This window comes from Xenopus laevis, chromosome 9_10S, assembly GCF_017654675.1.
Source record: "Xenopus laevis strain J_2021 chromosome 9_10S, Xenopus_laevis_v10.1, whole genome shotgun sequence".
Classification (NCBI taxonomy): domain Eukaryota; kingdom Metazoa; phylum Chordata; class Amphibia; order Anura; family Pipidae; genus Xenopus; species Xenopus laevis.
In genome coordinates this window covers 115,702,478-115,770,369 of record NC_054388.1, presented here as the reverse complement: position 1 = coordinate 115,770,369, position 67,892 = coordinate 115,702,478, and the positions used below count along the sequence as shown (strand labels likewise).

General features: G+C 45.0%; 5 protein-coding genes, 1 long non-coding RNA gene and 1 pseudogene across 9 annotated transcripts; 5 read left to right on the top strand and 2 right to left on the bottom strand.

Annotated features, from left to right (window-relative positions):
- Positions 1-19,916: 19,916 nt before the first annotated feature.
- On the top strand, positions 19,917-27,492 carry eif3c.S (eukaryotic translation initiation factor 3 subunit C S homeolog). The gene is made up of 21 exons (XM_018240687.2): positions 19,917-20,073; positions 20,664-20,783; positions 20,863-20,928; positions 21,045-21,234; positions 21,380-21,505; positions 21,629-21,680; positions 22,388-22,497; positions 22,655-22,779; positions 22,892-23,066; positions 23,489-23,592; positions 23,761-23,902; positions 24,014-24,139; positions 24,229-24,322; positions 24,401-24,588; positions 24,718-24,942; positions 25,022-25,385; positions 25,493-25,652; positions 25,754-25,819; positions 25,889-25,976; positions 26,072-26,273; positions 27,316-27,492. Exons 2-21 carry the CDS (start codon positions 20,683-20,685, stop codon positions 27,399-27,401), a joined length of 2,790 nt encoding a protein of 929 aa, XP_018096176.1. The 5' UTR covers positions 19,917-20,073; positions 20,664-20,682; the 3' UTR covers positions 27,402-27,492.
- Positions 27,493-28,298: 806 nt separating this feature from the next.
- LOC108704184 lies at positions 28,299-30,918 on the top strand (annotated as a pseudogene).
- A 53-nt stretch (positions 30,919-30,971) lies between these two features.
- LOC108704185 (protein ADP-ribosylarginine hydrolase-like protein 1) lies at positions 30,972-32,449 on the top strand. Its single transcript, XM_018240637.2, has 2 exons — positions 30,972-31,560; positions 31,687-32,449. Exons 1-2 carry the CDS (start codon positions 31,408-31,410, stop codon positions 31,987-31,989), a joined length of 456 nt encoding a protein of 151 aa, XP_018096126.1. The 5' UTR covers positions 30,972-31,407; the 3' UTR covers positions 31,990-32,449.
- A 95-nt stretch (positions 32,450-32,544) lies between these two features.
- Positions 32,545-37,615, bottom strand: LOC108704226 (WD repeat-containing protein wdr-5.2). 2 transcript variants are annotated; one of them, XM_018240688.2, is made up of 10 exons: positions 37,297-37,615; positions 37,008-37,092; positions 36,769-36,904; positions 35,164-35,353; positions 34,868-34,976; positions 34,745-34,776; positions 34,276-34,375; positions 33,598-33,663; positions 33,243-33,335; positions 32,545-33,062 (listed from the first exon to the last, which is right to left on the bottom strand). In XM_018240688.2, exons 1-10 carry the CDS (start codon positions 37,431-37,433, stop codon positions 32,919-32,921), a joined length of 1,092 nt encoding a protein of 363 aa, XP_018096177.1. In that variant the 5' UTR covers positions 37,434-37,615; the 3' UTR covers positions 32,545-32,918. The 2 variants fall into 2 exon arrangements, with proteins under 2 accessions (XP_018096177.1, XP_041435124.1); XM_041579190.1 differs by having other exon boundaries at positions 37,535-37,615.
- A 546-nt stretch (positions 37,616-38,161) lies between these two features.
- cabp5.S (calcium binding protein 5 S homeolog) lies at positions 38,162-46,841 on the top strand. Of its 3 annotated transcripts, none has more exons than XM_041579187.1 (7): positions 38,162-39,227; positions 42,752-42,898; positions 43,478-43,508; positions 44,780-44,923; positions 45,801-45,910; positions 46,420-46,567; positions 46,671-46,841. In XM_041579187.1, exons 1-7 carry the CDS (start codon positions 39,066-39,068, stop codon positions 46,694-46,696), a joined length of 768 nt encoding a protein of 255 aa, XP_041435121.1. In that variant the 5' UTR covers positions 38,162-39,065; the 3' UTR covers positions 46,697-46,841. The 3 variants fall into 3 exon arrangements, with proteins under 3 accessions (XP_041435121.1, XP_041435122.1, XP_041435123.1); XM_041579188.1 differs by lacking the exon at positions 38,162-39,227 and adding an exon at positions 39,253-39,419; XM_041579189.1 differs by lacking the exon at positions 38,162-39,227 and adding an exon at positions 40,925-41,346.
- Positions 46,842-54,335: 7,494 nt separating this feature from the next.
- LOC121399029 lies at positions 54,336-59,162 on the top strand. Its single transcript, XR_005964691.1, has 3 exons — positions 54,336-54,609; positions 57,678-57,775; positions 58,076-59,162. It is a non-coding gene; the product is annotated as an uncharacterized LOC121399029 (long non-coding RNA).
- A 6,537-nt stretch (positions 59,163-65,699) lies between these two features.
- On the bottom strand, positions 65,700-67,139 carry LOC108704187. Its single transcript, XM_018240639.2, has 4 exons — positions 67,092-67,139; positions 66,665-66,859; positions 66,407-66,463; positions 65,700-66,304 (listed from the first exon to the last, which is right to left on the bottom strand). Exons 1-4 carry the CDS (start codon positions 67,137-67,139, stop codon positions 65,975-65,977), a joined length of 630 nt encoding a protein of 209 aa, XP_018096128.1. The 3' UTR covers positions 65,700-65,974.
- Between the last annotated feature and the right edge of the window lie 753 nt (positions 67,140-67,892).

Below are 67,892 nucleotides of genomic sequence, written 5' to 3'. Positions count from 1 at the left end.
AGACACAGACAGGTGTGTGTTATACTGTATATGGGTATATTATCCCCTGTACGGTACCCCTGTATATTATCCCCTGTACCCCTGTATATTATCCCCTGTACTCCCTGTATATTAGTCCCTGTACCCCCTGTATATTAGTACCTGTACCCCCTGTATAATTTCCCCTGTACCCCCTGTATATTATCCCCTTTACGGCTTTACCCCTGTATATTATCCCCTGTACCCCCTTGTATATTAGTCTCTGTACCCCTGTATATTATCCTCTGTACTCCCTGTATATTAGTCCCTGTACCCCCTGTATATTAGTACCTGTAGGCTGTACCCCCTGTATAATTTCCCCTGTACCCCCTGTATATTATCCCCTTTACGGCTTTACCCCTGTATATTATCCCCTGTACCCCCTTGTATATTAGTCTCTGTACCCCTGTATATTATCCTCTGTACCCCCTGTGTATTATCCCCTGTACCCCCTGTATATTATCCCCTGTACCCCTGTATATTATCCTCTGTACCCCCTGTGTATTATCCCCTGTACCCCCTGTATATTATCCCCTGTACCCCTGTTTTCTATCCCCTGTATATTATCCCCTATATATTGGCATTGTTCAATGCAACCCCCATGCCAGGTGTATATGGGGCAGATGATATATATAGACAGAAGGTGTATATGGGGCAGAGATGGGGCAGGTAATGAAGGGCAGAGTTTGCAGCTGAACAGGGAAATGCTGGTTGTGACTATAGAGATACAGATAGAGATAGATATAGAGATACAGATAGAGATACAGATAAAGATACAGATAGAGATAGAGATACAGATAGAGATACAGATAGAGATACAGATACAGATAGAGATACAGATAGAGATACAGATAGAGATAGATATAGAGATACAGATAGAGATACAGATGAGCAGCAAATAGGTGCAAATAAAGAGCATCAGATTTCTATATAAGAGGCACATTGTGACGTCCATGGCTGAGCTGCTATATTAGGAGTCTCACATAGAGATAGTGACACATAAATCAGCAACATGTTACTGCCCCTATTTACCCCTAGTGACCCTATTCTGTTCTCATTGACCTGCCCTCCTGCCCCCCCAGCCCAACTCTTACTAATCAGTCAGAAAAATAATGGGTCTCTCACCCTCTCTGCTGGGGGCAATTCCCCCCCCCCCCACTCACACACCTGCCCCAGTGCCACAAATAGACAGGACTGGCCATCGGCACTTAAATCTCCTCCTCGTCCCTATATTGTTATTATTATCATTATTGTTATATAACGCCAGGCGGGGCCTCTAAAGGAGACATATAGGATAAATTTAAAAAAACTAATTGTGTAGGCAATTATAAGTAATATATGGTGTTGCTTTTACATGGTGCTAAATATTAATATTATCTTTAAAAATAGCCCCTTTATTGGAGCTCCCTATAGATGTTCTCTGGTCCCTGTCTGTGTTTCACATGAGGGGTGGGCGTGTCCCTGCCAGAAGCACAGTAGGAGGGGGACAGCCAATCACAGCCCTGCAGTCACACAAGCACAGACAGGCTTCAGTTCCCTATCAGGTCCTGCTAGCTGCTGATTGGTTCCTGTCCTACAGTGCAGTGAGCTGAGAGACGCCGGCTCCCCTGCACAGCCTGGTATAGGAGGCAGCAACAACAGATGGGCGGGACTAGTAGGGGTTTTGTAGAAATTTACAATAAATACAATTAATAAATGAATAAATACATTTAAGTTTAAAATTGTCTTAAACAGCTACTGTTCTCAATTGGAATGAACAACTTCAGTGTGTTTTTAGGTACAGAGAAATGTCTAGAAATTTGAGCATAAAGAGGGTATTTGCAAACTCCGTTATCGACGGGTCAACAACATATCCAGATAGATTTGAGGGTGAAATCAAATGATATTCCGGATGATAATCATTCGATTACATGAGGAAATGGTAAAAAGACATTTGAGGGACCTGCAGGAAACATGAAAAAAAAAATCTGATGGAAAATGGGCAACTTCCTTGACTACTTGCTGGTCAGACTGGTGGGAAACTGACCAGCAGGTGGCGCTGTTGTAACACAATTCATTCATATTAACAGTACATGTATCCCTTAATATCTTGGCATTAAAATAAATAAATAATGAATGTAAATGACAAACGTGCTTAGAATTCCCCCCTCATCAATTTTACATTCACTTATTTTAACTTTTTTAACTTATCCTTTAACCTGGTGCCCACATGGATTTTATGGGGGAGGGGGTTACAAGACCATTGAATGGACTCCCAAAAGAAATGTGAAGTGTAACCATAGCAACTTCCTGTTGCTGCAGAGGTGCAACACACGGGAGAATTCATCTCTTTGTATTGCAAAGGTTCACCTCCACGATCTGCACCCCTAACCCTGGAGAAAGTGATTGTTTGATACCTGCTCAGAAGTGGGACTTATATAAGTGCACTACGGGTGCTGTCCCTGCTTTTTAATATATTTACAGAAAAAGAAATTGAGTTGACAGTGATGTGTTGCTTTGTGAGTTCCTAATCCCGCCAGAGAGTGGAGAAACTTTATTGTTTGAAGAAAACACCATTGTTTCATTCACTCTACAAGCACTTTGTTTTATTCAATTATAATGTTATGCTGGAGATAGTACTATGTAAAAATCACTCCAACAAAGGACTATAACAATCTGTGTATAGACTTTGTATGGTTCAAGGCACACACAGATTTGTGTTGCAACACCCTGGTGACTGCACTGAATGTTCATATTGCCATAGGTTCTGTTATTTGTTTTTTTCCCACAGCCTGTGGCACAGATCTTGATTTGGTGATCCAGTGCTGCAACTGTGAAAAAAGGTTAGCAAAGGAAAAAAAATTCAGAGGGTTTACTTTTCCTTTAATCTTGTCATTTTTATTTTTTTTGGAATATTAATTCTGTGGGAACAGAAGCTGCATTTAATGAATATAAACACTGGAAGGCAACGATAGGAAATGAGGAGAGCATTGTGGCAGAGGCTAAGACTAACCCAAAAACTTTTTAAGTATATTAATAATACACAGGCCAGTGGGCCCCATATCCATTGCTGGGAAACCACTTCAGAGTCGCATTCTTGCACAATTTGTCCCAAGAGCTCATGCGCCTGGGGTTCTGCAGCTTCTGATTGGCTGCCCCCCTCGTCTCCTTGTACAGAGTCCACTGGTGATGTACCAGAATATGCAGAACATGGGTGACCAAAAACACTCCCATTGAACAACAAGCCATCAGCTGGTAATACTACTGAGTCACTGGGCACCGGGGGTAACAAGGGAAGGAAAGGATGAGATCATGGTGCTCCCGTAGGACTGGGGGTAAATACCAGCACAGATAGGCTGAGTAGGAGGGGGAGGAGCCCTATAAAAGCCCCAGTGAGGGGAGGCCCAGGCAATGGCACAATGAGGAGAAGGAAGGAAAGAATAACGTGTGGATTTGGACTGTACCATGTGGGGTTTCCTCCCTCCCAATGTCCCCTTTACCTGGATACTTGGACTAATCCACTTGCTGTGTAGCTAATTGGCAATTAATACTGACCCCTATGTAACTGATGCAGAGAATACAGCTTGTAAGTAAATCAATGACTAATTAGGCACAAGATGAGTTAATTGGGTCTGGCTGGTGAGTTGGGCAGTTGAGGGCTGGACAGAATGGGCCGGCGAGTTCTACTGTCTGACATGAGCTTTGGGCTCTTCCATTCCATTTGTTTCCCCTGTTTGTGGCTGACAGTTGCAGATAGTTCTAGCTGGTGAGTGAGAAATGATCAGTAATTGGCAGTGAGGGGAAAGGGAAGCAAAAGCCGAGGTTTCCTCCCTCTCTTATTCATGTGTTTCCTCCAGTGAGTGAGTGGCGCTTATTTACTGCCTCTTGCAAACTGCACCCTCTACTCACTCCTCCTCACCCCAACTCGCCCATACTCACCTCTACTCACTCCTACTTGCCCCTAATCACTCCTCGCCCATACTCACCTCTACTCACTCCTACTTACTCCTACTTGTCCCTACTAACCTCTACTCACTCCTACTTGCCCCTACTCACTCCACACTCCTACTCACTCCTCCTCGTCCGTACTCACTTCTCCCCCCTACTCACTCCTCCTCGCCTCTACTCATTCCTCCTTGCCTCTAGCCATCTCTACTCACCCCTCCTCACTCCTCCTCGTCCCTACTCACCCCTCACTCCTACTGCCCCTACTCAATCCTACTTGGTCCTAGTCACTCCTCCTCGCCCCTACTCACTCCTTACTGCAGGGATCCCCAACCTTTACAACCCGTGAGCAACATTCAGAAGTAAAAGTAGTTGGGGAGGAACACAAGCATGAAAAATGTTCCTGGGCTGCCAAATAGGGGCTGTGATTGGACATTTAGTAGCCCCTATGTGGATTGTAAACCTACACTGAGGCTCTGTTTGGCAGTACATCTGGTTTTTATACAACTAAAACTTGCCTCCAAACCAGGAATTCAAAAATAATCACCTGCTGTGAGGCCACTGGGAGCAACATTCGAGGCATTGGAGAGCAACATGTTACTCACGAGCTACTGGTTGGGGATCACTGCCTCACTGTAATGCAGCTCCCTCCCAATTGTTACTCCTGCAACAGCCAGGACTCCGTTCTTCCCGATCCCATGGGTGTTTCTTTTCAGGCTTGTTAATCAGTTGGCTTGTACCATTCTTTCAATAGCCAGAACTAGCAGTGCAGAATAGGAGAGGGGCAGGTGCTGAGTGTGAGAGGAATTACATTTACACAACAATGAATTGTATTTATTTTCTTTATGCAAAGTTTTAGGGTTTATATCGCTCCTGTGGGACAGAATGAGCCTTGTTCCTCCTCTGTGCTTAACATGTAATTGTTGCTTTAATTGTCAGCGGGGTGAGGTCATTTACTATTCACATAGAGACACTCCCATAAGGATTAAAGGCCACTACACTTGTTCCATCTATTTTGTAATTTGTTATTAAGTGTCCGTGTGGGTCACAGTATGTGGGACAGACCCCCCACATGGTCACAGACTGGATACGAGAACATAAATCAGCCATAAGGACCAAAAAGGTGGAACAAGCAGTAGCCGGTCATTTTGTTGAAAAAGGACATAGTGTCCACCAATTAAAATACCAGGTGGTTGATGGGGTCCTGAAATTATGTTGTAGAGAGGATGGAATGAAGGAACTACTACAGAAAGAAGCGAGGTGGATTAGGCTGTTAGGTACCCTTATCATACCCTTATCTTGGGCATCTGCAGAACATTTTCAGGGGGGGGGTTAAAATCATCCAACAAAAAACAACCTGTATTTCCCCAGTCACCATGGCCAGCATTCACCACATGGGTTAATTCCTCCCTGCAGGTCAGCGGACAGGACCTCCCCAATAATTCCGCTTCCTCTCTTCCCCCCAGTCTTTTTTGTCCTGTCCGGGCCACGGAAGGAGAAGTTGTTTTAAGAAAACAAGTTACCAAATAAGATTATGGGGAAGAGCCTAAGAAAGCTCCCCAGTTAAGGGCTCAGCAGGGCTAACAATAGGGTTGCCACCCGGCCGGTATTTTACCAGCCTAGCCAGTAAAACACCTGCGAAGGCCGGGGCGGTATTACAAATTTACCGGCAATGTAACTGCTGGTAAATTTGTAATACCCTTAAAAAGACCCCTGGGCCTGCCCCCAATCCCCTGTAAACTTATCTTTTTCCTGTTTTTGTCCTGGCTGCGCCGTTGCCCCGCCACTTTTACACACAACCCCGCCTCCTTTGACATCACACCCGCCCCTTTCTGTACCCACCCCCCCACCAGCCGGTAAAAAATCTAGCGAAAGTTGGCAACCCTGCTTACATGTAACGAGCTCTCCTCCCATTTCGAGGGTCAGGACTGTTCAGAGCGATGGAAGTAGAAGCAGTGTAGTAAGGCTAGATTCCTCCCGCTGTGCGGGTCAGGTAATGCCGATATCCCGGGAGGAGATGCGCAAAAGGAGAGTGTATGTGCTGCTGACATCAGAGTAGGAGGGTGTGACATCAGAGCGGAAGTGCTCGGGCGCCATCTTGAAAGCTGGCAAATGAGATGCTATGGGAGATAGCAAAGGGAATGCCAGAAAGTGGGGTAAGTGGCACCAAAAGTGGCGTTTGGAGCCGCTTACGTATAAGGTGTCAGTTATGCAGCAAAGGGGAGTTTTATATTAAACATCCAGAGGGCTGCCAATACTATTTCAGTAACAAGCACTTCCTGCAGGTGCCATTGGCAAGCATTCACTCTGAGCATGTCAAACACCAAGTACAGGTATGTGTGCAGTCAAATCATCAGCGCAGGTTTCCTGTCGTTTTATTTACTCTCTTAAATAGTTACCAATGGAACCTGGTATAACGAAAGCCTCTCACCCTAAAGGGAAAAGGTGAAGTATGAAAGAGAGAGACTATGGTGGAGTGAAGGTGCTCAGAGATTAACTGTATGTTATTTATATGTAGCCTTCCTGCCGCAGAGTCTAAGAAGGACAAGTCTCCGGAGAAATCAACAACCTCTGGTGAAAAACAACAGGAGCCTGGAACATCGTTATCACAGGAAAAACAGTTATTTGCGGAGTCTTTAGCTTCAGTTATAAAACAGACAGTCATCCAAGGTTTTCAAGAGGTATCAAGCGCAAAGGAAAAGCCAAGACATTATCATGCAAGTAGGGTTACCACCTTTTAGAATGTTTTTTTTACCGGCTGCTGGGGGGTGAGGCCTCAAAAGGGGCGGGCATGACGTCAAAAGGGGCGGGGCCACGCGGCAGAGACCCGTGGACACTAGAAGAGGCAAAGAAAAAGGTAAGTTGCAGGGGATTTGATCGTATTACAAATTTACCGGCAGCTACATTGCCGGTAAATTTGTAATACCGGCCCCGGCCTTGGCAGGTATTTTACCGGCTAGGCCGGTAAAATACCAGCCGGGTGGCAACCCTTCATGCAAGACAAGGGGAGTCTTTGTCAGGTCTGTCAAAGGGGGACTTGTCACCCGATTCAGATGTCCCGTCTCAAGCAGGATCAGGGGAAGGGGAAATTGATTCAGACGAGGAATCCACTTTTGATCTGGCTGTGGTGAGGCTAGCTAAAAGAACTACCCTCCCAGAGGACGATGCGGCAGTCTCCGGGGAGCCTATGGAGAAGAAGATGGAATTTAGGAAAATTACTTGGAGCGGCAGGAGCAGCCTGTGAGCCGGCAGTGGCATTAACATCGGTGTCCAGGGCATTGAAAGTGTGGCTAGCCGAGTTGGGAGATGCTATTTCATCTAATGTGAAAAGGCCTGAGATGTTGGCAGACTGTATGATGGCGACAGAATTTATTTCAGAAGCATCTATAGATTTAGTACATTTCTCAGCTAGATCCATGGCGTTATCTGTGGCAGCCAGAAGAGCACTGTGGGTAAAATCGAGGGCAGCAGATACAGCATCAAAAGATAACCTGTTCCAGTTACCGTTCGAGGGAGAGATGTTATTTGGAGAGAAGCTCGATGCGATCATAAAGAAGGTTTCGGGTGGAAAAAGTGTGTTTCTGCCTCAGGAAAACCAAGCTAAGAAAGCTCGATATGGGAAAAGGATCAGATGTCTTAAAGCTCCAGGAAGAGAGATCAGGGAGACATCACAGGCCAGTGAGAACTTACAACTGGTAAATATCAATTTCAGTTATATTTAATACCAATTAAGTTATCTGCTTGGATATTTGTTATTGCTATATATTGTATAGTTATACCCTAAACACCGACTTTCCCAGCATTGCAAACTGGGAATAACCTGTTTAATTTGGGTTTATTTTCATTTTTATTAATATATATATATTATGATGTCCAAGCTAGTGACTTAATGGGAAAGTAAAAGATTGAGGGTAGAATTCCTTAAACAGACCAGATCAGTCACATATTCCTCCTTTGATTCCAAATGAGATAATACCGTATTATTATTAAAAGTATATCTTGTCTTGTGGATACTTGCCGTATTGATGATTTTGGCCTGATCGATTAATATCTGGTGGTGAATTTTATTTTGAGTTTGTAACAAGAAGTATTTGGTGGATTTTGTAAGAAGTAAAAATTTGATTTGTTATTATTATATATAAAAAAATTAATTATTTTGTTAAATAGTTGTCCTGATTTTTCACCCTTCGTACCAATTGATTGGGAAGGCTCGATATCAAATTCAGAGTTGGGCGTATATTATTTAACACTCCTCCTGTTTGTTACTTATAAGGAGCCTTACATTCTTTTATGTGATTTTATCGAATATATGTTTAAATAGCCCGACAAAACAGTACAAGCCTGGGAGAGAATACTCCAGACAGTCCTCATGGAGATCAGGTCGACAAAGTTCTAGAACATCAAAAGACCTGGTGTTTTTTCCTCCAACCCGTCCACCACTAATCAACAATGAAGGTGGCAAGGCCCAGAACATGGTGGGAGGCAGGTTAGCCAAGTTTGCTCATGTCTGGGCCACAACCATTCAAGAAACATGGGTACAGAAGGTAGTAGATTCAGGGTTCTTCCTGGAATTCAACGCTGTACCCAGGAAAGATTTCTTCATAGAGTCTGTCTTCAAAAGAACAGAGTCAAACACAAGTATTGTTCAAGAAAACATAAACCAGTTGTTCGAGTTCGAGTCGAGGACAATAGAAAAAGTAGTCCCTCAAGAAGAGTATACAGGCTTTTATTCAAGATTCTTTCTGGTAAAGAAAGCATCAGGTACATTAAGGCCGGTGCTAGATAGGAGGAGATTGAACAAATTTCTTTAAGTGAAAAAATTCAAGATGGAATCGTAAGCGTCCATTATGCAAGTGGTCTCAAGAGGAGATTGGCTAACAAGCATAGATTTGAAGGATGCTTATTTTCATGTGCCAATAGCATAGGTATCCCGGAAGTACCTGAGGTTTGCGGTGGACAAAAGGCATATACAGTCCAAATGTCTGCCATTTGGCCTAGCCCAGTCCCCAAGAGTGTTTACAAAAGTGTTAGTAACACTCATTGCAGAATTGAGGAAAGAAGGACTAGCATTGTACCATTATTTGGACGATATCCTGGTGGTAGCAAGCTCGAGAGAAGAAGCCGAAGTGCATACTGCCAGAACAAAGGAGTTTTTGCTGAACCATGGGTGGATAGTGAATCAAGAAAAAAAGCAATTTGATTCCCACTCAAACCCTACAATATCTAGGGGCTCTCTTTTCTCTTTCAAACAGATCAGAATGTAGTCAGCCTTCCAGTAGACAGACAAGGGAAGATGATCGACCTAATAAAAGATTTCAAGAGACAGAAGACCATCTTAGTGCAACATTGTCTGAAAGTGTTGGGGTCCATGTCAGTGACTATCCAAGTGGTAGGATGGGCAAGGTGGCATTTAAGGCCCTTGCAAGGGTTTCTTCTGAAGAAAGTGAAACATCCTCATTTACACTTACAAAAAAGAGTAAGGATGCCACAAGAGATCAAAAGAACCATGTATTGGTGGTGCAACCATGGAAATCTGGCAAGGGGTATGCCCTTGGAAGAACCAGAATGGGTGGTAGTGACCACCGACGCATCAAGCGTGGGATGGTGAGCCCACATAGACGAGAACTTTGTACAAGGCACTTGGAAAGGAGAGAATCTTTCATCAAATATTCTGGAATTAAGAGCCATAAAACAAGCCCTTTTTTTCTTTTTCTCACCTGCTAGAAGGAAAGCAGGTACAAGTGATGACGGACAATACAACAGCAGTCGTGTATATAGTGAAGGAAGGAGGTACCAGAAGTTTGACTCTGTTGGAAGAAGTAAAACCACTGTTTCAATCGGCAGAGAGATGGTTGGAAGGGCTAACTGCAATTCATCTACCAGGCAGAGAAAATTTAAAAGCGGGCTTCCTCGGCAGGTCAATAATCGATAACGCACATGGGCAGACGCTATCCCTGCGACTGGAGATGCGAGAGCGTTACTAGGCCTGCATTCACAGCGATCCGTCCAAAGCCGCTCTGGCTGCGGAAGCGCAAAGGCATAACAGGTTAGGTTGTGTGGACGACATCAGCAGACAGGCTCCGGGGAAACCAAACTTGGTTAAAAAGTCCAATCTTTATTGAGCATTAATAAAACACACTGTAGGAGCAGGCAGGGGAACGGCTTAACGCGTTTCGTGACCCAAAGTCACTTCATCAGAAGCTAAAGCGCCCCCTACAGGGATCTAGCATATAAAACCATATCAATTAAAAATGCAAATTAGTTTAAGACCAAGAAAGGCCACTAACATGTATCAATACGTAAATATGAAAATATCTATTAACATAAACATCTATAATTGTATCCCGGGACAGGAATTGGCAGAATAGTCACAAAATGAAAAATTGTATAAAGTTATATAAATATGAAAAAGAGTTGAGAAAACAACCACAGAAATGAAAATATGAAAAATATGAAAAATATATACATTAATTGGTTACATTTTCTGTTTTCTATATATACAAAATAGTGGAAAAGGGGGAGAAAAAGGGGGAGAAAATAAGAGAGATGGGAGGTGGAGCTGACGAGTAAAAGGGGGGCAATTCCAAGGTGCCATAAGAAATTTATATAAGTAAATAAGTAAATACGCAAATAGATTAACGCCCAACAAAACAAGTCAATTCCCACTCTCTATTTAAACCCTTTGGAACAACAGTGTCTAGATTATAGATCCAAAAGGCCTCTCTACGTGACAGAGAGATCTCGATATCCCCCATCCTTGTATCATTAACCACTCTATCAATTATCTGGAAAGATATACACAGACTCCCCGCATGGCAATCCAAAAGATGCTTGGCCACAGCAGACCTGGTGCCACCTCTGGACACACAATTTAAATGTTCAGATATCCGTTTTCGAACAGGTCTGCTCGTCTTGCCTTCGTACTTGGAGCCGCAAATGCAAGTAATCAGATAAATTACGAATTTCGTGCAACAATTGGCATAAAAGCCGATTTGAAAGCGTCTAGGGCTGTAGTGAAGTACTTCGAGGGTCTCATGAATCTACACAAGCCACATCGAGGGACCCCACACCTATAACATCCCTTAATGTCCAGCCAGTGTGTGGGTCGTGTATGTTTTGTGTCCATATATAAACTGGGAGAGAGTCTAGATCCCAGACTGCGTCCTTTCCTATATGTGAAATTGGGTTGGGATGGTAAAATATTTTTAAGATGGGGGTCTTGTGTTAGGATTTTCCAGTATTTATTAATGGTCTTCCGAATAAAAGGTGTGTCTTTAGAATAGGTTGTAATAATACGGGGACATGTTCTATTGGAGGAATCTCTCAAATTCTTATGTCGTGCCCCTGCACAACCACGGAACTTGTCTTTCAAAAGATCCTCACGACTAGTGCCAACTGCTCTATCATATGCAGACTTAATGTCTTGTAGGGAGTAACCTCGTTCAAGTAAAACGGTCCCAAAGAGTCATGGCTTGGGTATTAAAGGACTCCCAAGTTGTACATAATCTCCGTAGTCTCAAAAATTGACTAATTGGTACACTTCGTAAAGTGTGAGCAATCTCTCACACAGTCCCATGAAGAGGTTGGCATACGATGGCGCAAATCTTGCGCCCATGGCTGCCCCCCTCTTCTGGAGGTAAAATACCCCATTGAACATAAAATAATTGGTGTTCAACAAAAATTCTAGGGACTGTAGGAGAAATTCATTTTGAATATCTGTATATAAGTTGGTATGTTGTAACCAAAATTTTATAGCCAGAATCCCCCGATCATGATTAATGGAGGAATAAAGTAAACTTACATCAAGGGAGATCCATACATTTGATGGTTTCCAAGGTATGTTTTGAAATTTCTTAATGCAGTCGGTGCTGTCTCTAAGGTAGCTGGGAAGTTCCAGGACAATGGGTAATAAAAGACGGTCTACATATTCAGATAAATGTTCGTTCAAAGACCCAATACCAGAAACTATGGGACGTCCCTGTACATTGTCAATGCTCTTATGGACTTTAGGTAACCAATGGAAGATTGGAATACGCGGATTTTCACGAAAGATATAATTAAATTCTCGGTCAGTCAGAATAGATTCACCCTTAGCCCAGAGTAGTAGATTTAACAAAATGTCCTGGAACTTCTTAGTCGGGTCACTGTCTAAAGTCCGATAAGTATCTGGATCCCGTAGCTGTCTCAAGGCTTCCGATTTATAGTATTCAGTGTCTAGTACCACGACAGACCCCCCTTATCCGCATTCTTAATAATGATTGATTCATTAGACTGTAAACTCATAACGGCTTCACATTCTTGTCTACTGAGATTCCGACAATTACTATTTAATGGTTGCTTACGTTTGGTCAAATCGTTGATCACCAATTTCTGAAACATATCAATATATATACCTCTACTCTGTACCGGGTAGAAAGTGGATTTCTCCCCAAGTGTGGTATGTGCTACAGAACTCTCAGAAGGGTCGTGAGTATTGGATTCAAACAACAAATCCTGCAGGGTATTAACCGTGCAGAGTTCTTCAAATGAGAAGACATTAGATTGCAAATTGCAGGCAATGGTGTCTAAATTGCCCTCACTGGTCTCAAAAACTGGAGAAGTGCCCAACCCATCTCTATTGGGACTGCACTCCAAGGGGGAAATTTCACTCACGTGTGAGTGGCCCATATTGAAATGCCTCATCAGAGTAAGATTACGTATAAATTGATTAATTTCCAATATTACATCAAAAGGCCGCATACCGCTATCAGGAACAAAGTTAAGACCATAACTCAAAAAAATTCAACTCAACATCAGATAATGTATAGCTTGATAGATTAATCACATAACATGTTTGTTTAGGTCTTAACCTAAACTAAACAAATCGATCCAGGGGAGTGGAGTCTACACGACAACCTTTTCAAAGGGATTGTAGAGAAATGGGGTCAGCCAGACAAAGATGCTACATCCCTACAAAACAGAAAATGTGTTCCGTTCTTTTCAAGGTTCCCCTGCAAGGAGGCATTGGCGATAGATCGTTTAAGACAGACGGTCATAAGGCTTTATTTATGTTTTTCCTCTAATTTGGAGAGTATTAAAGAAGATAAGAGTGCTTCCACAATTTCCCTCTAATATAGTATATTGGCCTGAAGCTGTGGCCTAGCTTCATGTGGTTTTTCAATAGCACCCCATACCCACCCCTTAAAACTAATGGTGGTCCTACGCTTTTAAATGTGGGCGTTGGTTTGGGCAATCACTCTCTCTTAAAAGCCTTTACTGGCGGGGGAGGATTCAGCCTTCAAATTGAAACCAATGCTCGACATACACTGAACACAGGTAATGCTATTATGCAGAGAAACATTTCTTTTTAATAAGTAAGTTAGGGACGGCCATATGGGGTTTACCTTGACGTGGTATGGTGGCTTTTCAATTTTATGATCATAACTTTGGTAACTAAAAACCCCTGTTTTGTAAACATGCACTTGTATTTATACTGAATTACTTATGAGACAGGGGCCCAGGGAATGTGCATTGTAAGTAGCGCTTCCATTATATTTAAATATATTTTGATTTAGCCTTGAGTGCTTCCACAATTTCCCTCTAAGATAGATCGTTTAAGACAGACGGTCATAAGGCTTAATTTATGTTTTTCCTCTAATTTGGAGAGTATTAAAGAAGATAAGAAGGGACAAAGCCTAAGCCATAGCGATAGTTCCCTTCTGGCCCAGGAGGCCGCGGTTTCCTGAGATTGGCCATAGAGAATCCAATGAGGATTCAGAATTTTCCCGGATGGCTGTCGCAGGGATCAGTTCAGATAAAAGGGCACAGTTGTTTGTCCTTGATGGCCTGGAGGTTGAGAGGAGAAGATTAAAATGCCTGAAGCTTAAAGATGAAGTCATAGATCTATTACTAAGGTCAAGGAAGAATAGCACTTCCAGACAATATTACAAAGTGTGGGAACATTTTTTGGTGTTTGCCAAGGAAAGAAAAGAGGATCCTTTGTCTCCATCACCCACATTTGTGGTAGAATTTTTGTTCTCAGGGTATGAGAAAAAACTGCATTCTAATACACTTAAAGGTCAAGTGTCAGCAATGTCAGCCCTAACTGAGAGAGCTTGGGCACAAGAACCATTGGTACAAAGATTCTTTAATGACTAGAGAAATTGTTTTCCACCATGGGATGTTCCCTTTGTGTTAAAGGTCTTGACTGAAGCAACATTTGAGCCATTCAAGGAGGCTTCCGTATGGAACCTGACATTGAAGGTGGTGCTCTTGGTAGCAATAACCTCAGCCTGTAGAGTTGGAGAGATTGCAGCCTTGGCGGCATCCTAACCACATACAGTGATTTTCGAAGATCGAGTAGTTTTGCAGCCCGCATTTGGGTTTCTACACAAGGTGATTTCGAAGTTCCATATGGACTTGGAAGTAGTTCTGCCTTCCTTCTTTCCATATCCTGCGTCTACACAAGAAGTAGTATGGCACACACTAGATTTGGTAAGAGCCAAAAAGGTTTATCTGGAAAGAACAAAGACTTGGAGAAAGTCAGAGCTGCTTTTCATAGTTCCTAATGAGTCCAGGAAAGGTCAAGCTCCAGCTAAAATAACGATTAGCTCCTGGATTGGAGCAGCAATTGCAAAAGCATATAATGTGGCAGGGAGGAAGGTTCCCAAAGGGTTGAAGGCACATTCTACCAGGGCATTGGCAAGTTCCTGGGCGGCACAAGCCAGGGAGTCGCCAGAAAGCATTTGCAAGTGGGCAAGATGGTCGTCATTGAATATTTTTGTTAAACATTATAAGTTGGATGTTTTATCCTCCCAAGAAGTGAAATTAGGGAGAAAAGTGTTGCAGTCTGTAGTATATTCTGCTGATTAAAAAGTTCTGTTACAAGCATATTGTTTCCTGCCCTGTGTTTAAGCTCTGGGAGTTCCCATGTGGTGAATACTGTCCATGGTGACTGGGAAAAACAGGAAATTGTTTAATACATACGGGAGTTCCCACCCTAGTAGAGACAGTTTTATACAGAGACTGGGGGGGAAGAGAGGAAGCAGAAGTATTGGGGGAGGTCCTGTCCGCTGGCCTGCGGGGAGGAATTAACCCATGTGGTGAATGCTGCCATGGAAGTGACCAGGAAACAGTAATTACGGTATGTATTAAACAATTGCCTGAATCCAAATAACTAGGTGTCACATTTGTAGGAAATCAAATGAATTGTCAAAACCTATAAAGTCACTCACAACTGACATAATTGTAAGACGAGGGCAGTTTAAGTAGAGAGTATAAATCATGAGAATGTGCTGAACTATACAGAACACTAACAGCTAAACAATCTATTGGAGAAGCAGAGGTGTCTATAACAAGACTGGTCAGATACTATTGTACAAGCCACACTCAGTATCTGTTATACACACAATCAGATTGTGTCTGACTGACTGAAAGCTGTTGTCTAACACAATGTCACTCAGTCTCTCACACAGAAACCCCTGGGGCCCACCAAACACAAAAGTACAATCACCACCCCTTACAGCTTCGTCTGCACCCCGCTATGTATATGATTGAGTAGGGCTGTCTCAACAGAATAAGGGTTGAAGGTGAAAACAAAGCCTAAAACCCCACAAAATGCACTAGATAACACCCTTTAGCTATAATTACCCAGTTAATGAGCATTGCACCAACTCCAAACATCCCCATAAGATCATGGACAAAATTATACTGAGCAATACATTCACCCCAAACATGCCAGTAAATATTTACAAACTGGAAATGAGCATTGCAATAAGTCAGCATAAACCAGTAAACATGAAGTTAATTAAATCAAATATTACAGTTACAAAGTGGTTGTATGTTTAATGTGCGTTTGCAGTGATTTGTATAGAAGAATTGCAGCTACTGTTGTGTGTCTTGGATAACTGCAGATGTTTGGCCCAAAAAATAAAATGAATATGCATTGAGCCTTTAAATTTACCCCTTCGCAACTTGAAAGTTTGCGGTTCCCCTTTAATTTCACTGGTTGTAAATGTACATATATGTGTGTAAGTGGGGCAAATCATGACACTAATTATTCAGTATGTTTTCTAACTCCATCAGTTAAATCTTGCCAAAGCTGAAATATGTCACAAATAAATTGAACTTTTGCGGAGCAACACGGTTCCCCACGGCCTTCAGTAATGTTTTGTTTCATTGGTCCGGTTAGCGGAGAATGCGGCAGCGGGAGACAACGGTGAAATGTTTGCAGGAAGGCTGAACCATCATGGAGGTTATACTACTATACTTGCAGAGAGAGAGAGTCTTAAGTTGGCCATACACGCAAAGATCTCATTGTACGAATCGAGGATTCGTACGATTTTCGGACCATGTGTGGAGAGTCCCGACATTTTTCGTCCAGCGGAGATCGGTCGTTTGGTCGATGGGACAGGTTAGAAAATTTCTGTCGGCTGCGGATAATATCTCTGCGTGTATTGCCGATCGTACGATTTTCAGTGGGAGACTGTCACCAGCTTTGGTTGGACATAGATATCGTACGATTACTGTCAGGGGCAGAACATTGCTGATCTGTTCTTTAACTAATCTGACTGGTAAGACTTTGATCTGAATGTTAGTGTTGGGTCGGGAGATGGGAAAGTCCGATCGTATGTTGATTCGTACGATTGGATCCATTGTTCTTAAGCTGGTCACAGACGCAAAGATCCGATCGTATGAATCAACGTACAATCGGACTTTCCCATCTCCCGACCTGCCACTAACCATTCCGACCAAATAAAGTAGTTAAAGAACAGATGAGCCGATGTTCTGCCCTTGACAGTAATTGTACGATAGACAAAGCTGGTGACAGTCTCCCACTGAATCATACGATGGGCGATACACACAGAGATATTATCGGCAGCCGACAGAAATTTTCTAACCTGTCCCATCGACCAAACGACCGATCTCCAACGGACGAAAAATGTCGGGACTCTCCACACATCCACGATTCGTACGATCGGATCGTTGCGTCTATGGCCAGCTTAAAGGGGTCCTGTCACCCAAAAAAAAATATTCAAAATCCTATTTTATCAGATTAGTCAAATGAACTTTAATTACATTAAATAAATTATTTGAATCTTGTTTCCTTCGGTCTGGGAATTCATAATTATAACAAGCAGGCAGGAGCCATTTTGTGGACACTGTTATTAAGACAAGTCTTGTATCATCTCAGAATCTTGTTTGTGCACCAGAATGGGGGACCTGATGTCCATCCCCGTGTCCTGGCTACACAATTAAATGGTGAAGAGATTGGGGGACCTGATGTCCATCCCCATGTCCTGGCTACACAATTAAATGCTGAAGAGATTGGGGGACCTGATGTCCATCCCCATGTCCTGGCTACACAATTAAATGGTGAAGAGATTGGGGGGAATGTGGGGAGAGCAGTGACATGTAGGAAGTGCTGAATGGAAAGTGAAAGTAATTGTCTAAGGCATAGAGGAGGGGCAGGCAATATTTGATTGACAGCTGAGATGATTAAATGAGCTTACAACAGCTATGAATGCTTTAATAAAAAATAGAAATTGGATTTCATATTTAATTTGAAAAGGACTTTTATTATACAGATTTTTGTGTCTGGGTGACGGGTCCCCTTTAAATCAGCAGAAAGTGATATTTGTGAATGACACAAAGAGAAGGAAAGTGAAGGAGGCACAAGTGCAGTTGTTATCAGAGAGCCGTGTAGGACGCACAGCACGTTATTCACTTAATCAAACATCCCTCCCAGTCATGTGAATTTGGCCGTTTGCGGTCGAAGTAAAATCGTTTGATCGAATGATTAAAATTGGAAGGATTTCAGCAATCGAACGATTTTTCTTCGACTTCAAAAAACTTAGAAAACTGCTCTTAGAAGGTCCCCATAGGCTAACATAGCACTTCGGTGGGTTTAATTTGACGAGGTATTTAAGTCGAAGTTTTTTAAAAGAGACAGTACTTCGATTATCGAATGGTCGAATATTCTAACTATTCTACTTCCAATCAAAGTCGTAGTTTCCTATTTGATGGTCGAAGAATCCAAAAAAATGACTTTGAATTTTTAATTTTTTTTACTTTGAAAATTCCCTTGAATTCCCATCGACCCTTGATAAATGTGCCCCTAAATCTCACCCAAGAGGCAAACCTCCCCTCCTGCGGAGCCATCTTTCATTCCAATCGCCACTTTTTTAAGCTGTTTTTGTGATCTGAAGCACAAAAGTTAAAAAAAGCACCAAGTTCCCGAAGTGAAATACCCATGATGCAACACTCCTGCACCAAGACCAGCGCGTTCTCACCCTCATTTATGTGCCCAAGCCCTCCCACCACTGTGCCTGCACCAATAGCAGCTCATCAACATGGTTGCTATGGTGATACATAACACAAGCAGGCTTTTACATACAAGTCATTATTACTCTGTGCGATTGGTCTGCTTTGCCCTCTGCTTCCTTCACTTTTTTGGCTGTCGGCTAAGATCCTGTCGGCTAACGGACCTTTACCCCTCTAGGCAACAATAGGGAATATGAACTTTAACTAAATCTGTCGCTAAATTATTAATAATTGGTTTTGAAATTTATTTATTTATTTTTTAGCTTTTTCCAATATTTCTTCTTGGAGGGATATGTTTTGTATGGACGTGATCCAGCAATGCAAAGAACAAAAGCAAGAACTTGCCACAATATTCCAAAATGTTTCATGTCAATTTGCAACAGTGTTTATTTCATTTATTTCAGTTACCTGGGACTTGTTAACATGGAGCCGCTGTAATAAAAGATGTTCATGTGTATTCAGTGACTCGAGGAAAGGCCAACGCAAGCCTGAAACGTTGCTGTAGTGTCTCACAATATGTAGCAGGTGCAGTTGGATACAATTGTAACCATTAAAGATGAGCAAAGTTACAATTGTAACCATTTAAGATGAGCAAAGATACAATTGTAACCATTTAAGATGAGCAAAGATACAATTGTAACCATTTAAGAGAAGCAAAGAAACAATTGTAACCATTTAAGATGAGCAAAGAAACAATTGTAACCATTTAAGATGAACAAAGAAACAATTGTAACCATTTAAGATGAACAAAGATACAATTGTAACCATTTAAGAGAAGCAAAGAAACAATTGTAACCATTTAAGATGAACAAAGATACAATTGTAACCATTTGATATGAGCAAAGATACAATTGTAACCATTTAAGAGAAGCAAAGAAACAATTGTAACCATTTAAGATGAACAAAGATACAATTGTAACCATTTGATATGAGCAAAGATACAATTGTAACCATTTAAGAGAAGCAAAGAAACAATTGTAACCATTTAAGATGAGCAAAGAAACAATTGTAACCATTTAAGATGAACAAAGATACAATTGTAACCATTTAAGATGAGCAAAGAAACAATTGTAACCATTTGATATGAGCAAAGATACAATTGTAACCATTTAAGAGAAGCAAAGATACAATTGTAACCATTTGAGATAAGCAGGTCTCTTGGGGAGACTGAGACTCACAGCTAAAGGGCAATTGACTTTCATTAACAAAACTAATAACATAAAAACCACAGAAATATGTTCAAAATTTCATAACCTGCCAAATTGTGTCAAATGAACATGGTGATTAAGGGGGAGTGGTCACAAAAATGCACTCTACGTCACTTCCTTTTCCATGATGTTGGGAGGGTCTTGCCCCTCAGCAGTGATGTGTAACAAGTGTGTGAGAGAGGATTGTGGGAGATGTAGTTGAGTAGTAACATGAGCTGCTGGACTCCCTGTGTAACTACAGCGGCCCTCCTGCTGGGAAGTGAGAAGAGGAGAATGAGGAGGAGCCGGAGCTGAGTGACTCGAGGTTCCTATAGAACAGTCTGTCCGGATATACGCAGCTCGGATACAAATAAAGCGCATGCGCAAGGCGCGCAACTGACGTAAACAATTAAGATGAAAACTACAAAGTCCGTGCTCCTTCCCAGGATAACTCGCGCGGCTGCCTGTGCAACTCCAGCGCTTAGCATTGTGGGGATTGTAGTTCCGGGACAATACACCGTGTCCTTCCGGTGCGAGACGCGCGCTGACAACTTTAGTCGTCTCTGCGCATGCGCATTGCTGGGCCGCTGATCCTTTCCTGCCTGATTCCGAGCCGGCTTGCCGCGTGTGTGGGGTCGGGGCGGTGAGTGCGGGGGAGACGGGACTGGGAGGGAACTCAGGCCGGGGCAGGGGCCTTGTCTGTCTCACAGCGAGTGACTCTGCTCCTGTGTTTGTCCTGAGGAGTCTGAGAGACACGGGACGAACTATAGAGGGGCCCTAGGGACATAGGGAGGGGCAAACTATAGAGGGGACACAGGGAGAGGAGGGACAAGATTTAAAGGGCCCCAAGGCCAGTGGGAGGGAACAGACATGTAGGGGCCCCAGCAGGGGATGCTGGGAAACGTGGCCAGACAGCTCTCTGTTCTACTGTAGACTGATACTGGGCCCAGGAGCTTGCAATCATAAAGTTCCTCAGTGATGGGTAAGTCCATATGGCATCACCGTGACATTATGATATGGCAGCAGCTGTTCCAGCGCAGGACAATATTGGGGTTAGAGGAAGCACAAGTGGTAATTGGAGCCAGTCGGTACCAGTAATGTCAGGCTAATGTTGCAGCAACTCTCATTGGGTGTTGGCAGATAACTGGCAGTTGTGCCAATGCTGATTGGGTAAAATACACTGTATGGGGAGGGATTACCCACAATCCCTACTGACTCTGACTCCTCCCACAGTGACTGATCCACCGGTACCATGTCGCGTTTCTTTGCCACCGGCTCAGACAGTGAGTCCGAATCATCGCTTTCCGGAGATGAGACCCTTCCCAAGCCCGTGGGGGGCGCCTTTGGCAAACAGTGAGTGTCGCCGGGGAGTTGCAGGGAGTTGAAATAAGGGAGTGCTTGGGTGTCTGACTGTTGTGTAACCCCAATACAGGCCCATCATTCTCAGTGACGATGAGGAGGACACCAAGAGAGTGGTGCGCAGCGCCAAGGATAAAAGGTACGTCGTCCATTGATGTCATCAGTAGGGGAGGTAGGGCATAATCTCTTCCCAAATTCTGGTTGTTCAGGAACACTGGGAGTTGTAGTTGTGACTTAGATTTCCATTCCGCCCAGGTTCGAGGAACTGACCAACCTGATCAAGACCATCCGCAACGCCATGAAGATCCGGGACATGACCAAGTGCCTGGAGGAGTTTGAGCTGCTGGTCAAGGCTTTTATCAAGGCCAAGAACATTGTGGACAAGGAGGGGGTCCCCCGTTTCTACATCCGTCTGCTCTCTGACCTCGACGACTATCTGAATGAGGTGAGGCCTGGGCATTTCTTGTATAACTGTGTGTAGTGGAGACTGGGCTGCTGCTATTGGGCACCTGTGAGTAAATCCCAATACAGGAGGGTCACATGATCTAATATGGCTGCTGTTTTGACTCTCCATTCCTCATCTTCCTCAGTTATGGGAGGACAAAGAGGGCAAGAAGAAGATGAACAAGAACAACGCCAAGGCCCTGAGCACCTTGCGCCAGAAGCTGAGGAAATACAACCGCGACTTTGAGGCGTCCATTACTGCCTACAAACAGGTCTGATCATCTCATATTCTGAGCATTTATATCTGGGGTACAAGGGTGCTCCCTAAATATATAGGGAAAGCAGGGGCCACTCTTCCCCATCAGTAACCCAAATCTAAACCTTCTGCCCCCCAGAATCCAGAGGAATCTGCTGATGAAGACCAAGAGAAGGATGAAGATTCGGAGGGTAAGATCTTATAAAGGGGGTTGTTCACCTTCCAAACACTTTCAGTTCAATTGTTTTCAGATTATTTCCCAGAAATAAAGACTTTTTTTTTTTTTTCAGTTACTTTCCATTTTTTACTGTTTTTCCAAAATCTAAGTGTAAAGTTGAATGTCCATGTCTCTGGTGTTTGAGTCTGGCAGCTCAGTAATTCAGGGGCAGACTCTGAACTGTTACAGTTTTACATTTAGTTTCTCAGTAGGATCTCTGGGGAATACAAGTGCAACTATTGTATCAAGTCTAACAGCTGCCTTTAATGACACTCAGGGATTCTGCTCAGCAGGGACAAATAACAAATGTATCTACTAAATGTATCAATTTAGCACAGTTAGTCGGCGACCCCCCTCTCCCAGAGCTGCTTCAAAAGGTGAAAAATGACATTTTACACTTCAATATTAGAAAAACTTATGGTCACGCATAGAAAATAGAAAGTCATTGAAAAAAGTCTTTATTTCTGGTGAACTGTTTGAAACCAACTGAACTGATAAAAGTGTTGGAAGGTGAACATCCCCTTTAAGTAAAATCCCATAATATACTCAGAACCAGTCTCTGCTGATGCGATTGGGCCGTAGGTTTCTCATGTTGAACCATAAAGACGGGCTATGAATAGATCTTGTGATGTGGGTGCCCAGTAGAGCCTTGTTATGTCCAACTCAGCGCTTGCCTTGCAGCTTCCTCTTCCAGTGATGATGACAGCGATGAAGGGATGAACGCCAGCAAGTTCCTAAAGAAGGCTGAATCCGCCCCACCGGAATCCCGCAGCAAGTTCCTCAAGAAAGAGGTGGGCTGGGATTGGGAGTCAGTGATTATTGCCCTACAGCAGCCATTCCTTGTTCCCAGGGCAATAACTATTCTTCTCTTGCGCCCAAACACCTAATTTATGGGTTATTTATGTGTGACAGTCGGAGGGTTTTGGAAATGAATTCTTTTCTGTGCAGGAGGCAGAGGATGAGGAGGAGTCGTCGGATGATCAAGATTGGGGCTCAGACTCGGATGAATCTGATTCAGATGAATCGGATGATGAGAACAAACACACGTCTATGGCTTCTCGCTTCTTGAAGAAGTGAGTAGTGGCTTCTGCCCGGGACGTGGCCAGTGAATAGCAGGGGGTACAGGGAGCTTCTCGCTTATCCCCAATCACCCCCATTCCTCACTGCGTCTGTTTCCCCCCATAGGACTGGGACAGAGGGCGACCGCCAGGCAGTCGAGAACAAGAAGGAGGAGAAAGCCAAGAAGAAGCAGCATCGCAAAGTTAAGAGGAAGGATGAGGAGGGAGAGGAAGGAGAAGAAGATGACAACGAAGGTGGAGGCGAGTGGGAAAAAGTGAAAGGAGGCGTCCCATTGGTTAAGGTGAGTAATGGGGCTAAATTAACTGTTGGCCATTTCTACTCAATGGCGTCTCTCCATAGCTCCGCTCTGCCCAATGGCGTCTCTCCATAGCTCCGCTCTGCCCAATGTCCTCTCTCCATAGCTCCGCTCTGCCCAATGTCCTCTCTCCATAGCTTCACTCTGCCCAATGGCGTCTCCCCATAGCTTCGCTCTGCCCAATGGCGTCTCTCCATAGCTCCGCTCTGCCCAATGGCGTCTCTCCATAGTTCCGCTCTGCCCAATGGCGTCTCTCCATAGCGCCGCTCTGCCCAATGGCGTCTCTCCATAGCGCCGCTCTGCCCAATGGCGTCTCTCCATAGTTCCGCTCTGCCCAATGGCGTCTCTCCATAGTTCCGCTTTTCCCAATGACGTCTGTGTTTAACATCTCTCTCCCCTCACTGCAGGAAAAGCCCAAGATGTTTGCTAAAGGCACAGAGATCACTCCTCCTATTGTGGTGAAGAAGCTGAATGAGATCCTGCTGGCCAGAGGCAAGAAGGGCACAGACAGGTGAGTGATCATTGGCCGGTGAAGAACTAATGGCATTTCTTTCCTGCCATGATGCATCGTAGCAGTGAATTATATGATTGGCTGTAAATTAGGAAGTGCTGGTGACTTCTCCGCTGTTTATATGTCTTGCTCGTGCAAGATGTCTGATTGCCCCGTATCTCCCTTTAGGGCCGCTCAGATTGAACTCCTTCAGTTGTTGGCCGGAATCGCAGAGGAAAATAACTTGGGCCAAGGAATCGCTGTGAAGATCAAGTTTAACATTGTGGCTTCTCTGTATGATTACAATACAAACCTGGCTACCTACATGAAGGTAAGAGGCCGTTTCTCTGGGGAGTTTGTTCCTTTGTGGGGTAGGATATAGGGGTGAATGTCTAATTGCTCTCTGGATCCCACAATAAATTTCTCTGTGTTTCCCCCCCAGTCAGACATGTGGAAGAAGTGCTTGGACTGTATCCATGATCTCCTGGACATTCTATTCGCCAACTCCAACATGTTTATTGGGGAGCACATCGTTGAGGATTCTGAAAATCTGAGCAACTTGGAGCAGGTACCAAATCTGCTTTCTTGGCCCTAGTAGGGCCACAGGGTGTGTAGTCTATATATACAGAAGTCTCACCTCTGCCGTGTCTCCCCCAGCCCCTCCGTGTCCGTGGCTGTATCCTCACCCTGATCGAGAGGATGGATGAAGAGTTTACTAAAATCATGCAGAACACAGACCCGCACTCACAGGGTAGGCAAAGCTCTTGTTCTTGAATCTGACACTCCTATTGGTGGGTTGTACTCACGTCTCCCCGTTTGCCTCCGTTAGAGTATGTGGATAACCTGAAGGACGAGGCGCGAGTGTGCGAGGTGATTGAGAGGGCCCAGAAGTACCTGCAGGAGAAGGGGAGCACGGAGGAGATCTGCAGGGTTTACCTGAGAAGGATCATGCACACCTACTACAAATTTGACTACAAGGCCCACCAGAGGCAGCTCAGCACTGAGCAGGAGTCCAAGGTAAGTCTCCCCAAAATATTGTCCCCATGCCTGGCTCCTTTCTATTCCAAGGACCTTGCACAGATTGGAGGAAGGGAGATTAAATCATCAGCAAGGTGAATTGTAATGATGGAATCCTTTTCTTTCCAGTCGGAGCAAGACCAGGCAGAGAACGAGGCAGAGGACAGTGCGATCCTTATGGACCGACTGTGCAAGTACATATATGCCAAGGACAGGACAGACCGAATCCGAACCTGCGCCATCTTGTGCCACATCTACCATCATGCACTGCACAACCGCTGGTTCCAGGCTCGTGATCTCATGCTGATGTCTCACCTGCAGGACAATATCCAACATGCAGACCCTCCCGTACAGGTAAAGTGCACCCACCACCCTCACAGTGACTGCTCACCTTCCTACCCTTGCTCTTCATCTAGTCTTTTTGTATCTCCAGATCCTGTATAACCGCACCATGGTACAGCTGGGCATCTGTGCATTTCGCCAGGGCATGATCCGAGATGCCCACAACGCTCTGCTAGACATCCAGTCAAGTGGCCGAGCCAAGGAGCTGCTGGGGCAGGGGCTTCTGATGAGGACCATGCAGGAGAGGAATCAGGAGCAGGAGAAAATAGAAAAGAGGCGGCAGATCCCATTCCACATGCACATTAACCTGGAGCTGCTGGAGTGTGTCTATCTGGTGTCGGCCATGTTGCTGGAGATTCCATACATGGCTGCTCATGAGTTCGATGCCAGGAGAAGGATGATTAGCAAACAGTTCCACCACCAGCTCCGTGTGGGCGAGAGGCAACCGCTTCTAGGTGAGGAACGGGGTGGGGGGGCGCACCATGGTTCCAAAGCTATTATGACTTCTGGTCATTTGTGAAGATGGGGGTCTCGTAACCATAGCCTGTGTGCTTTTGTCCAGGACCCCCGGAGAGCATGAGGGAACATGTAGTCGCTGCTTCCAAAGCAATGAAGATGGGAGACTGGAAGACCTGCAAGAACTTCATCATCAACGAGAAGATGAACGGGAAGGTGTGGGACCTGTTCCCAGAGGCCGAGCGAGTCCGGGGCATGTTGGTCAGGTGAGAAGATTCATGGGCGGCCAATTGCATGCTGGGATTCCTGACTCTGTAAGGGAGGGAGGTGGACAATTGGATAATAACAGGCTCCATACCTTTTGTAGGAAGATCCAGGAGGAATCTCTGCGCACTTATCTTTTCACCTACAGCAGTGTCTACGACTCAATCAGGTGAGGTTTCCCCTCCACTTCCTGCCCCGCCATCTTGCTTTATAATGTACTAATCCCCTGCTCCCGTAGGATGGGCATCCTGGGCGACATGTTCCAGCTGGAGATTCCCACAGTTCACAGCATCATTAGTAAGATGATTATTAATGAGGAGCTGATGGTGAGTTGGGCAGTTCTTCAGTTATAGGGGGAAGGAAGGAGTTACCAGCAGTTGGGGGGGCCCCACAGTAATGATGAACTCTCTCCCCCACCCAGGCGTCACTGGACCAGCCCACACAGACAGTGGTGATGCACGGCACAGAGCCCAGCTCCCTACAGAACACCGCCCTGCAGTTGGCCGAGAAGCTCGGGAACTTGGTCGAGAACAACGAGAGGATATTTGACCATAAGCAGGGCAGTTACGGGGGCTACTTCAACAGGGGCGATAGAGGTGACAGAGGCGACAGAGGTGACCGAGGTAAGTTGCCTTGGACCTTCGTTTACAATATGGCCATTTGTCTGTCACAGAAAACTATCATAGGCAAAGTGATGCCCTGCCCCCGAATAAACTAGGAGAACTCATGCCCTGCCCCCAAATAAACTAGGAGAACTGATGCCTTGCCCCCGAATAAACTAAGCGAAGTGATGCCCTGCCCCTGAATAATCTAGGGGAAGTGATGCCCTGCCCCCGAATAAACTAGGGGAACTGTTTCCCTGCCCCCGAATAAACTAGGGGAACTGATTCCCTGCCCCCGAATAAACTAGGGGAAGTCATGCCCTGCTCGCGAATAAACTAGGGGAAGAGATTCCCTGCCCCCGAATAAACTAGGGTAAGTGATGCCCTGCCCCCAAATAAACTAGGGTTACTGATTCCCTGCCCCCGAATAAACTAGGGTAACTGATTCCCTGCCCCCAAATAAACTAGGGGAAGTGATGCCCTGCCCTCGAATAAACTAAGGGAAGTGATGCCCTGCCCTCGAATAAACGAAGGGAAGTGATGCCCTGCCCTCGAATAAACTAGGGGAACTGATTCTCTGCCCCCAAATAAACTAAGGGAAGTCATGCCTTGCCCCTGCATAAACTAGGGGAAGTGATTCCCTGCCCCCAAATAAACTAGGGGAAAAGATGCCCTGCCCCGAATAAACTAGGGGAAAAGATGCCCTGTCCCTGAATAAACTAGGGGAAGTCATGCCCTGCCCCTGAATAAACTAGGGAAAAGATGCCCTGCCCCTGAATAAACTAGGGGAAGTCATGCCCTGCCCCTGAGAAGTCATGCCCTGCCCCTGAATAAACTAGGGGAAGTCATGCCCTGCCCCTGAATAAACTAGGGGAAGTCATGCCCTGCCCCTGAATAAACTAGGGGAAGTGATGTCCTGCCCCTGAATAATCTGTAGGGAATGAGGCTCTGCTTTGAAACAATGTGCAAGTAAGGATTTGCTTTACCACACTGCTGTCCTGTTGCCCCTAGTGGTACGTGGAGATTATTGTAAGATTTTCACATTATTTCTGTTTCTCCCCAGACCAGAAGGATCAGTACCAGAGGAAAGAGGGCGGATACATGAGGAGAGGCTACAGACGAGACCAACAGGGTCAGGGCAATTACTGATCAATCACAACTCCGGCTCATTCTATGGAAGAAGGATCATCAGCTCCACCTGTTTTATTTGTTGTGTATTAATAAAGCGACTGTGCCCAGACCCAGCGCCTCCCTCGTTGCTTCATTTATAGAGTTATTCGCACTCGGTACTTATGGACTGATTTCTTGCTATAACTCCAGTGTCACAGTCTAAGGCTGTTCTGTGCCTTGAGGTTGGACAACTAATTTCTGCTTCTATTGTACTGAGTTGACTCTCATTGCTAGAACTAGGCCCAATAATGTCTGTCCTATAGGCAGTTTGTGTTCAGACGCACCTCCCCCTGAGAGTGGCCCCACTTGTCTCCTGGGGGCCACATGGGACAGTTCCCACTCTTCCATATCTAATTAAAGGGCCGGTACTGCCTTTGTAGATTCCTTGCAGAGACCAGATGCCCCGAGAGTGCAGCAGTGTATGATTGGGAGCCCTAGTTACACCAACCTGCTGCCCTCCTGCTTCCACTGAGCTCTGGGGGGTTATTTGTAGTTCCGTTTAGCCAAGTTCTGTGAATTCTCTGCATGTAAATAGGTGCACAGCTTGAGTAAGCAGCACCCCTGTTCTTTTACCTTTATGGCGGGGGGCAGTTTTGTTTGCTCCCTTCTCTGTACAACTAGGGTGAATGTTAAACCTGCCACCTCCCAGATCAGCACAACATGAGTTAATTAGTTGTGGCAGCAGGTTAATGACAAACTGACAGTGAGGGGGTAACCTGACTAAATGGGCCCTTCAGATGGGACTGGACCAGAACCCCCAGCACCTCCTGACCGCACTGCTACTGTAGTTCAGTCTGACATTGGATAACATTAGATTTCAGGTAATTTGGGGATAACCTGTTAAACTTTCAGTGACTGATGAGGGGTCAGGACCCGATGTACAGCTGCTGGTGTCTCGCGGCCCCCCGTTCTGTTTCCTGTGTTCCTATTGGCTGGGGGGCTGCCCTCCTCCTGTACTCGCAGCCGGTTACACTTTATCCAATGATTGTGTGAGTAACGCGCGGCACACGAGAGCGAGACAATGCTATATACCACTCTCACAGGTGCTGAAGTGGAAAAGGGGGCACTGATAAATGTACAGACAAGACCAAAGAATTGAGAGGCACAGGCAAAATAAAGATGCAGGGGAGACAGAGAGGAGGTACAGGGGGGACATGGAAGACCTAGATTGGTAAAGGTACAGGAACCCTGCATGCAGTCTAGTTACCATGGCAATGATGTCCCAGTGCAACCAATCAGAGCCTTGGATCTGGAATACCTACCGGTGTTACCTGAAGGTATTAGATAGAGGGAAGTATCCCTTTGTACTTATAGCTTAGCATTAAGCACAGTTCAGCAGGAACAGCCCCCAATTCTGTAAATTGTAACCACAGGACTCTTTCTCCCTCCTGTCCTTGGATCTGGACTCAGCTCGGAGCCTCGGCTTGTGCTTTGGGGTGAAGTTGGTGGATAAAGAATGGAAACAGAAGGGTTACGCTGACCCCATCAGCACAACTGGGGAGCCACAAATAGAAGGTTGGGGGGCAAGGGTCACCTTGGACTAGGGGGCCAGTGGGTGAATCAGTTGCTATTTATTTTGCCAAAAATAGTTCTGCTAAATTCCAAGAAATTTTGTAATGAAGGTGCTGCCGGTACTGATTAACTGCTTGTTGTAACGACTTCTGTAATCTGCCCCCAGTTACCAGTGCTCCCTGGATAAAATGCTGGATCTGATTGGCCAGAATGTGCAGCGGTACAACCTCATTGTTGCCAGACACAATGAGGAGTCGCTTCTCCATGCAGTTACCAGGTGGGTTCTGTTACTGATCCTTTTAGAGGTCCATTGCATGACTGAGCTCTGGGTGCAAGATGGTAGAACTTGGCATTTAGAAGAGCAGCGGGTCTGTGAGCTTTGGGTAGTTGCTTGGCATGTGCGATCACGTGTCCCTGACGCTGGGTATGTTAATAGACATGTGACCCATGTTCAGGCCCCGACTGGCAATCTGTGGTTTCTGGCAAATGCCAGAGGGGTTGCTGTAAGATGCCATAGAAAGTGACTACTAAGTGGGCTGGTGGGGGCTTTTTGGGCCTCTGTGTACTAGGAATTCCAGGGCCTATTTAGAAGTCCCGTCCTGCCCTTGTGTCTATCATTCAATGTGCCCAATGGGATTTCTCCTGGAAGCAGAATTCCAAAATCCTCCCCTGCCCCGGCCAATGTGACGCATCAGCCAATCAATGAACTGACGGATATCCATATAGATACATGGGTCGGGATAGGCCAGGCAGTGCACACGTGATTCATGGGTATGAGTTTATTGGTGCATGTATGTCCAGCTGTACATTCCTTTATTTCTGTCATTTGGCCACTGTGTGGGGCTGTTTCCTTAGAGCCTTTAGATAAAGTTCCCTCCTGGGAGCAATAAAGGCATTAGGAATTCATTCAAATAACCACAAATGGGCAGTCCAATTATTAGCCATACTTATAGGCAGCATCTATTTGGCATTTCAGTATAAGGCTAATTGCTATTCTGTTCCAGGCCAGGCCGGCTACCTTGTCTACAAGTCTCTCCCATATGGATCGATGGAGACTGTCCTTCCCTATCTGATCAGATGAGCCCAGGAGAACCAGAGTGTCCTGCAGGGGATCCATAAGGAAAGGGACCTTCTCCGACGGGAGCTCAAGGGACGCCTGTTCAGAAAGCACTAGATCAACTGATGAATGAGACCTCCGCACGGAACCAGTTGGACCAAAACATGCAGACAAAGTGGAGAGACTGCAACTGGGAATTATTGGGCTTTTAATAATACAAAATCTCAAGAGTTCAATAAGAAGCTTTGGATCTTGGCCTCATGGACTTCCAAACATTCACTCATATCCGTTCTATTTCCTTGGTTTTTATCTGCACCCGTTTATTTGAACTCTGTGTCCCAAGATATCCAACCAAGATCTGAGTCCAACTGCACGTACAGTACATATGGGTCTATATACATCAGACTTGCGGTAATACCAAGCGTTGGTAACTATGGTGGCCAAATAAATGTTACTTGTACTGCCAGTAGAAGTGCTGAGTGAGATATTGGTCTATAGAGGTCCATAATAACCTGCAGAAGGCACAGCATTGACACCCTCATCCAGTTTAGTTCAGGGGCAGTTCTGTAGGTGCCATGGTCACATGCCAGTATTATATACAGGAAACACAATTACAAGCACCCATAGGTGCAAATAAAAGGAGGCCAATCTATGTGCTAGTTATTAATGTTTAAAGCTGAACTGAGCCAATCAGAGTGCTGAACTGCAATTCCCAGCATGCACTGAGAGGCCTTTGCTGCAGGTTTCAGATTCCCTTGTACAAAGAGAGATTTTTCCAGGGCGGGGCATGTATATAGAAACATCAGAAAGAAAGGTTTGTTAAAGTGGAACTATCGTGAAAATAAAAATGTAATATAAGCTTCTTGATATTGAAGTATGTCCCTCTTTCAGCATCTGTTTCTCTTCATTCTCTCTTCTTGCGGCAGTTGGGTGTCAGATATTCATTGACAGTTAGATCCAATATATCTTATAGGGGGGCTCCTTTTATAGCAGATGAATTAGAGCTCACTCAAATAACTGATTCCAGTACAAACAAAATAACTGCCTAAGGAATAAAGGACAGGGCTACAGCCGTGAGATACAGGGACAGGGTGGTACAATAAGACCTTTCCTTACAGGTTTCCTCGGCCCTGGACTTGCCTCAGCTGGTTGCCGTCATTGTGGAGAGTGGGAAAATGACACACAATCAGCCCACAGGTATGGGACAATCACAGCGTCCCTCTGGGGCATAACAGACTCTCATAGGTTTCTCTTGTAATACAGTTGCCAGACTTCAGCAGAGAATAGATCTGAGCCCATTCACTACCGACTGTTACCCACAGTATTGGAGATGAACCTCCCTGCAAGACCCAGAAAAATATCTGTACCATCTGGTTTATTGTTATAGCGATTGTTTCTCCCACATGTGCCCTTTATATGCCATCAGGGACCTCTCTTTACTTTGGTTTCTGTTTCTCAGGGTACCTGGGCTCTTTGGCTTCGGCTCTCTTCACAGCACTTTCCGTGCAAGGGGCCCCACTGGAACTCTGGGGATGTCGCCTGCTGGAGGCCATACCACTGGCCCTTAAGTAACTGAGACTGGCCCAGGGCAACATGTGCAAGTCTGGGAGTATTTCCAAGAATCCTGGAAGAGGCGAGAAACACTGCAGCTTCCATGTCCTAAACAATTAATATCTACCATGTTCCCCTACATAACATGGAAATCCCATCAGCCTCAGCAGTTCCCTTTCCTACAGGTACCTATTGGAGAGAGGTCTATCACAAGGCTCAGGCCCAGCAGCCTTTCCATCAGCTTATGGAGCTGCAGAGAGAGATGTGGAGTATAACAAATGGAGTCTAGATGGCTGGGCCGGAAGGAGTGGACATGATGCCCCAATGATAGCCTATGATGCACTGCTTGGGGCTGGAGACTCCTGGGAGGAGCTGTGCAGCAGATCAATGTTCCATGGAGATAACTCTGTGCTGCCCTCAAACTCTATTGTCCATGAAACATCCTGAGATGAAGGATTTGTGCTCCTCCCATAGGTTGTGGTACATTGTGTATCTGATATAAGATGCTGGTGAGTCACAACATGGCCAAGAGAGAGCACTTGCCTTTATCTCGTTATCATACTGGTCAATATATGGAGATTTATGGCTGTTCCTTCTTGTGTTCAATGTCACTGGCCTGATGCTGAAATGTCTCTTTACAGGTGATAGTGACTCCACAGGAGTGATCGTCGGCTGCTGTTGGGGAGCCCACTATGGCCTCTCGGGGGTACCACAGGGGGAACTACATAGAACTGGAGTACAGACAGAGACTGGAGAGCGTGGCTGATGCTCTGCATGCATTGGCATGGGGAAGCGCCAAGTAAATTGTGACCTGTACCTCGAAAGACAATGTGTCACCAAATTCTGGACTCTTCTTTTTCAAATATATATTCCCGCCCCTCCTACCCCAAAACTAAGAATGTGACTAGGTGTCAATGCACCAACAATGTACAGCGAGCAAGGACCGATTGTTAATTAACCGTTAATGTCTCACAAACTTTATAACTTGCAGAAATATTTTATTTGCTCTTTAATATACAACAACCAAATAAATAGCTGTATTTTCACAAGGCAGGAAGGGGTCGCTAAATGCAGCTAAAAGCACACGGCATATCAGATATCTTGTGTATCCCAATAAAACACTCAAACCCTCCATGCTCCGAGTATCATGTAGTGATCCTGCAATCTGCTACATCTGCCCCTAGTGACTACTGGAGGCGGCTATAAAGAAGGTGATGCGCTGTAAGGGTGTTGCACACCCCCAAATAAGGCTAAAGGCTGTTATGGGGTGTATCATACAGATAATTCAGACACACCATACAATCCACTGCAGTCACACTGGTTTCCTCAGTCCTATCTCTAGAGGAAAGGGAGGATTCTGGGAAGGTGAGAAAAGACTATGGGAGCAGAGTCTCAGTGGGGCGCAGTAGGAAGACGCTCTGGCTGGAGGTCACGGCAATAACCGGTGCAGCTTGAGCAGTGGAACAGGAGACGTCCAAACTGTAAACACCTCCAGGAAGGTCAACCAAACACCCGCGAGTCTGTGTGATGGACAGAGGGAGGATTAAAGGGCAGGAGAAGAGACCAAATGGTTAAGGGCCAGGGGTAAATATAAAAGGGCAGGAGGGGGATAGGGAAGAGCTCCCTGTATGTGGAAGTTGTGTCATGAGAGGAAGCAAACAAAGTGCGTTAAAGGTGTGGAGGAACGGATAAGTAATTACCATTAGAGTACTTCTGTCTATAATACGACACATGTTGATGTCACTTCCTGCTGCGATCATGTGACCTGCACCCAGCCACCGACAGCTGTATATCTGTGGGATACACAAGAGACTGCCCTGTTATAGCTGTGAGCATCCAGGTTAGAGGGGGAGATATAAGAGTGTTCAGTTATCTTGACAAAGGTTGTGCCATGTACCCACAGGGAGTGCCCCCCAACCCATACCCATGAGAGCGACAGGCTAAGGGAATCAGTAGCAGATAAACAGCAATAAGCAGATAAATGTAAAGGATACAACCACATTCATCTGTAGGGAATACATTCGATTAATATTAATGGGTTTTAGGCTCACTTACCTTTGAGGATCCCCTAAAATCATTTGGAACAGTCTGTATCTTCTGCCGGGAATTATAATCCCAGATCTGAGCAGAGAGAGAACATGATTTTAATGCACAATATCTATAAGGGAGTGTGTTGGGGTCGGGCAGGTTTAAGACGACTTGTGCACAATGTATTTGAGCCGCGGGTGGGCTGAACTTAAGCCTACGTCCACCTCACATGCTGCCTTCTACTGGCCCATTTCTGACTCTGTGTGCGCTAAACATGCCCCACCCCCTTCCACGTAATCATAGCGGAGCAGGAAAGACATATAAATGAAAAGGCGTTCCGTGTTAGAGTTGGGTGCAGGCGCTGCTGGGCTGGGTTAGGGTCGGTGCAGATTGAGTTTTAGTTGATCCACACACTAGTAGATACGTGTGTTCTTGTAAGTATATGTGTGCGTTTCTATATGTATGTAATCAGGGGTGTAACTACTGAGGAAGCACGCCCTGTGGCTGCAGAAGGCCCAGGAGAATTGATGGCCCAATGAGGTCCTAATTAATGAGAAATTTCAATATATCTTGGTAGAATATGTCAATTTATTATCTTGGGGCCCTAAATTGAACATGAGGCCCAGTGACATCTAGCAATTGTATGTAATCCATGGGTGTTGAGTTATAGGTCTGACCCATTGGTTTATTTCCTTGTGTTTTCACCTGCAGATTTTCCTCCTTCCTCCACGAGCCAGTAAGGATCTGATTGGTTTGTGGGTCAATATCCAAGGAATCTCCACAGACGTGAGGACCAAAGATCTTTCTGGGGAAGGGGTGATGGAAGAAGAGACATCACAGGGGTGAATAACAATACAAATGTACAAAACCTGGGGCAGACAATGGCAAAGTCATGCAGAATATACTAAGGAAGCCCAGATGGGACTGTTTTCTATTTGGCGCTTGTTGTTAAAACGTTGGTTAAGGCCCCTTTATTGAATACGTGAGAATATTGTCTTCTCGGTCACCATGCTATATTTCCAGTGATGCCCTGGGAAATCACCCCAATTCTATCCCAGGTCTGACTCCCCATTCACTACTCTGAGCCTGAGTGGTGGGGAGGGGAGTTAAGGTAACTTTGCTGTGCTGGACGTGGCTTATTGCAGCACATAAGAGGCTAGAATAGGGCACTTACCCCAGCGAGTGCTTCTCTCCAGTGTTCCAGAACTGAAAAGAAAATGAAAAATGAGGCCGGATTAGTTGAGCTCTTTATGGCATTTCATTTCTGGAAACAACACCTACCCCCCTGAATTCTCACCTGCACCGTATTATCCCACCCCCCTGATATAAAGCTCTCCTCACTGCTGGGGTGGAAAGTCAGGCCAAAGATACGAGAGCGATGTCCGTCCATCAGCTTGTGGGAAGAACTAAGGGAGAGAGGAGACATGAGGATTCAGCAGTCACAATGGAGCATGAGGCAGAGTCTGGGCACAGGGAAGAAGAGTGGGAAGAAGAGCGGGGGGCATGGGGGCAATTAAACAGGCAGAGAGAAGAGGTAGCCCCGTGTAAGTGAAATCAGACCCATATGAATGTGAAGATGAAGGGCACTGAGACCTGGGCTGACAGACGTTCATACGCATTGCTGATTCAGTGTCATATACAAAGATTTCATCCGTGGATCCTGCTGTGAGAAAGTGACTCCCGGAGGGGCTGACGGCCACAGTGAGAGTCTGTCTGTCTTCAGTGAGGGTACGGACACACGTCTGAGTAGAGATGTGCCAGAATTTCACTTGTCCTCCAGCATCTGAAAGAAAGCAAGTGTTAAGCACACTGAGAAGCTCAGAGGACTGGAAGGCGGCAGTCACAGAGTGGGCAGAGTTATTGGAGAAGGAAGAGGCAGAGAGATGAGGCAGATACGGGGGTCTCACACGTGCCCCAGTCACAGGGTAGCACAGTTATTGAAGAAGGAATAAAGATGAGGTAGATACGGGGGTCTCCCACATTCCCCAGTCACAGGTGGGCACAGTTATTGGAGAAGGAAGAGGCAAAGAGATGAGGCAGATAAGGGGGTCTCACACGTGCCCCAGTCACAGGTGGGCACAGTTATAAGAGAAGGAATAAAGATGAGGCAGATACGGGGGTCTCCCACATGCCCCAGTCACAGGGTGGCACAGTTATTGGAGAAGGAATAGAGATGAGGTAGATATGGGGGTCTCACACATGCCCCAGTCACAGGTGGGCACAGTTATTGGAGAAGGAAGAGGCAAAGAGATGAGGCAGATAAGGGGGTCTCACACGTGCCCCAGTCACAGGGTGGCACAGTTATTGGAGAAGGAATAGAGATGAGGCAGATACGGGGGTCTCATACGTGCCCCAGTCACAGGGTGGCACAGTTATTGGAGAAGGAATAGAGATCAGGTAGATACGGGGGTCTCACACGTGCCCCAGTCACAGGGTGGCACAGTTATTGGAGAAGGAATAGAGATGAGGCAGATACGGGGGTCTCATACGTGCCCCAGTCACAGGGTGGCACAGTTATTGGAGAAGGAATAGAGATCAGGTAGATACGGGGGTCTCACACGTGCCCCAGTCACAGGGTGGCACAGTTATTGGAGAAGGAATAGAGATGAGGCAGATACGGGGGTCTCATACGTGCCCCAGTCACAGGGTGGCACAGTTATTGGAGAAGGAATAGAGATCAGGTAGATACGGGGGTCTCACACGTGCCCCAGTCACAGGGTGGCACAGTTATTGGAGAAGGAATAAAGATGAGGCAGATACGGGGGTCTCCCACATGCCCCAGTCACAGGGTGGCACAGTTATTGGAGAAGGAATAGAGATGAGGCAGATACGGGGGTCTCACACGTGCCCCAGTCACAGGGTGGGCACAGTTATAGGAGAAGGAATAAAGATGAGGCAGATACGGGGGTCTCACACGTGCCCCAGTCACAGGGTGGCACAGTTATTGGAGAAGGAATAGAGATGAGGCAGATACGGGGGTCTCATACGTGCCCCAGTCACAGGGTGGCACAGTTATTGGAGAAGGAATAAAGATGAGGCAGATACGGGGGTCTCCCACATGCCCCAGTCACAGGGTGGCACAGTTATTGGAGAAGGAATAGAGATGAGGCAGATACGGGGGTCTCACACGTGCCCCAGTCACAGGGTGGGCACAGTTATAGGAGAAGGAATAAAGATGAGGCAGATAAGGGGTCTCACACGTGGCCAGAAGCAGATCCCCCTGTGAGTTGTGTCGGCCGGAGAGGAATGTGAGAGCCGTTACAGGCAGGTGACTGGTCGTAGTCTGATGATCCTTCAGTGAATAGACACAATTCCCGTCGGACACGGAGTAAACCTGCAGAGACAAATAAACACCTTCAGGCCAAACTGTACAATGATAGAGCGATACAGCGGCCTCCATATACTCCCCATAGGCCCAGATCCCCCACAATCCTCACCTGCACCGTCCCACTGTTCAGCCCAACTGCCAGCAGACTCCCTGATGGGCTAAAGCGGCAGCTCATCACTTCCTCTCCGCAGTCGCTATGGAAACAGAGGGGAAATACCATGAGATGGAATTGAGGGGGGGGTGGTACCCAGGGGAGACTGTTCCCCTCACTCAGGCCACTCTTGGGGGACACAGATACTTCTATAAGATCCAATGGGTATTTCATTCCCACATGTCACAGGCTCATTTGCATATCAGCTGTCCCTTTAAATCCTGAGGAGGAGGAGGAGCCAACTCACATGAGCGTGTCCAACTGCAGGGAACCCTCTGTACTGGGCTTGGGGGGCGTGTCCTGCGGGTCCCCAGTATCTTGTGTGAGTGACAGGTGGGGGGAGGCGCGACTCTGAATCCCCTTCCATCTTGGTGTGACCAGCATCTCCTCTCAGTCTGCTCCTCACTCGGGACACTACAAGTTCTGCACGGGCCGGGGGAGAAACAGAGAGAGGAGTCGGAGCAATACCAATAACAACTGCTCACCTCCCCCTACTGCTGCTCCTGTTTGTAGCGTCCTCCGGTCTCTTAGCAACACCAGCGAGTAGGCGGCGTCACGACGTTACGTATAGCGGGCGGCGCTTAACGTTCTCTCACTGCTACACAGGGGAGGCGGATCCATGGGCGGGGCTGTAGATTGGCGCCAATAGTTCTCTCCTCATAAGCAGAAAAGAGAAGAGAGTGACGTAGAGACTAAAGTCGTTTATTCTGAGTTCCTTCTATTTATCTGTGAGGCAGATGAGGGGCATGTGCGTGTGTCAGTGTGAGGAACATTGAGCTTCTCTTCAGCTCCTCCCAGTTCCTGGTTTTCAGTTACTTGTGTTCAGCTTCATCTGTGCTTTCTGAATGGTGTGACTGGCCGGGACCAATGAACATATTTGTACTAAAAGAAAAGCCCATGAAGGCATTGTTTGCCTAGGGAAGTCTACCTTTCTCTTCTATGGACATGTGTCTGTGTGCTGGTTCCACCAATTGATTCATAGCATAACCTGCTCATTGATTGGATATATTGTAAGACCACCTTTTGTCTTGGTCTATAATAAACCACTGGCCACTGTAGAAGGAGGCAGAATACTGGACCCCAGCTGAGAACGACTGCTGTGACGTTATTTCCGGGGGATTGCGCAACATCACCACACGATACATCAAGGTTTCCCGATCGATTGTCCATTAAGGCAAAAGATCATTTAAGTCTACCACAACAATGTGAAGCAGATGCAGGCACGACAATCGACCCATTGTGTTTAATGAGGTTTTCTCTGCCGGAATTAGACGCCTTACAATGCTGCCTGAGCTGGCGCCAGTATTAAATCCCAATGCCGCCCCTTTACTTAACCCCCAATGCAAAATACATTTTAATTGTCAGTGCACGGAACTGTGATGTTGCGTAATGCCACATTCAACCACTAGAGGTCGCAGTAACAGAGCAAGAGAAAGCAGGAGTTCTCTCCTATCAAACCCACCGCAGCACCTCCAGAACAACACTTCCAGCTGTTTCTGAAATACAATTCCCAGCATTCTCTGCCGGGCTGATTTGGTTTAAGGACAGGAAAGGCATCAGTTACATTAGTATTAGTTATTATTACAACAGTTGTTGGACTCCAGAACTTCACCTTGTGCATTTAGTAAGAAGATTTGCAGACGTCAATGCTTTGTGTAGAGCGAATGTGATTAAACTGTATTTTATTAGCCCAGAGCAGAATGATTCTGTGTTATATGGGTTTCCCTCATCACCAAAGAAAGGACCAGAAATACTGAAGAGCCCATTGTGACATTCACTACCGTTACTTATAATGGACACAACTTGCCCTGGAAATCTGCACTGTGTACAACACAAACATGGGATATTGTGTGGACGTTTGTGCCCCCATTCATGACTTATTTGTGCCAGCGCTCTCATACAGGCTGTCAGATCTTAATAACTCAGGGTTTAGAGCCTCCCACATCCCCAGCAGATTGAGCTGATCAAGGTTACCAGGAACAAGTCCGTTCCCTAATCACGAGTCCAATCTGTGTCATGTGTGAAGTTCAGTATTGGAGTTGCCACTTGATCCCACCGTGCCTCCATCTGTCACCCTCCCTCCCCCTGGCACAGTTATCACTGTCACACCTTCTGTCTGGCACAGTCTCACCAGGGAGACTCTCATTCAGCGCTCACTCAGCACTCTCTCATGCCCAGGTAGGTCTCCCAGACAGGGGATTAGAGACAGACAGCAGGGGCCCCTTATATACAGCACAACATGACTGGGGTATAGACACGCTCACTATGCTTTGACAAATTCTGTTCTATGCTGGGATGAAGAGTGTGAAGAGCATGATGGGAAATATCAGGATCCACAGCCCTTACAATAGAATGGAGTGCGGCCCACAGGTTAGTGCCTCAAAGGCTTCCCAAATTTACTTCACAATCTTCACAGCCTTTCACCATCTAGAATCTTCTAAAACTCCACAACTACACACCCAACATCTACTCCATTTCCAAGTGTTTTACTTTCTTACGTTTTACTACCTCCAAGGCTTCCCCTGTCTAATATGTTACAACCTCCAAGTCTTTCACTATCTAGTATCTCCTCCCCTTCCATGACTACATGTCCAACGGCTACTCCTTTGTCTTCCATTTTCATACACTTCCCAATATCCAAGTTTTAGTTTTCCTGTCTAATATGTTACAACCTTCAAGTGTTTCAAATTCTAGCACCTTCTGCACTTCCATGACTATACATCCAACATCTACTCCATTGTCTTTCATTTTCATAAATTTACCAACCTCCAAGTCTTCCCTGTCTAATATGTTATAGCTTCCAAGTCTTTCTTTATATAGTATCTCCTCCACCTCCTTGACTACACACCCAACATCTACTCCATCTCTAGGTCTTTCTCTTCCACTTACAAAGCTTCTCCTGTCTTATCTACTCCCACGTCCAAGTCTTTTACTGTCCAGCATCCCCTCCGCCTCCATGACTACACATTCAATATCTACTCCACCCACACTGAAGGAACCCAAGCATACAATGTAATAATAAATGTAAAGCTGAGTGGTACTTTTGTAAATTCTCTCTTAACAGTATTTGCTGAGTATAAATCCAAATAGCCAAGTATTACACATGTAAAAGTGCTTCCCACCCAACGGACAAAAAGTAAGAAAAGGGCTAAGTAGACACATGGCATGTTGTAAAACTGAGATGATTCAGAGCAAAGTCCTTTATCAAGGAGATTCTAGTGTGTGATACCAACAGTTAAGTGTATAGATACCTTGATAAAGCAAAAGAAGGGTGTCAATGTGCATCTTAGCAGCACCCCAACCTACAGTGATGTCAGCTCAGCATTACTTCCACCAATGTTAATCTCCAGAATATCCTCTTTCTCCAAGTCTCCACTTCCAACATCTCCAAGGCATCCCCTGTTTAACATCTGTCCCCTACCTCCAAGCATTTCCCATCTAACATCTGTCCCCTACCTCCAAGCATTTCCCATCTAACATCTGTCCCCTACCTCCAAGCATTTCCCATCTAACATCTGTCCCCTACCTCCATGTCCAACATCTCCTCCATCTCCAAGTCTCAACTACTAACACGTTCCCATCTCCAAAGCTTTCCCTATTTAACAGCTCTTCTTCTCAACAAGACTTTCCCTGTATAACTTCTCCTGTGTATCTCCTCTTCCACCTCATTCTATGAAAAGCTGTACTTATTGAATACACAATTCAGATATTCTGCTATACACACATATATATATATATATATAGATTTGCATCAGTAGACAAAACTTCCTGTGCAGCACATCAGTAATATAAATATATATAATTACATACGGATATAGAAGAATAGAACTGTTCCATTATACCCAGTGGGGGTGGCTGGGAGTTGCAGGGGATCAGCTCAGTGAGGTGGGATGGAGAGATTGTGCCTGATTGCAGGAATTCATCCCGTTCTACTTATCTGGTTAATTCGACAGATGTCAGTTGGGGGGGGCTGTTAATTCGACAGATGTCTGGAGTGACGTGATATAATCTGTATTATCTTTGGATCTCTGATTCCAATACACTCAGTCTCCTCCATCAGTTCCTCTGCCCCGGCCTCTCTCCTGCCTCTTGTCAGTCTCAGCCCTTCTCTCCTTTTATTCTTATTTGCACATTTATACCCCAGCCTCACTCCTGCACCTCTAACGTCTCCTTCTCCCCCAAAATCCTCACTCACTGCTGCTGCTTCTTCATCTTCTCCCTGACTGCTCCTTTATCTCTTCTCTCTGCTAAATCCTCTCTACCCTATAGAGAAGAGGTGTCCCGCTTCTACAGAAAGGTAAGTGCTCCTGACATTGGAGAAGGACCTACCAACATATTGTCTCTTTACCTGGGACCCACCCAGATTATACAATGCAGCCTCGGGCTCCAGTTCTGAAACAGAGTATGAACGAATGGAAGGGATCAGTTGTGGGGAAAGGCAAGTTGGGATTGTTACACTGGAGAAGAGAGAGTTAAGGGGGATATGATCACTATATATAAATATATAAGGGGATATGATCACTATATGTAAATATATAAGGGGATATGATCACTATATGTAAATATATAAGGGGATATAATCACTATATATAAATATATAATGGGATATGATCACTATATATAAATATATAAGGGGGATATGATCACTATATGTAAATATATAAGGGGATATGATCACTATATGTAAATATATAAGGGGATATGATCACTATATATAAATATATAAGGGGATATGATCACTATATATAAATATATAAGGGGATATGATCACTATATATAAATATATAATGGGATATGATCACTATATATAAATATATAAGGGGGATATGATCACTATATATAAATATATAAGGGGATATGATCACTATATATAAATATATAAGGGGATATGATCACTATATATAAATATATAAGGGGGATATGATCACTATATATAAATATATAAGGGGGATATGATCACTATATATAAATATATAAGGGGATATGATCACTATATATAAATATATAAGGGGATATAATCACTATATATAAATATATAAGGGGATATAATCACAATATATAAATATATAAGGGGGGATATGATCACTATATATAAATATATAAGGGACAGTAATGAAAGTACATAGACTATACTGAGAAAGGGAATGGAAGGGATCAGTTATGGGGAAAGGCAAGTTGAAGTCACTTCTATAGGACAGAAGGGAATCTATTTGAGGTGCCATAAACCCCTGAAATCAGTGAACAAGGCTTGTGTTGGAGATTATCATTTCCCATTAAGGGTCTGGCCACACGAGCAGATTCAGGGAGATTAGTCGCCCCAGCGACAAATCTCCTTCTTCAGGGCGACAATCTCCCTGAACTGCATTAAACAGTTACATTAGATACATTAGACAGTTACATTAGATACATTAGACAGGTACATTAGACAGGTACAAGGAAGGGTCGGATACAAGGTTACAGGGATTAAATCACACAGTATGATGCTGATCCAGGGACTGGAGGGTTCTATTACCCCCATGTGGGGAGAAGAGCTGACACTTACATTTCTCTGACTGTGGATCAACAAGAAGCCAAACTGTCATTATTTGAACAAACAGACGGGTCAGCAGAGACCTCAGATCCTATTTATTATACATGACCCAGTGACCCTGGTGTTTTCTCAGGAGGTCACTGACCCATCTGACCTTTTGCTTTACTCACAGGCAGTGGGATCGGTGTCACGGTTCCGCCAGAAGCTGGTGGTGTCGGATACTGATTTATCGTTGCCTGTTCTGACTCTTGGACCCGCAATGCAAGGATTGGGCCCGGCCTGTATCTTCCTGCGCAAGGGCATTGCTGAAAAACAGGGGGTGAGTGTCAGACTGGGGGTCCCAACATCAGTGGGACAGAGCTGAATGGGTTTGTTAGTGCCCCATAGTGTGTGTGTTGGTGCCCCTTAGTGTGTGTGTTAGTGCCCCATAGTGTGTGTTAGTGCCCATAGTGTGTGTGTTAGTGCCCCATAGTGTGTGTGTTAGTGCCCCTTAGTGTGTGTGTTAGTGCCCCTTAGTGTGTGTGTTACTGCCCCATAGTGTGTGTGTTACTGCCCCATAGTGTGTGTGTTAGTGCACGGGGTACACCTGTGAGGTAGATGAGTCCTGAGCATTTTGGGCAAAACCATTATACTGTCCTGACTGATCCATTAGACTAATACATGTCGCTTTATGTCTCTGCTGCAAATCACTCACTCCTGCTGCGAGTCCCAGGCTGAGACCATTAGTTGCACAGGGGGGCAGTTATTTCCATTGTCCAAACAACTGAATAGAACACAAGTCAGAGGTGTGGAAGGTTTAGGTGCCCTGCTAGTTGCCCCCGGAGCAGCTGAGGTCTGTTGGGTGAAAGAATATGGGGGTGACTCACGTTCTCTAACAAATGTCCTTCCTTTCCCCCAGTATCGGGAATTGGGCACCGATGAGATTGAAGGTAACATTCCCATGTCCAGTCTGCACCCCCTATGGCCAGACACCCCCATAAACACTCCACTCCTTCCCTGAACCCACAATATGAAAATGCTCCCACATTATAAATGCCATGTTAAAGGGGAAGTTAACCTAGAATGTTGCTACAGTATTTTATTTCTCTATTATATGGTGTTTCTGTTCAACTTGTACAGTATTAATAGTTTCCCAGTACTCGAGATACTCCACCCCAGTCATGAAGTATAAGAATAAAGAGCAACCTCCTTTCCTTATTGTTGTGTCACTCTTGCCACCATTAAAGGGACAGTTCACAGGTAAATTTACTTTAAGTGTGTGGTAGGTGGACACGTTCTCTATTTAATCACATTCTTGAATTTATTCTTCTAGTTTGCCTTTCTCCAAACCTAAACTGAAAGTATACAGTTGTTAGGGTGAGTGACCCCAGTAACCTCTGTAAACTGATTGTGACATCACTTATTTATCACGCCCTTCCTCTTATTGTTTTTATATTCTTAACACAAATGCCCGATTGCTGGGGTTAGTGTTCCAAACTGAAGAGCCACATCATTTAAAAGCCTGATATTTTTTTTTTTTGTTTCTCCCTTAAAAAAAAGAAAACCATAAAGTGACTCATATCAACATAGATCAACATGATATAAATTAATCATTAGGTTCACTTCCCCTTTAATAGTCATAATTCTTCTCATTCTATCCAGCCCAGGCAATAACATGTCTGTGTTCCCTCAGTGTCTATCATCTCCATCAGCAGTGGTTTGTTACTAACAGAACGGGTCCCGGGGCCAATTTACTCACACTCTAACCCTGCAGAGTAAATCTACTCTAATACCAATTATTATTAATATTATAATATCAACTGAGATGCCGGTCAGTAGAGGCATGAGCTGTAGTAGTGTCAGCAAAACACGTGAGGTTTCTCTTTGCCTTTAAAGGGGAAGTATCACCGTGATGATAGTGGATCACAAAGAGGAAAAGTCAGTACATTATCTTCTGTAAAATAGTCATTTGATACAAGTAGGTCACACAATCATCAGTGTGATGATGGACTCCAGAGAACATGCATAAAGTATCTATTTTAACTTGTGGAACATTTATTTAAATGTAGTCTTCAGCTTAGTGTTGATGAAAAAGCCAAAGTGTAGAGCATATAAGAGCAAAAACAAGAAGTCTCTGCTCCATTATCACATGGTTGGACATTCCTAAACAACACACGGGTGGAATTAAGCTGTGTCTTCTTTCTGCTCCTGGGTCCTACAGAGCTCCGAGATGCCTTTGTGGAGTTTGATAAGGACAAGGATGGATTTATTACCTGCAAGGACCTGGGGAACTTGATGAGGATCATGGGGTATATGCCTACTGAGATGGAGCTCATTGAACTCTCTCAACAAATCAACATGAACCGTGAGTGAAGAATCCTCAAAATGAGATGTTCCCCTTCCCAGAATCACAGATTTACCCTGGAACATTGACCTCCACTTTCATCTCATTTATCTCTCTTGTGTTTACTAACATTAGAGATAAATATCTGGAGAGATTTCTGGAGATGTTGTCCATGGCAACCAATCAGCAATTAGTTTTAAACAGCCACCTATAAGTTAGAAAACAAAAGAAAAATCTGCTATGGGCAACATCTCCAGAAATCTCTCCAGATATTTATCTCCAATGTTAGTAAACATCCCAACTTGTCGTCTTCTCCTTAACCCAAGACCTTGATTATTTCTAGTTTTTCACTTTTTGTCCTTGTTAGAAATCTCCCAATGTTTACAAAACATATTGTGGCCTCTTTTCTTCTTCAGTTCAGGGTCATGCACGTTCTTCACCTGTATCTGCTCTCCTTGACCACAATCTTGGAATCTTCTCTTTAACCCTAGTCCTCTTGTGTTCCTCTTGTGTTCATGTTAGAATTCTCTTACTGTTCTCCAAAGTTTTTTCCCAATGTCTTAAGACCTCTCTTCTTCTCCAGTTCAAGGTCAGGCACTTTTTTCTTCTTTATTCACTCTCCTTGATTCCAGATTTGTAATCTTCTCTCTAAACCAAACTTCCCTTTTGTGTCAATGTTAGAACTATTATCCCAAAATCTTAACTCTCAGTGCCTCTATTTTTTTTCAGTTAGGGGTTGGACACTTTTATTTATCTGCTCTACTTGATCCCGTACAGGTCATCTCTTTGCCCAGGGTCCTGTATTACATCTCTTCTTTCCTTTTGTGCCCTTGTTAGCACTCTCCCAATGTTCTCCACAGTGTTTTCCCAATTTCTCATGGGCTGTTTTCTTCTCCAGTTGGAGGTCGGGTAGATTTTGAAGACTTTGTAGACCTGATGACCCCTAAGCTCCTAGAAGAGACAGCTGGTATGATTGGAATGAAAGAACTGAGAGATGCCTTCAAAGAGGTGAGATCTCTGACTGATTCTTAGCATAGATGAGACAACTATTTCAGGTTCTTCTCCTTGGGCTGAGTAGGCCTATATAATCCTTACTAATCTCTTCACTACAAAACAAAATAGTCCTCTCCTGTATGTTATGCTTTTACTGATGCCTCATATTGGTTCCTAAAATGTTATTAGCTACATGTCCACAAATCATATCATGGCACATAGGACGTTTGGAAAGTTTTTCATCTCTAAATTATAAGGCAAAGCTGAGAAAATCCAAATGAACTGGGCATGGGAAACAATTACATAACTAATGAGTGAAGCCCAGGAGGTCACATGACTGGCAGATATACAGTGAGAGATACACAATATCTACAAAGTTGCATCTGTGTGTGTGTGTAGATCTTTGTCTTGATGTTTATAGAACATACAAAGGACTTTAGAGAAGTCATGACACAAATTCATGGATGTGCGTGGCATTGGCACATGGTGGGACCTGACTGGCTCATGATTTCTCTTCCCTTCAGTTTGATGCTAATGGAGATGGAGAGATCACATTGGATGAGTTACATCATGCTATGCAAAGGCTTCTGGGGGAAAAGCTAACCAGTAATGAGATCACTGATGTGGTGAGAGAGGCAGATCTGAATGGAGATGGAACCGTGGATTTTGAAGGCAGGTGACCCTGTTCCATGTGCCTAAATCCCTATCAGTGGGTTTCCTGATTTAGCCGAATTCCAGCAGCCTTTCTAAACCTTTCTGTAATCATTTATTGCAGAGTTTGTCCGGATGATGTCACGCTGATGCCTCTCCACCAAATAGTAAACTGGTCATCGATCATCTCTCATATTCCATGATTTAGAAGAGCCCTGGATTCCCAGCAGCCATTGCACATCCTCCCTCATTAATTAAAACCATTCATCAATAAATGAACATGTTTTTATAATTACATGTCGGGGTCTTTCCATTTTTCTTCCTGTTTTGAACTGTCGGAAAGCTGGAATTAGTCATTACCCTGTGTATAAAGGGGTTAGAGAAATTAAGCTGGCCATAGACTCAAAGATCCGCTCGTTTGGCAACATCGCCAAACGAGCGGATCTTTCCCTGATATGCCACTAACGGCGTGGCTACATCGGGGGTAATTCGAACGTTCGGCGTATGGCCGAACGATCGAATTACGATGCGCCAAGGGGCTCCGACGGGTCGGTCGGGTAAAAATCAAACCTTCCCGATCGATATCGTGGCCAGATATCGATCGAGAAGACCCGTCGGAAGCCACCATACACGGGCAGATAAGCTGTCAAATCGGTCCAAACGACCGATATCGGCAGCTTTATCTGCCCGTGTATGGCCATTAGAATAATGAAAACAAGGATCTGATTGGCTACTGGTCTGAACAAGCATTTGCCAGTTATCACATAAGCCACTATGTGGTGTCTGTCTCAAAGCCTGAGGAGCACTTGAGTATCTCAAACAGTTCTGGGTCATGTACTGACCAAGCCCCAATCTGACCGTTAAGATCCAACTCCATGTGTGTCTAGACATTTGGAAAGTCTCAGGAGAATTGTGTGATATTGGGTTGTGTGCTGGGAATGGAAATCTGAACTCAATGTAATCCCTTCTTGGTTTAACTCAGGTTCCTACACTTTCACTGTCTCCTCATGATAGTATTGGGCTATGCAAGGTCCTACTTTCTGAGACCGGATCATATATCAGCGTCTTGGTTCCTACTCATGAGACCAGCCCTCCCTCTCCTCGGGGGAACCCCATCTTGCAGGTCACAGCAACTAAATCCTTGTTAAATGGAGTCCCATGACCCAAACAGACTTTATAAAGACAAGTGACCAACAAAGAAAGGAAATTACAGGGACATTTTTCACATCCCTATAAGTTGTGTATCGGCAAGAGAGAGACAGAGACACTTAGAGAGAGACAGAGACACATAAAGATAGACAGAGACACACAAAGATAGACAGAGCACAAAGAGAGACAGACACATAAAGAGAGACAGAGACACATAGAGATTGAGAGAGACACACATCGAGAGAGACAGAGACACGTCAAAAGAGACAGAGACACATAGAGAAACACAGTCACATAAAGAGAGACAGAGACACATAGAGAAAGAGACAGAGACACATAGAGAGAAACAGAGACACACAGATAGAGACATGAATAGAGAGAAACAGAAATGCATAGGGAGAGACAGAGCACATAGAGAGAAACAGAGACACATAGAGAGAGGCAGAGACAGACAGAGAGAGAGAGAGACAGACAGACAGACAGACAGAGACACATAGAGACAGAGACACACAGAGAGAGACAGCGACACATAGAGAGAGACAGGAGGCTGAGAGAGCGCACACAATGTATCAGTCACATGCCGGGAATCTACTCCCAGATAACTCAATTACAGAGAATATTCAATTAACTTCTCAACTTCCTTGGAATATTCCATCAGCCAAATTCTCTGCCCACCGCCTGACCCCCTCTAGGAAATCGGAATCATTCCTACATCAGGGCACCACAGAGAATAGTCTACCACTGGGATTTACCCCCCCAGCTCATTTTGGGAACAAGAAGACCAGGTCTACAGTTGGGCTGAACCCATTCCAGGCAAGAGAAGTAACTCCATGGCCATCATTGTGTCTGTCTCTGTCTCTGTTCTACTGTTATCTCTTTCTCTAACTGTCTCTATAGCAAGTAGAATACCAATAATAAACCCTCCCTAATAACCCCAACAACTGCCCCCACTCACCCTGCCATTAACCCTTTGTATGAAAGTGGTATGAAGATTCCTGGAGATTTAAGGGTGGGGGTGAGACAGACCTCTGTATCCCATGGGTGGCTCATTGCTGTCTCTGACTGTCTAATCTGATTCGTCTCTTTTCTCTGTCTCATTCACCTTTCATTTGTTTGGGCAGAATTAAGATATATTATAATCTACATTCCGTGTGCCACGTCCTTACTTGTCCTTTAATCTACCTGCCGGGGGATATGTGGGTCACCGGACGTCAGATCATCTCTGACTTCTTGTGTTTGACCCAAATCAGCAAATGATTGATGGGAATTTCTCTGTCACCGTAATAAACATCTTGTGCCAAGAACCAGCGCTCAGACACAGAGATATTGGGGGGCAGGATTGGTTTCATTGCATCACCCCAGGGGCACAATAGTGGAAATACTTGGGGTGCCTTATAAGCAGGGGTTCTTTTACATTCCATTTTCATGTTTTTCTTTGCTGGAAAACATCCGGGCCCCCTCCTTGTATAAACATGCAGCTCCGAGGCTGATTGTGGCTCATTGGGAGAGATATTGGCTCTGAAGGTCGGCTCAAACTGGGGCAGATATAGAGAAGAACATATGGGGGGATGGGGGGATCAGCACAAAAACCAAGGGCAGACTGGGATCTGTTTGTCTTTAACTCAGACCTTGTGTCTGTTATACCTTATTGATGATACAATGTGAGCCAAAGGAATATTCCAGAGTGTAAGCTCCTGGGCGCCACTGATACACTTACACCCATGTGTTGTAACAATATGGAACACACATGGCACCTCTATGGGTTCTTTATTCCATGCCCTGTAATCACTGGGTGCAAAGCAAAAGCAACGCACAATAGGTCCCTGTACCTCCCCTCACTTACCTGCACTTACCTGTACCTCCCCTCACTTACCTGTACCTCCCCTCACTTACTTGTACCTCCCCTCACTTACCTGTACCTCCCCTCACTTACCTGTACCTCCCCTCACTTACTTGTACCTCCCCTCACTTACCTGTACCTCCCCTCACTTACATGTACCTCCCCTCACTTACCTGTACCTCCCCTCACTTACCTGTACCTCCCCTCACTTACTTGTACCTCCCCTCACTTACCTGTACCTCCCCTCACTTACCTGTACCTCCCCTCACTTACTTGTACCTCCCCTCACTTACCTGTACCTCCCCTCACTTACCTGTACCTCCCCTCACTTACTTGTACCTCCCCTCACTTACCTGTACCTCCCCTCACTTACATGTACCTCCCCTCACTTACTTGTACCTCCCCTCACTTACCTGTACCTCCCCTCACTTACCTGCACTTACCTGTTCTTACCCCACAGATTTGGGTTTATATGTAAACAAATGAATACAGAATGAAATTGTTATGGGTGCCAGGCACCACAAAACCCAACACAAATAAAATGGGGTGCAAGTTATGGGACACATATAATATTCACATATAATACACACAAATAATACACATATAATATACACGTATAATATAAACAAATAATACACACATATAATACACACATATGATATATACATATAATATATACATGTAATACACATATGCTATATATAAATATATATAATAAACACATAAAATACATACGTATAATACACACATATAGTATACACGTATAATATAAACATATAATACACACATGTAATATATACATAAAATATATACATGTAATGCTCACATATTATATATACATATAATAATCATATAGATGTGACTGTGCAGTAAGGCTCTGGCTGAGGATTCTGGGAGCTGTAGTTCAGATACAGAGAAGAGCGGCCCCTCCCTGTGCTCCCAGCAGACAGATAAAATGCACTTTGTATGGAGGTCACAGGGCAATTAGCTACTGAATTCCCCCTCGTGCCTCCCGGGGTAATGATCAGCCAATAGGAAGCTCAGTCATTATTAATTCCATGACCCCAAGTCACCCAGCCATGGAATTGGGTTAAAGGGGAAGTGGAGACCCAATCGTCCCATGTCATTAGGGAAATAATATCCATATCCTGGGTACCCCTGGAACTATAGCAGGGTGACACCCCAATGTTTCTATATATCTGTAACCTTGTTATGAGCTAAGGGGGCCCAGTCTGAAGGTCAGTTAGGGGGAGATTTGGGGTGAGTGATTATTTGTACCCTGGGTACCCCTGGAACTATAGCAGGGTGACACCCCAATGTTTCTATATATCTGTAACCTTGTTATGAGCTAAGGGGGCCCAGTCTGAAGGTCAGTTAGGGGGAGATTTGGGGTGAGTGCTTATTTGTACCCTGGGTACCCCTGGAACTATAGCAGGGTGACACCCCAATGTTTCTATATATCTGTAACCTTGTTATGAGCTAAGGGGGCCCAGTCTGAAGGTCAATTAGGGGGAGATTTGGGGTGAGTCTTTATTTGTTCCCTGGGTACCCCTGGAACTATAGCAGGGTGACACCCCAATGTTTCTATATATCTGTAACCTTGTTATGAGCTAAGGGGGCCCAGTCTGAAGGTCAGTTAGGGGGAGATTTGGGGTGAGTGCTTATTTGTACCCTGGGTACCCCTGGAACTATAGCAGGGTGACTGTTACCCCAATGTTTCTATATATCTGTAACCTTGTTATGAGCTAAGGGGGCCCAGTCTGAAGGCCAGTTAGGGGGAGATTTGGGGTGAGTGCTTATTTGTGTACAGATTTCTTATTTTAATGGTCAATACTAAAAGCCCAATTTGAATTCAAGTCTCACAAGTGGGGGAATGAGGAGGTGCTCAGGGACCCCCGTTTCTCAGCGCTGGACTAATCACTCGCACTCAGTGACCTCTAATGGGTATTTTGCCAAGTGGGAGACAGCGGTGTCTGCACATTCCGTGGTGCTGGGAGTTGTTAGAGGAACGTTGGGTTAATAAATGACTGATCCCATGAGGTTTGTTAATGGGTCGTTGGTTTAAACCCTCATGTCGTTGGCACTGATGCCCTTTTGGTGCCCGTTGTACATTCCTGCACTAATGGCGAGAGACGAAAATGCGGTGGGGGGGGGTTGTTGAGTAGCGTTTACCCAAATGTGTGGAAGGTTCTGCTGGAATTGATCCAAATACCCCCCCTCCCCCTCTTGTTTGGAGTTTGTCACTGCAGTGATTCCTGGGAAGTCTGTGTATGTTACTGTAGTTGTCGTTAATTTAATGTATATAAATACCACATCCTCTATTTATATGGGGTACAGTCTGCGTCTGCCGCCGTCATTGCTAATTGTCCCGTACAAAGCAGATTTGATGAGTTAAATTAAAGGAGAACTAAAGCTTAAAAGCCGAATGGTCTATAAATGCTGCACATTCAGTTGCTTGATGATTCCTCAACCCCTAAGCTCAGCTTCCAGACCCCTCCCCCAGGTTTCACTGAGCATGTGCCGTGCCACTGACTCTCCTAACAAAATCCAAGATGGCGAGCTCCAGGTGAAATAAAATGTAAAAGTACATAAAATGATGGCATTAATATTAATTGATAGGGTTTAGTTCTCCTTTAAAGGGCTCAGAAGCCAAATTCAGCATTTTGTTCCTACTTACATTTGGCCAATGATCCATTCACCCTCTGATGGCCCATTTCCTTTGATATTCCAACATGTCTTTTAGCAATTTCCACATTTTGGACATGGTGGGCATTTGGGGGCCCCTCCAAAGTAATGGTTCAAACATGACCCACACAAATGTTCAGTAAAACATGGGGGCTCAGGTTATTCTGTGTAGGGGGCTCTATCTCCCCTTTATCTTTAGCTAGAGGTACACACATGACTGTTCCACCATCATCCAAACAATAACCTCTCTGACCAAACATTAAATATGGGGGCACATGTCTTTGGGTTTGGGGAAAGGCAGGTCTTGTTTAACAGTTGTGTCTCCCCCCTATTGATTCCCAAACTGTGGGGCTTCCCTCGCAGAGGGGGGTGCCTGAAGGGACATTCAATTGAAATTTGGGGTGCAGGCCCACTTTCTTTCCTAACTAGAAGCTCTGATTAAAGTTTTTTAGGGTGAGATTTGGGGCAAAGTTTTTTTATGCCCAATATATTTTGGGGGATCAACTAGATCTTTTTATCAAATCTGACAATGACTGGTTTTCAGGCTGGAGCCCCTGTAGGTGACCAGTCCCACCATTTGGGAACCACTGATATAAGACTATGTCCAAGTTCATGGTTTTCTTTGTGGGCCAGTGTCTTTAAGATCTGATGACTTCTGCTCCCCATTTCATGATTCTCACTTTCTTCTTTCTGTTCTTGAAGTACTTGGTTCAGTCCAGTTAGATGAGTCACATGTAAAGTGGGTCCCTGGGTAACCAATGCCCCATGTCTTCTGTTTGCATGGATCTTCTCAATGGCAAAGATGTGGTGGTACTTCCCAGGAATATGGGCCATGATTGGGTGCTGTGCTGTTCTACAGATTGGGCCCTTTCATTGTCTGGTTATTCTGCACCGCAGAGGGGTCAGGTTTAGGGGTGGGGAGTTCAATGCACTGTGGCAACAGGGTTCTACACTTCAGGGGGCACTGGTGGGAGTGTGATATGGTGGGAGCTGTGGCCTTTGTTGGGGAGGTGATGGTGCTGGGGGAACATGGACGAAGGGTACATAATGCAGGGGGCATGGCTGGACTGTGAAATTCAGGGTCCTTGTTGTAAATACAGTATATAAATTACAATAAGTACAGTATATAAATGACAGTTATAACAGCATATATAATACTGCATTTCTGTGACTAATTATTTAAGGCTTTAGACTTTAATTGTTTCTGTGGTTGATATAAATGACTTGACTTGTCTCCAGACTTGACTCCAGCTCACAGGTTCTCTCCTTGTATCTAAGAAGAAACAAAACAGATGGAGCAGTTTCCTGATCTCTCTTTTCGTTGGTTCTGATCACTGACTCCTCCAGAACCTTCCCCCCCCCTCTCTCTCTAAATACTGATTCCACTTCATCATTATCTGGATTAATGTGGAGGGAAGAACCGTAATGCAGATAAACCATATGTATATTGCTGGGTTATATAACAGAGTGCTGGGAAGAGAGAAAGAAGAGAGAGGGAATTATTATAGTTGAGAGAGAGGAGAGAGTGTTGGGAGAGAGTAGATTGAGGGGGGATGGTAGAAGGGGAGGAGTTAAGGTATTTGGTGCCTCTGATTAATAAATGTACTTTCATTCTGTTTGTGCCGAGTTTATTTACAATCAGTGTTTTCTCAGCCAATGGCAGCACAGAATTCATTATTCTCACTTTATGGCTCCACCCACAGCAGCTCTTTAAACTTTGGTGTCTCTTCCTCCAGCCCCCAGACTTCCAGCACCCAGACTCCCGGCACCCAAACTTCCAGCACCCAGACTCCCAGCACCCAAACTCTCGGCACCCAGACTCCCGGTACCCAAACTCCCAGCACCCAGACTCTCAGCACCCAGACTTCCAGCACCCAGACTCCCGGCACCCAAACTCCCAGCACCCAGACTCTCAGCACCCAGACTCCCAGCATCCTGACTCCTGGCACCCAGACTCCCGGCACCTAGACTCCCAGCACCCAAACTCCCAGCACCCAGACTCTCAGCACCCAGACTCCCAGCATCCTGACTCCTGGCACCCAGACTCCCGGCACCTAGACTCCCAGCACCCAAACTCTCGGCACCCAGACTCCAAGCCCCCAGACTCTCAGCACCCAGACTCCCGGCACTCAGACTCCCAGCACCCAAACTCTCTGCACCGAGACTCTCAGCACCCAGACTCCAGGAAACCAGACTCCCAGCACCCAAACTCTTGGCACCCAGACTCCCAGCACCCTGACTCTCTGCCTGGCAGGACCAGTCCCTTTCCTGGTGTCCCATGAGCTCAGCCAGTCTGGGAGTCACATGTGAGGGGCCAGTGGTCACATAAACATCGCTGAGTCTCCTTTGTGGGGCGGAGAGAAAAGAAGCCTGGGACAGACAGACACAGGTACAGACCTACACTTTTATCCTGACCCACAACTGCCACCTGTGCAGAATGTGACGGCTCAGCTGTGTGTGTTGTATAGTGTGTGTATATGTTGTATAGTGTGTGTATATGTTGTATAGTGTGTGTATATGTTGTATAGTGTGTGTATATGTTGTATAGTGTGTGTATGTTGTATAGTGTGTGTATATGTTGTATAGTGTGTGTATATGTTGTATAGTGTGTGTATATGTTGTATAGTGTGTGTATATGTTGTATAGTGTGTGTATATGTTGTATAGTGTGTGTATATGTTGTATAGTGTGTGTATATGTTGTATAGTGTGTGTATGTTGTATAGTGTGTGTATATGTTGTATAGTGTGTGTATATGTTGTATAGTGTGTGTATATGTTGTATAGTGTGTGTATATGTTGTATAGTGTGTGTATATGTTGTATAGTGTGTGTATATGTTGTATAGTGTGTGTATATGTTGTATAGTGTGTGTATGTTGTATAGTGTGTGTATATGTTGTATAGTGTGTGTATATGTTGTATAGTGTGTGTATATGTTGTATAGTGTGTGTATATGTTGTATAGTGTGTGTATATGTTGTATAGTGTGTGTATATGTTGTATAGTGTGTGTATGTTGTATAGTGTGTGTATATGTTGTATAGTGTGTGTATATGTTGTATAGTGTGTGTATATGTTGTATAGTGTGTGTATATGTGTATATGTTGTATAGTGTGTGTATATGTTGTATAGTGTGTGTATATGTTGTATAGTGTGTGTATATGTTGTATAGTGTGTGTATGTTGTATAGTGTGTGTATATGTTGTATAGTGTGTGTATATGTTGTATAGTGTGTGTATATGTTGTATAGTGTGTGTATATGTTGTATAGTGTGTGTATGTTGTATAGTGTGTGTATATGTTGTATAGTGTGTGTATATGTTGTATAGTGTGTGTATGTTGTATAGTAAAGTCCATACTCAGTGTGCATCTCGCTGACAAGCAGTGTATCAGTGTATCAGTTTGTGTAACATTCCCTTTTGAGAAAAGACCCCCCGACATGAGACAGAGAGTGACGGGGGGGGCAGTGTATGGGCACAATAAGATTTTACCCCCGGGCAGGGAATAGACATCAGTGTGACGGGGGGGGGGAGTTGAGAGGTAGAACTGGTCTGTGGCCCCTGAGTGTGGCCCCTGAGTGTGGCCCCTGCGATTGAGCAATGACTTGTCCTCTTGTGACTCAGGTGAGTCTGTGCCAAATGGGCAACTCAGTGACCTGAACATTAACCATTAAACATTAACCCCCGGCTGAGAGACACGGGCACAGGTTAACTGTTTCATTGGTCACCCTGGGGGGCAACAGAGTGCAGCACCGGGGGAGGGGGAGTGAGGAAATAAAGTGCAAGCTGAGTGCAAGAACGAGGGAAGTGCCAGACAAGAAAGGGAGAGGGGTGAGTGGGTTTATAGGAAATAAATATTGTCTCACTGTATCATTCCTGTAATGTTTGTGTGTTACTGTGTGTGTTACTGTGTGTTACTGTGTGTTATTGTGTGTCTTACTGTGTGTTATTGTGTGTGTTAGTGTGTGTGTTACTGTGTTTTATTGTGTGTCTTACTGTGTGTTATCGTGTGTGTTAGTGTGTGTTATTGTGTGTGTGTTAGTGTGTGTGTTACTGTGTGTTAGTGTGTGTGTTAGTGTGTGTCTTACTGTGTGTTATTGTGTGTGTTACTGTGTGTGTGTGTCTGTGTGTCTGTGTGTGTTACTGTGTGTTACTAGGTATTGGCTGGAGCCACTGGGGATTGTGCTCTGTCTCTTACCCTCTAACTCCTGGGTTCTGACTGGTGCCATGGGCCTCCTACTGCACCTATGGGTGTCTCAATTAGCCACTCTTACTGGTGTCTCAACCACCCACTCTCCCTGGTGTCTCAACCACCCACTCTCCCTGGTGTCTCAATCACCCACTCTCCCTGGTGTCTCAATCACCCACTCTCCCTGGTGTCTCAACCACCCACTCTCCCTGGTGTCTCAATCACCCACTGTCCCTGGTTTCTCAATCACCCACTGTACCTGGTGTCTCAATCACTCACTCTCATTGGTGTCTCAATCACCCACTCTCCCTGGTGTCTCAACCACCCACTCTCCCTGGTGTCTCAACCACCCACTGTCCCTGGTGTCTCAATCACCCACTCTCCCTGGTGTCTCAATTACCCACTGTCCCTGGTGTCTCAATCACCCACTCTTACTGGTGTCTCAATCACCCACTGTCCCTGGTGTCTCAATCACCCACTCTCCCTGGTGTCTCAACCACCCACACTCCCTGGTTTCTCAATCACCCACTCTCATTGGTGTATCAATCACCCACTCTTACTGGTGTCTCAATCACCCACTCTCCCTGGTGTCTCAACCACCCACACTCCCTGGTGTCTCAATCACCCACTCTCATTGGTGTCTCAATCACCCACTCTTACTGGTGTCTCAATCACCCACTCTCCCTGGTGTCTCAACCACCCACACTCCCTGGTGTCTCTATCACCCACTCTCATTGGTGTCTCAATCACCCACTCTTACTGGTGTCTCAATCACCCACTCTCCCTGGTGTCTCTATCACCCACTCTCATTGGTGTCTCAATCACCCACTCTCCCTGGTGTCTCAACCACCCAATGTCCCTGGTGTAAGTGTCTAAGATCTTGTGCAGCTCAGGGGGTGCCCAGATTTGCCCAGACGTATGGGAGGTGCAACTCATGGATGAGGTCCCAGAGAGCACGTGGAAGTGATGGCAGTTTAGAGGCAGAGGTTCCAGGCGCCCGTGTGTCTGACTGAAGCAGCTTCACAGTATAAATTCTAATGGGCCAATGAGACCTGCTTCTGAAGCTTCTGAAGGTTCCAGTTCTTTTTGGTTCCTTCCCTTAGTGCTGCCCCAGAGGTAAAAGTCTGGGGTGATTTCTGTCTGCTCTGATTGCTCTGCTACTTGGTACAGTCCAGTCAGGTGATTGGATCAGCCAAGAAGATGTTCCCTCAATAGCCAATGAGATGCCAGGATTCTGCAAGTATCATTTAACCCCTTCGCTGTGTTTTGTGCAGGTTCCGGGACTGTAACAAGATGGCACTTGAGATGTTAAAGATCTGGTGGTGCTTCCCAGTCATATTCACCATGATCGGACTTTGTGCCCCTATGCAGGGTGAGTAATTACCCCCTTCTGTATTGGCAACATGATTTCATAGTGGGACATAATAAAAATTGCCCCCCCAGCAAAATAATTTTAGCCCCTCCTTCCTCTAAACCTTGGGCAAGATCTTTATCTTCACTTGCCCAGTTGGCTCCAGTTGGCCTCTCAGCTGGGGGAGATGATGGAGCTTCTAATGATCTATTGTTCCATTCTCTGTGCTGCTTCTGCTCTCAGACCTAACAGAGATTAATAAATAAAGTCGGGGGCATTAAAGTGAAGCTTAATTAATGAACCTCTCCCTTTTCTTCCCAGATCCACAAATGAGCCCCAGTCAGCCGGCAGGACCCCCCATTGCACTTTACTGGGCCCCAGCCCTTCTCTTGATCGTGGTGTTGGCACTGGCTTTGTATTTCCTACTGCCATCTTGGCACAAACCTCAACTGAAAGAAGAAGAAGAGGCTGAACATTCTGGGGGCACTTGTATTGATGCACTGAGCTGCTGTGGAAAGGGGGTCCCACTTGGGAGTCTGTATGGGGCCTCCAAAAGTGCCGCGTGGGTCTAGTGATCAGTCACCAGAGACCTGAGTGATAATAATCTGCCCAAGTGGCACATGGACTACAAACAATGGCTGGAGGGCTAAGGGAAGGGGCACGTTTATTAAATGTTGCTTGTGCTCTTGTGGGGCCAATGGAATGGGTGGGTGGGTGGGTGGGTGCGGGTTCTGAAGAAGCCTTTGTATATAAAAGAAAATGGGTTGGACTCACAAGATGGTCATTCCATGCCAGATACAAGCCAGAGTTTCTGGAGGTGAAAGAGGTGCAACACTGAGGTCAGATCCACAGCGGAGGCAGGAGACGGGATAACAATCTTATTTCAGCCACAAAGTCCCTAAATAACTAATAATTGTACTTCCTGCCCCGGCTGTGCATCCGGCTACAGAGATTTGCCTCCTCCTCCGTGGGGTTTGGTGGGACTGCGGGTGAGTTTCAACTGGTGCATTATGAAACCACGGGTGGATACACCAGGGCCACTTGGAGATTAGGGTGAGTTATTGTTACTGATGGGGAGCCAATGTTAAACTGTAACCAATGGGTGGACTCGGGGTTCAGTTAGTTCCCATGAGGGTCCCTGCTGGGCCACTTTCCTACATGAGCCACAATATTGTTGTGACTGTAATTCATGTTCTACATGGACAGTGTGGGGTTCTTATTTAGGGTACACTATGGGCCTGGGGAATCTCTATCTCTTTATAAGGAGAGCACTTCATGGGTTACACTATTGAATCATTCTGCCCCCCATGTGTCCAACCCTGTAACCACAATGCATTTCTCTGTAACTGTACCAAGCCCCTATTCTGTACCCTTGAACTAAGAAATAAATATCAATGTTATTTTTGTAGGAAATCTACAACAACCGTGAGCTTTATTACTTACCTATGAGTGGCCACTTGCATTAGTTATCCTACTACTAAAAAGCCCAGTGTTCCCCATTACCAGCACATGTGGGGAGATTATTTCACTTATTGGCTTCCCTGTCTGCTCCAAGATGCTCATCCTGATAAAGCCCCCAGGCAACGTGGCCACTAATGATGCGTAAAGCAAGATGACTCTTGATGGCCCTGATGATGCCTCGCTGATCACAGCTGGACAGTGTAGGACAAGATGTGGACAAGATGGAGACAGCAGGGAATAGGACAAAAGGGAAACAGGAGGGCAAAACAAGGACAATTTACCAAGATGAAGAAAGTAGTAAAAGATGGAGAGAGTAGGACAAGAAGGAAACAGTAGGGCAAGGCAGGGGCAGTATAGCAGGATAGAAAGAGTAGGACAAGGTGGAAAGAGTAGAAGACATGCATTGAGACAAGATGACTCCATTGATGATGTTCTCAGGCAGGCTGGCCACAATGATGAGGTTTTGTGGCAAGATGGGCAAGATGAATTGTGGGAGTGCTGAGTGTTTGTAAATGTGGAGAGAATGTATTGGAGCCATTGTTTGTTGCTATAGAGAAACCATGGCCTTTTATTCCCTGAAGAAGGTGGGCAGTGAAAATGCTGTCACCCAGGCCCATAAGGTTTCCCAATCACTAATATTGTGAGAAAGGCCAACTGGGCTCAAACAAACCTTTCAACAAGCAACGTGTTTCTCCTAAAGTGTTTCTCTCCCTAAGGGAAACTTGGTCAATTGATTGGACCTTCCCTCTGTAATTACTTCCACCAGTGAATGTTATGAGAAGGGCCAACTGGGCTCAAACAAACCTCTCAACAAGCAACGTGTTTCTCCTAAAGTGTTTCTCTCCCTAATGGACACTTGGTCAATTGATTGGACCTTCCCTCTGTAATTACTTCCACAAGGGAACTTCTTGCCCGGTTAGGTGATTGCACATTTTTCCTGCCAGAATCTTTATTAGGGAGCTAAATATTAGAGAACCCCCCCCTAAAAGCTGCCAAAACCTTTTATGGGTCAGTCTTTCTATGTCATGTGATGCTGGCAGGTAAAGGTGTAGCGTATAAGTGACTCAGCAGCAGGTGCAAGTGACTCAGCAGGTACAAGTAAGTACAAGAGCGAGGCCGTTGCCAGTGAAGATTTTACAGAATATTGTGGGGATGGTGCAGCCTGGGTGAAGGTTCCAAGTTACACTTATTAGACAGGTTGAGACAGGGAGGGAGAGATGTGATCCTGTTGGGAACCCAGGGGGTATAATTGGGAGGGTGTGTTTGCTGCTTATTAAAGACAAAAAGGGACATTTTTATGAGCAGAACAAAAAGTCTTTGAGGTTGAGCACAGGCAGAATCACACGTCTTGAAGGTTAATTGCCAAGTATTCTACCCATAATCCCCGGAATTGTTTCCCAACATTTATAGACACAACAAAGCCCTCCAATGAAGCATCACAAGAGAAACATCTCCCCAAATTGTCTCAGATCAGGAAGTTCAAGTCATGTTCCTATTGTTGTTTTTTGGCACAAGTCGTTGCCCCTCTAAGGTGCTGGTTTCTTTGCCAGATCCCCTCAAGTACTGTGTAAACCCACCTACAGTCACCCACATGCTTTTGCCTCTAAATGTTCCTCTGAAATTAGGGAAAACTTGTTGTCACTGACTTCTGGATCAGAGGGGTGACTGATCAGCCTTGGTGGACCCTTAAATATTTAACTTGCTGCTTAAGTCCAGGAATCAGTTCTTAAGACCGTAAATAAAGAACCAGCAGTGAGCAGGGTGTGTGTAGAGGGTAAGTAAGGAGTATGTGGGGAGTGAGCAGGACTTGAGTAGCTAAATGGGCAAGGCAATGGCCATAGGTCCGGGCCCCTAAACAAGGGGTTGTAGGGCCATGGGAAACCAACCCAAGAGTAAAGGATGTGGTGCCAAATTATTATTATTTAGAGTTTAGTCCCACTGATTCATTAAGTGGTTGGAGTCACAAGGGTGAAGGTTGATGGCCACTTACTTCCACTTACCACCCCAGGCTACTGAAACCTCCATTCCTTGGCTGAGGGTCAGGAGTCCTAGGAAGCTGATCTATTGCTCTGTGTCCCTGATATTGGGTGGGAATGGAAGCCCTGGGCCCCTCATGTTAAAAAACACACAAATATAAAGTTGTGTGTGAGCAGCCGAAGAAACAAGTGAGTGTAGGTCAGTAGTTGGCTAAAGGTGGAGCATTTTACTCTTTACTGTGAGCCTAGTGACACATTCCTCGTCCCCATTAGTTTTCCTCAGATCAGTGTGTCCCTCCGAGGTGCAAGTCCTGAAAATTCAGTAGAGCAGCAGAGGAACCCTCAGGTCATAAACAATGTAGCCAAGCGCATGGGGCGTGAGAAGCAAGAGGAGCCGGTTCTGTGGCTTTGAAAGAAGAAACATAACAGTGTTTATATTTGAATTTACTTCTGTTATTATTGAAATATTGTCAATGTGCTGCCATATCTACTTAGGATCTACCTGGATCATCTGTACCATATCTACTCACCTGGATCACCTGTACCGTATCTACTCACCTGGATCACCTGTGCCGTATTTACTCACCTGGATCACCTGTACCGTATTTACTCACCTGGATCACCTGTACCGTATTTACTGACCCATAACCAGTCACATGTTTGCTGCACATACAATTAGTTGTACCTCCATGTTGTAACATTGTAGGGAACCAATATGGCACCCATATATATATATATATATATAACAAACAAGGGAAAGTTGTGCTCACCACTAATTTTTAAAACCATTAGGCGGGGGTGCAATGAGGCTGTGACCACAAAATACATATAGACAAATACAAGAGTCCTCTGCACTCAACCCATTATCAATATATTTAAGACAGAGACATTTTGTGCTACTGAAAAATGCCTTACCCTTTAAACAAAACAGGGCTTAAATATATTGCAATATATGGACAAACAATCCCTGTGTTGTTTAAAGGGTAAGGCATTTTTCAGTAGCAGTAGCACAAAATGTCTCTGTCTTAAATATATTGATAATGGGTTGAGTGCAGAGGACTCTTGTATTTGTCTATATATATATATAATTACATAGATAAATAAATAAAAATGAGGCTGAAAAGGTTTATTACCCAGGAAGCCAATGAAGCTGAATGTTTAGAAATCTAGAGCAAAGGGAAAGTGTTAATTAGCTGTTAATGACAGATCTCACATTACTGGAAGAACCAGTAGACATTTCAGTTAAATCCTTGTTGGTTCATGAGAAGACTGTCTGTACCCGCCGCTGGCATAGAGTCCCTTGGCACTACCAACCCCATATACTAGTAATTATTAGTAATACATATAAATATATGGGGCAGGTAGAGGATTCCCAGACTCAGCTCCTACATTGGCTGAAGTCTCCCCCCACTACATTAAGTCCTTGTATTTCCCATCATATAACACAATTCAGTGTGTAACTTGTATCAATAGGAGGATCTGCTATAGGGACAGAATGGGTGTTGTAGTTTCATCATTGAGTGAGGACACACGGCAGGAATGAGTTAATATTCTGTGTCAATAGGAAAAGCAAATGGAGAGCAGGAGGGGGTCAGTGAGTAGAAATAAAAACAAGGCGAATGAGGGGAACGGGAAATGTCAGAATTATTGTTTTTCTTCAATTGCAGTTTGTGCCCAATATAAAATGTACTGAATTATATGAGACTCATATACTGTAATGTATTGTTCTTATGTGTAGTGATAGTAGCACTCAATGTCTATAGTTACACCATGGAGCAAGTCATTATTAAGATAGAGTCAGTAGGAGAAGAAGGAGGACGGAATAGAAACAGTAGGACAGGGTCAGTTCTGCACAACAAATCACTTTCTTTACTTTATTGCAGTTTATTTGTTATTTCTATCAGTGAGACTCATATACTGTAATGTATTGTTCTTATAAATAGTGATAGTAGCATTAAATGTCTATAGTTACACCATGGAGCAAGTCATTAGTAAGATAAAGTCAGTAGGAGAAGAAGGAGGAGGACGGAATAGAAACAGTAGGACAGGGTCAGTTCTGCACAACAAATCACTTTCTTTACTTTATTGCAGTTTATTTGTTATTTCTATCAGTGAGACTCATATACTGTAATGTATTGTTCTTATAAATAGTGATAGTAGCATTAAATGTCTATAGTTACACCATGGAGCAAGTCATTAGTAAGATAAAGTCAGTAGGAGAAGGAGGAGGAGGACGGAATAGAAACAGTAGGACAGGGTCAGTTCTGCACAACAAATCACTTTCTTTACTTTATTGCAGTTTATTCGTTATTTCTATCTCAGGTTGAAACCAACACAGATCCCTCAAGTTCATCCCTTCCAGGTGGTGACGTCCAATCAGAACTTTGTCTTTTATTCTTCAAGCCTTCTGTTCATTGATTGGTTGATGCTTTTTAATGCAGTTCAGCATCTTTGCTAAATAACAAACCCTTCATTAATTCCTATCGAGTCAATAAAAGTTCTGTTATGTCTCCAGCCCAAAGCTGGATCTGGTTGTGGTGCCACCTAGTGGCCTGATCAGATTCCTACATGAAATCTCAGCTTTATTTTTCATCCCTGGGTCACATGGTCCCAAATCCCTTTATCCAATCAAATCATTTTCCATTCGGAAACAAAGTGGGAACTGTGGGCCCCTCCCATTGGTCCAATTCTAATTCCCTGTAATAATGAATGAGATTTCCCTGTGGCTCCCGCTCAGCACAATTCCCTATGGACCATTAATCCCAGTGTGGCCCCCGCAGTGAGAGTTCCGCTCTTAATTATAGACCCCCCCCCTGAGCCAATGACACCAGGAATAATTAATTGAATTTATATCCGGGATTAACCTGAGATTCAATCCCTCATCCCATCTGATCAGCTCTGTGCCTCTGGGAGGAGGAGGAGGAGGAGGAGGAAGGCTGGAAACACATCTCAAGGAATTCTTTATATATATTATTTATATTGTACGTGCTGAGTATAAAGTGGGAATTATCAAACATTGGAGGGGGAGGGAGGTGCAGTCTGGAAATCTTTGGGTTCACCTTTCTGAGAATGACAGTGCTAGTTGTGTGAGTGTGAGCTCTTGGGCAGAAATGTGCCCTATAACAAGGCAGCAAAAAACAACAACCCTATACTGCCCCCTGCAGGGAGAATACATGTAATAACCAGACAGTGTACTGCTCCTTCCAGCCAATCAGAACCCCCCACCCACCTGCACATCCCTCCCCCCTCCCCCCATTTCTGTCGGTGTCAGGAGCCAATTTACTAGTCAGGCGGAAGGATCAGCTCTTCATCTCTGCCGGAACTTTATTCTGTTACAGTCAAGTGATGAATAAGATTAATGAGAGTGGAGAAGACACTAAGATTAGATTGTCAGCTCTTGGGACCCTCTCTAGCTCAGGGGTCCCCAATCTTTTTTACCTGTGAGCAACACAGACATGCAAAAAGTTCCTGGGGTGCCAAATAAGGGATGTGATTGGCTATTGGTAGCCTCTATATGGACTGGCAGCTACAGGAAAATATATTTAGCAGAACAACTGGTTTTTATGCACCAACACTTGACTGTAAGCCTGGAATTCAAAAATATTCACCTGATTTAGGGCCACTGGGAACTGTAGGGGGCGACACACAGAGAGACTGATGCAGGAATTGTATTGATGAAGTCAGTCCCAATGAATTGGCAGAGTGAGGCCTCAGAGCATTGGCAGCTGCTGGTCACTAGGGGGCAGTACAATCAGGTTCCTATATACGATCTTTTCTCATGCCCACAATCCAACTTACTGCAACTCCCAGTAGTACCAGCAGCAGATTCATATCCAGCACTTTCTTACCCTCCCACCCCCTCTCCTAGCCCAGCAGCCAGTCTGTAGGTGAGGGTTATCCCCCTTCAGCTCCCCCCACAGGAACGGCCTAGGGCTCTTACTTTATATTCCTTCACTCTAATATACATCTGAAGTCAAGGTTTAGTCATTAAATGCCCCTCTGATTCTCAGGTTCCCTAGTTATGCCCCTGATTTGCCCCCGACCCCCTGTGCTCACACTCCACCCCCATCACTCACAATCTTCTCACCAACCTCATTCCCCCAACTCTACTTCTTCAGGCCCAATGGGATCAATTCCACTGGGGACTGGTCTTTGTGTCCTGTATATAATAACTATTAGTTGCCTATAATAATGATCCCATAGCAGCTCCCAGTGCTTCCTATGAGATACAATGACTCACAGGGTAATGATCAATAAAGTAATTAATACTTTATTAATAATACTGATTATTAGCTCATTAACTGGGATACAGTCTGTTCAACTGAAACAAAACACCCACTGAGCTGTCAGCAGTTGGATCAGCTTGAAACTGGTGTTGAAGCAGCTGAGTGGGAGCATCTGGAACAGCTGAGTTGGAGCATCTGGAGCAGCTGAGTGGGAGCAGCTGAGTGGGAGCAGTTGAGTGGGAGCAGTTGAGTGGGAGCAGCTGAGTGGGAGCAGCTGGAGTGGGAGAAGCTGAGTTGGAGCATCTGGAGCAGCTGGAATGGGAGCATCTGGAGCAGCTGAGTGGGAGCAGCTGAGTGGGAGCAGCTGAGTGGGAGCAGCTGAGTGGGAGCAGCTGAGTGGGAGCAGCTGGAGTTGGAGTAGCTGAGTTGGAGCATCTGGAGCAGCTGAGTGGGAGCAGCTGAGTGGGAACAGCTGAGTGGGAGCAGCTGGGTGGGAGCAGCTGAGTGGGAGCAACTGGAGTTGGAGCAGATGGAGTTGGGCAGTTAGAAGTCCCCTTTCAAGCACAGGCTGATAACATTGACAAAGAAGCAAATTCATTTTTTCCTTCTTTGGCTTTTCCACTTTTCTTCACTTTCCGTGGAGCTCGGTACAAACGCTTCCTAACTCTGAAGCCCAGGTGTTTCTTTTTGGGCTTTTTATCAGCTTTTTGTGCAGCTATTCCTGGTTGGGGGCATTGGCCAAGGATGGACTCAGAGGCTTCTTGGCTTTGTGCCTCTTTCCCAGCATCATCTTCCTCCTTTGGCTTCCTCTTCCAGTAGTACAATAGGCCGAGGAGATCCAATGTAATGCAGAGGAACACATAGAAGGGGTCTGAGGAGATCAGGTCCTGAGCAAGAGAAGATAAAGAGACTCATGAAACACATTCACTGATTCCCATAATGTTCCTCCATATTGGGCTGGAGGTTTGAGAAGAAGTTAATGAGCCTACCTCAAGCATCTCTGCCGGGCTCCATTCATCCCAAGTATCCGATACAGATGGGAAGTCCTGCAATGATAGATTAGAATTTAATCAGAAGGTCTATAAACAAATCAGTGATGGAAGTAAATGGGATTGAACATCTGCTTTAGAAGTCACATGCAATTCATAAGGTGTGGGTGCCATTATATCCAATGAGAAAGCCTGGCTTGGCCTACACAAGTATCTGATTACAATGATATATTGGGTTACACTGATATAAATACTCACCACATAGATGGTTGGCCCTGGGTGTATTGGAGGAAGCAGTTGGGGTAATTCCTGTACCAGTCCCACATCAGGGCTCCTTTCAATAGATGATACTGGGCAGACTGGGGAGGACTCCTCAGCTACAAGGCTTAACTGATAATAAGCTTCATCACTCCATGAACAAGATGGTTGGATTTTATCTCTGATATTCCTTTCCTGTATTAGAAACACATGGAGATGAGTCATTTCTGTTTCTATACTCAATGGGCCTAGTAACCCTCAGTAACCAATCAGCAGGCGGCAGTTTGAAGACCAACATCTAATTTGTTGGCTCTGGGTTAAAAGACATGGCAAACTTTCCACCATTTATTTCAACAGAAAAAATAAACTCCGATGCCTCCAAAATAAATGAATATACCCCTGAAATCTAGAGAAATGAAGTTGTTACCTTTAATAACCTGGTTAATAAGAGCAGAGTTAGGATGAGGGACCTCATGGTGGCATGAACATCACTCATCTGACTGTTTGTTGCTGCCAGCAGAGCTGAACCAGCGTCTCACTCAATGTGATGTCATTACAGTCACATGACACAGTCTGACATCAGCCCAGCTTGTGCCTGGAAATTCGTTGTGATGTCATCACCACTAAGCACAGTCACGTGATTTCAACTGCCAACGGCTATGGGAGGTTTCTTGGCCTAGAAATAACACTACAGTCAGGTGGCAAGAAACATGTGAAGTGTCTCAAAGTGCCTGTTCCATACTCACTAATAGTGACCAACAAAGGGGAAATTGTGTACCCAGAATTCCCTGAGATAAAAACCACTGATACAGTATCAGGGCAGCCATCAGGGGGGACAGGGGAGAGAGATGTAGGGGCCCTGCCACGCCGCACTTTCTTGATTAGCCGGGCCCCCCTGCTTTCTGAGAGCTGCTGACTTCGGGCCCTTTGTGGTCCCTGTTGTGTGCTGGGGCCCTGGGCAGCACATTTTTATAAACTTCTGGGGGGGGCAAGTTTTTTTTGGGCATGGACGTTTAAGGGGAGCCCTGGCAACCAATTTTCTTATAATGTGGGGGTGGGGGGCCCTGGCCAACAATTTTTTCCCCCCATGTGGGGTCCTAGCCACCAATATTTTTTAATGAGGGGCCCTGACCACAAATGTTTTTTTCAATGGGTGGGCCCTGACCACCAATATTTTATTTTTGTATTAACATGTGGGAACCATAGCCACCAATGTTTATTTTAGTGT

Excerpts from the sequence above, each read along its gene's own strand:
- LOC108704187 (XM_018240639.2), bottom strand. The coding sequence starts at position 67,139 with ATGAGGTCCCTCATCCTAACTCTGCTCTTATTAACCAGGTTATTAAAG. Across the intron at positions 66,860-67,091 it reads TATTAACCAGGTTATTAAAG|GAAAGGAATATCAGAGATAA; the intron begins GTAACAACTTCA and ends TTTCTAATACAG. Across the intron at positions 66,305-66,406 it reads GCCCGGCAGAGATGCTTGAG|GACCTGATCTCCTCAGACCC; the intron begins GTAGGCTCATTA and ends TCTCTTGCTCAG.
- LOC108704185 (XM_018240637.2), top strand. The coding sequence starts at position 31,408 with ATGCCATCAGGGACCTCTCTTTACTTTGGTTTCTGTTTCTCAGGGTAC. Across the intron at positions 31,561-31,686 it reads CCATACCACTGGCCCTTAAG|CATGGAAATCCCATCAGCCT; the intron begins TAACTGAGACTG and ends TCCCCTACATAA.
- cabp5.S (XM_041579187.1), top strand. The coding sequence starts at position 39,066 with ATGTGTGAAGTTCAGTATTGGAGTTGCCACTTGATCCCACCGTGCCTC. Across the intron at positions 39,228-42,751 it reads CAGCACTCTCTCATGCCCAG|GCAGTGGGATCGGTGTCACG; the intron begins GTAGGTCTCCCA and ends CTTTACTCACAG. Across the intron at positions 44,924-45,800 it reads TCAACAAATCAACATGAACC|TTGGAGGTCGGGTAGATTTT; the intron begins GTGAGTGAAGAA and ends TTTCTTCTCCAG.
- eif3c.S (XM_018240687.2), top strand. The coding sequence starts at position 20,683 with ATGTCGCGTTTCTTTGCCACCGGCTCAGACAGTGAGTCCGAATCATCG. Across the intron at positions 21,681-22,387 it reads GAAGGATGAAGATTCGGAGG|CTTCCTCTTCCAGTGATGAT; the intron begins GTAAGATCTTAT and ends CTTGCCTTGCAG. Across the intron at positions 24,323-24,400 it reads CACAGACCCGCACTCACAGG|AGTATGTGGATAACCTGAAG; the intron begins GTAGGCAAAGCT and ends TGCCTCCGTTAG.
- LOC108704226 (XM_018240688.2), bottom strand. The coding sequence starts at position 37,433 with ATGCTGGTCACACCAAGATGGAAGGGGATTCAGAGTCGCGCCTCCCCC. Across the intron at positions 34,977-35,163 it reads ATGAACGTCTGTCAGCCCAG|TTCTTCCCACAAGCTGATGG; the intron begins GTCTCAGTGCCC and ends TCTCTCCCTTAG. Across the intron at positions 33,063-33,242 it reads TAGACAGAAGTACTCTAATG|ACTCGCGGGTGTTTGGTTGA; the intron begins GTAATTACTTAT and ends TCCATCACACAG.